General features: G+C 34.0%; 1 protein-coding gene and 6 long non-coding RNA genes across 17 annotated transcripts in view; 6 read left to right on the forward strand and 1 right to left on the reverse strand.

Moving 5' to 3' along the window:
- Nucleotides 1-2,160: 2,160 nt before the first annotated feature.
- On the forward strand, nucleotides 2,161-18,047 carry LOC125075906. Of its 2 annotated transcripts, none has more exons than XR_007120254.1 (4): nucleotides 2,161-2,176; nucleotides 3,647-3,774; nucleotides 4,174-5,124; nucleotides 16,749-18,047. It is a non-coding gene; the product is annotated as an uncharacterized LOC125075906 (long non-coding RNA). The 2 variants fall into 2 exon arrangements; XR_007120253.1 differs by lacking the exon at nucleotides 2,161-2,176 and adding an exon at nucleotides 3,096-3,114.
- LOC125075903 lies at nucleotides 14,507-16,275 on the forward strand. 2 transcript variants are annotated; one of them, XR_007120244.1, is made up of 3 exons: nucleotides 14,507-14,782; nucleotides 15,304-15,427; nucleotides 15,798-16,275. It is a non-coding gene; the product is annotated as an uncharacterized LOC125075903 (long non-coding RNA). The 2 variants fall into 2 exon arrangements; XR_007120245.1 differs by lacking the exon at nucleotides 14,507-14,782 and adding an exon at nucleotides 14,917-15,182.
- A 7,077-nt stretch (nucleotides 18,048-25,124) lies between the features above and the next one.
- LOC125075909 lies at nucleotides 25,125-27,105 on the forward strand. 2 transcript variants are annotated; one of them, XR_007120258.1, is made up of 3 exons: nucleotides 25,125-25,397; nucleotides 25,886-26,009; nucleotides 26,430-27,105. It is a non-coding gene; the product is annotated as an uncharacterized LOC125075909 (long non-coding RNA). The 2 variants fall into 2 exon arrangements; XR_007120259.1 differs by having other exon boundaries at nucleotides 25,125-25,306.
- A 7,620-nt stretch (nucleotides 27,106-34,725) lies between these two features.
- LOC125075908 lies at nucleotides 34,726-39,979 on the forward strand. 2 transcript variants are annotated; one of them, XR_007120257.1, is made up of 3 exons: nucleotides 34,726-34,873; nucleotides 35,246-35,462; nucleotides 39,752-39,979. It is a non-coding gene; the product is annotated as an uncharacterized LOC125075908 (long non-coding RNA). The 2 variants fall into 2 exon arrangements; XR_007120256.1 differs by having other exon boundaries at nucleotides 35,246-35,421.
- A 3,640-nt stretch (nucleotides 39,980-43,619) lies between these two features.
- LOC125075904 lies at nucleotides 43,620-58,910 on the forward strand. 4 transcript variants are annotated; one of them, XR_007120247.1, is made up of 4 exons: nucleotides 43,620-43,649; nucleotides 44,200-44,327; nucleotides 53,887-54,010; nucleotides 54,365-58,910. It is a non-coding gene; the product is annotated as an uncharacterized LOC125075904 (long non-coding RNA). The 4 variants fall into 4 exon arrangements; XR_007120248.1 differs by lacking the exons at nucleotides 43,620-43,649; nucleotides 44,200-44,327 and adding an exon at nucleotides 52,435-52,450; XR_007120249.1 differs by lacking the exons at nucleotides 43,620-43,649; nucleotides 44,200-44,327 and adding an exon at nucleotides 52,510-52,530.
- A 2,114-nt stretch (nucleotides 58,911-61,024) lies between these two features.
- On the forward strand, nucleotides 61,025-68,234 carry LOC125075905. Of its 3 annotated transcripts, none has more exons than XR_007120251.1 (3): nucleotides 61,025-61,056; nucleotides 62,695-62,804; nucleotides 63,188-68,234. It is a non-coding gene; the product is annotated as an uncharacterized LOC125075905 (long non-coding RNA). The 3 variants fall into 3 exon arrangements; XR_007120252.1 differs by lacking the exon at nucleotides 61,025-61,056 and adding an exon at nucleotides 62,046-62,121; XR_007120250.1 differs by lacking the exon at nucleotides 61,025-61,056 and adding an exon at nucleotides 62,135-62,233.
- Nucleotides 68,235-69,996: 1,762 nt separating this feature from the next.
- The window catches only part of LOC125076035 (proton-coupled folate transporter), a 14,407-nt gene continuing 12,314 nt past the window's right edge, over nucleotides 69,997-72,089 (reverse strand). For both annotated transcript variants that reach the window (XM_047687970.1, XM_047687969.1), the window contains exons 7-9: nucleotides 71,649-71,817; nucleotides 70,908-71,067; nucleotides 69,997-70,308 (exon numbers count right to left, since the gene is read on the reverse strand). In XM_047687970.1, the coding sequence (XP_047543926.1) occupies nucleotides 70,230-70,308; nucleotides 70,908-71,067; nucleotides 71,649-71,817 (408 nt within the window). In that variant the 3' untranslated portion in view covers nucleotides 69,997-70,229. The remainder of the gene's footprint in view (nucleotides 70,309-70,907; nucleotides 71,068-71,648; nucleotides 71,818-72,089) is intronic.

Consider the following 72,089-nt stretch of genomic DNA (forward strand, 5'->3'; position numbering starts at 1 on the left):
ACAAACTCAATTTCTAACTGAACTAATGTATACTATTAGATATTAAAACATTTATTTGAAACAGGATTTCACATTTTGGCGCCAAATGTAGATGAGTGACTTGCAGTTTATTATAAAATGAATTCAAAATAAAACCTGTTATAAGTTTCGAAATTCGTAAGAAATATTTTCTGTAATCTCGACCGCACCGATCAATCTCTACCGTGTTTTCTCGATCGCACGTGACATTAGCGAAATAATCTGTGACTTTTTGGCACAAATAAAAGCAAGAAAAAAGAAAAAAAAAAGAAATATTTTGAATAAACGCGAAAAATCGAGGGAGACCCACTAGTGTGTATATAACTTAGATAAGAAAATTTGAAGCTGTGTATTTGAAGCTTATTATTATCGTTTGGCCGTACCTCCAACTATTATAGTGAATATAATATAAAAATGTTTTTTTCTCAAATTATAGTGATTTTGAAGAATATCATTTGTACGATACCCATAATATGTGTAGAATTTAATAATTTATATAAAATATTATATAAATTGTTATTATCTGTATACTACAGCTCATCTGTAGTATACAGATAATAACTGGGAATATCACTTTGTCTATTAAACATTATAATATTATATTTTTAATCTGGTAAAAGAAACATTGACAGATACTCGTCATGGCGGGAAATTTGATTCTCGGATACATATTTTTAACTGCGTATTGAGAAAACATTATTTATAATTCTTATAAAATGATATAAGAAAACCTAATTAACATCGTTTTATATCTGTTTTAAGACTAAGTTATACTAAGAAGTCAGCTTCAATACTATAGGACCAAAATATCTTCCAACAATTTTAGATATTTCGTGAGAGAGGGTGAGGGTGTTATATACCTTTGCCATATTCCTTCTGGGTATATAGGCATATACTTATTAATGCAACTAATTTAATGTATTTGAACTTTTTATTCCAAAAAAATTTTATCATTAGTAAATTATAGACAGACGTTGTCAAGATTTCAACAGGCAAGTTAAATTGTAATGTGAAGATAAAAAGTCCAAAAGAAAGCGAGGTTCAATTGGAAAAGAGGAACAAATTGAGCAACATATTATACAACTAATATACTGTTAGGAATACTTATTTTATGCACTTACATTTTTATTCGGTATAATTATATATTTAATAAACTTTTATTTTGTTATTCTATCCGATTCCATAAAAATAAGTGTAATCAATCAAAAATAAAATAAAGGACGGTCACTCATGTAATGTGAATAGGGGATTTTTGTTAATTGACTTTTATTTTAACTTCAGGATTATAAGATCTATTAAATTAAAAAAAATATTCTGTGTACTAGTATATTTATTAATATTTTATAAAATACTACAAAAAGGAATTAGCAATCAGAGTCAAAACACAAATGACTGAATAACATGCTCATGGCATGACATGTTTAGAAGACAAAAAAATCTCAATCAGTGTACCTTTATGTTAACCATTAAATGCATATTAATATTATACTTACTGTCCGGTCAAGCTCGCCTGTAAAATAAGGGTACTTAAAATTATGCCTATTATAAGGAATAAGTAAATTATAAAATCACTTTTTCTCAGAAATTTTGAATTTTAATGAAAAAGAGGAACGACATTTTTTGTATATTGTTGCATGATTTCAATTTTTGACTGAGCGACTTTATCATAAAACTAACCGTTTAGTCCATTCTTATGAATTCTGGCCTTGCACAAAAGTTTTTACAAATACGGTTTCGATTTGTATAAACTTTTGTGGACGGACTTTTCACAATTTCATTATATTGGCGTCCGTACGTTAATGTAAATTTTTATCTTCTTGGGAATTTATGCAAGGGTGAACGTCTATTATGACCGGACTATTACCGGTACCTATTTTTTATTAGCTCCAGTTACGTCAATATAATGTTCCGCGCGTTCCTTTTGCCTAGTTTTATAATTATTAACCTATTTGTCCATTGCAGGCATTGCTTAAATCAAACTTCTCTTTTGCCAGATTTATTTAGATCAAGGAAAATACTTTCAGTATGTACATCTATAAAAATGAGAACTACTTGAACATCCAGGTAATGCGTTGAGGTATTGATCCCTTCAACTCGCGAATGCGCTCTCTACAGGAATTTTAAGTTTTAACTTAGTCGAGTCAGTGCTTGCTTAGAGGTAAGACGTGTTTTATTTAAAATATTTTATTTTAGGTGTGGTTCAATTTTTTTATACTGTTAAAAAAGATGTGTGTGATTGTGATTGCTTCGAGGTTTGTGAAATTTAATCAGAAGTAACGGTCTTTTAATAATTACTCCCGAATTATATTTTTCAATATTATAGTCTTTGTTGCACTTAGTTTGAAATGTAATTTTTTTGGGGAATCTAGGAAAACCATGAATATTAGTCAATTTATATATCCTTCTCTTGTTACTTGTAAAGCGTTACTTTATAGCTCGGATAATTTAATTCTGCCGATTGTGTAGTCTAGTTGCACCGAGACATGCTTTGATGTCTTGATTTCTCTTAGCTCGCGAATGTTCTTTTACTGAATAGGCACGGCGATAGTTTTGATGTATGACATATTTTTAAACTTGTGCCAGTGTTTAAAACAAAAATCCAAGGATTGTGCAAATTAATTAGAAATGAAATTTTTAATTTAAATTTGTTGGCTATGATGTTTAATGGGATCAGTGTTTTGACAAAGAAGTGAATTTCTGACCAATGAGCTTGCTTCAATCGTTTGTTGCACATCATGCGCGCGCAACTTGCAGCCCGGATAACTTAGCTCCATAGATTATGAAGCGGAGTTGCATCTGGGCATGCGTCGATGTATTGATATCTTTAATCTGGTGAATGCGCTCTGAATTTGCAATTTTAACTTAGTCGAGCCAGTAACAGCTTGTTTTATTTAAAATATTGTGTTATTGGTGCGGTTCATAAAATTTTCAGAATGTTAAGAAAAGAGATGTTTTAGTTGAGTGCCTAATTTCCGATGATTGGTTCAAGGATTGTGAAAAAATAACGTATTCGTTTATTAAAATTATTTCCGAATTATAAAGTTCGAGCTAATTCTTATTTTATAAGAAAGAATTTGACTTAAAAAATACACAAAGGTTTGACCACAAACTATTTTCATCTGATTTCATATAAAGACAACATTCTTAATCTTTTCTCATTTGTTGCATTTCGGTCCCGATATTTCACCTCTAACGATTAGGTAGTATGGTTTGCTTCTAGGCATGCGCCGATGTATCGATTACTCAAAACTCACGGATACACTTTGTAAATGCAATTCATATTGAGTTGACTAAACTTAATTTACAAAACAACTTTTCTGGTGTTAGACGCCCTTGTTAAAGGTGTTTAGAACGGTTTGTCTATGCATCAGAGTCAAATTCAAAAATCTACCATAGGTTCGGAAAAATTTACATTAATAAAATGCAAAGGGCACATTTATTGCGATAACTTATCCTACAAAAATGTTTCGTTTCTTAAAAAAATTTCTTAAAAAAATGTTTCGTTGTGTAGGTAAATAGTTTAAATAAGTAGGAAAAATCGTGCTTCTTGGAAAATATTAAAGACTTAATTATTTCGTTAAGTAATTTATATATTCCATATAGGTACTCAATATAAATATTGTTTTAGATTCGAGGCCGCCTTCGTAAAAGAGTTCTACGAACAACCGCCACGGTGATCTAACCGTTTAAGAAGCTTGAAGCTAGTCGCGATGCCGGCTACAGTAGAAGATGAAGCGCCCAACATCATCATCAAAGGTGATAATAGAATTCAGATTATCTAATTCCAAGTTATATATAAATATATTGAGTTAGATGACACAATAAAAACTATTATTTTAATTATAATGTATGTATTTTAAAATAACTGAACTAGGAGTTCGGATAGTAGCCCTCTTAGTAAAAGAAAATTGAATTAGGTATATATTTTTACGCATTATTGTGTGCGGTTAAATAGTTCCAAATCTCTATAAGCGTAGAGGAGGGCGTTACCCAGCTGTAGGACAATTACGGAATGTTAATAATAATAATGACAAGATGATTTTGGCATTGAATCTTAAATCATCACACCATTAATTTTTTTGCTCGAATCTTTTTGCTCAATCCTTCTATATATAAAATTATTGACAAGTTATAACAAGCTAAAAAACATTTTAGGCACGGTGCCATGTGCGAAGTTGCTCTCGCATATTCGAAACATCACCGACTCGACTCAACTCGTAGAGGGACCGACTGAAATCCGTCAGTACCTCGGACTTTGGCTGAACCTCCCCTGACAAACTGACGTCATGAGGCTCTGAAGAGGCAATCTCCGCATCATGTGGGGTCCACGACAACGGCGTACATAACGGCATCATCTGACCAGGGCGACTTTACCGACGACAGCTTCTAATACATTAATGTGTGTTTATTTAATATTCGACATTATTATATAATCTTCATAGATAATATCCCAGATATAAGTGCGCACTTATGCATAACGAATATAATAATTTTCGCCACGTGATTTTGGTACAAGAGACGGAGACTATCGTACACCTAAGTGCTTCACGGTAGTATTTGTTTACGAGGAATATACATCTTCTGTTTGGGCTTGCTGTAAAGTTCACGATCACGAAAAGTTTTGCCTTATTGGGAAAAAGTTGGATGCTCTAACATCTGTACGCAAATACCTGAGACGCAGAGTGGATCGTCTGGATGTGGAAAAATTCGGGTGTTATCACTAGTTCTCCGACTAGTGATAAATGGAGGCATAGGAGTATATAGTATAGTTCGAGATAAGGGTGTAATAGGCAGGGTTCATGCGAACGGTAACAGATTGATTATTTTTAAAATGAAAAGTAGACATAGACGGGAGACAGAAGGTAATATATCACTAATTGACTCCAAGATTTCTGAACTTTTTATACTTTTTTTAATAACTTTTCATACAATAATAATGTAATGATAAAATTTTCTATCATTTTGTCTCAATAGACAAAAAGTAATATGATGATATTAGCAAAATTTCAATGGAGCATTAAAATTGCAACTTTGATCGACATAGATGCGCATTTATGAAACGAGTAATAATACAGTATAAATACTTTCCCCTGTGTGAATTTGAAGGTATTATAAAGGTTTATCTTGATGTTATGGGAACGGTCACACAGGTGAAGGTTTTAATTAATCAATTATATTATTAGTATAGAATATAGATGCTTACGTTCTCACAGTCGAAAGAAACGGCTGAGAGTCACTTTACACCACATTCAGATCGGACCTAAAGAATTGCAACAATTGGACATTTACGGGAAAATTCAACACAATAAAGAGATTAGCATACTTTCTCCGATTCTTTCGATCCGTGTTAATGCTATTCGCCACATTTCAGAGGAAATGTCTTAGGGAAGGATTTTGGAAGTACATTTTCAGAGAATGGCATGTATACTCTTGAATGGACTAGATGTTGTGATGGTGTTTTGGATCGCGATGTTCAGACGGCGCAAGTTTGCTGTAGTTGAGAATGTCTGTCGGATCAACTTTATTATTCATACACGATCGCGGTCAAGCCCTTTTATTAACAGCTTGGATGTTCGGAAACTGTTTTATTGACGCCAAATGTGACGTTAAATTTACCGATTGAGACGACTGACGAGACTGTCTTATTTACTTTGGCCAATCGAGTTGGAGTAAATAGCATGGCGCTTGTCTTCCCGGACTTGACGATTAAAAACAAGTGCTTGCTCCCGTTAATTAAGAAAACATATAAATGCGAAGATACTCACCAAAGGAATTTTGCCATATTTACAATTTAATATTTCTGACTTCAAGGAAAACTCGCTTAGCAATAATTATTAATTACGACAAATTTATTGTCGAGAAGTAGCTGATTCCCGAAACTCGGGATAGTTAAACAGTTAACATAATTGGACGGACTATCATAATTTTCGCCAGATATACATTTATACACGATTATTTACTGATATATATGTGTCGTATTTTTGAGATGTTTGTTCATGATTCATGGCAGTCGCAATGGTCAAACGGTCATGGGCAAATCGTGTTTTTTATACAAAATAATACAAAAATATGCGGTAGGACGGGTACAGAGAGGGATTCATACAATGACTCGACGCTGCCAATAATGTTTGTTGATCGAAGCGCGGACGGCTGCGTCGGACCGTTGTATGCCCTCAGTTCGGATCGTATGAACAAAGCGAAACTCATAGACCTCTATAAAAGCAATAACTGTTGTGTGTATTTTGTTCGGATTACTTTTGTCATTCGCAATATATTATAACAGCAACCTAGAAACTACCTCATGGTGCTCACGGTTAGGTTTCAGGATCTCCTCGGCCACCCGGCCAATACACCTTTTCACGGCTATTTGGAGGCGATCGCAGAAACTGGACGCGCTTTATAAATATAGATTATTTTTTTAATATCGATTAACACTCCACTCGTGACATCTGGAGTGATACACAACGAGAGTATTTTTAAAAATCCGCGAAGTATTCTGTAGACAAGCAATATTATACAAGTTCAAGACGTTTTTCGTAGTTTTAGATCTAAGCACGACGCAGGCGCGGCGTATTTCCTTTGACAGCATTATACCTAGTTGTTTTCAACTTTTTCTTACCTCATCGCTCAATAAATTAACGACAGTCTTTATATCTGATCTTACTTCATTTTTAAGCAGCGGCGGCGTCGTGTTTACGCAGTTATTTAGCAACGTCAAAAAGTATGTGCCTTAAAGAGGAAATATTATGTTAGAGCGCTTTGTATGTGTACAGACAGTTTAATAGCGTTTAGCAAAGTTATATGACGATATTATTTTTAAGAGAGAAGCGATAGATTAGATTTATTATTTAACGATGTATGAGTAGATAGCATCCGTATTGATGTTTGTACACAGACAATGCACACCGTTACAAGTAAGCGATATGGCGAATATTGTGATATGCTATGCGAGTTCCATGCACTAGTCGATAGCCGACCGACACCGGCCGTGACACATACCCCGGACTTGACTTTATGGTATTTTTCATTTCCACCGGCATAATCGCTCTTTACTCAATGTGTGGATGAAGTCTAGGTTTAACATCTCGCAGCTGATCCGTTGACGGTTTCGTAGTTCTCCGGAGTACTTATAGTTCATTACGTTGCGTGGTTTAGGGTACGTGCCTTAGTTTATTATAGTGTAGTTTATGAAAATATCATCAGCCGGTCGCGATTCACCATCCAGAGGACCCGGAGACTTACCCAACTGTCAGTTATAATGAGTGCCTCAAGGTTTAACTGCGGCGATCCATTGAGTAACAGAGCACATGTTGGTCAATTTTAATTTTAATATTAAAATTGGTTCTCATTGGGTTATCTTACGATTAGCGACCATTTGTTCAAGTGTTAGTTGTAGTTTTTTCTATGATAATTTAATGATGAGTTCGTGTACGTGTGATCATCAGTTAATTATTTATGATGCGGTTTGAAGTTATATAATGGTCTGACTTAATACTATCAGTGCGCAGGCGTCATCTAACTGGAAGAACAGACGATTTTAAATAACTTCAGATCATTTTTCATTAGTATACATACTTTAGTAAAATATGAATGCTGTCAATAACAGTTTCAATACATATTAAGAATGAAACGAAAGGGCTAACGAAGTGGAATGATTTTATTTCAACAGTAAGATGTCTAGTTTCATGTAGCTGTTTCGGAGGATGGATGTTTATAAGTAGCAGTTTTGAGCAAAGATTTGACGAGGAAGACGTATTGGTATTTACTATTGAGCAGTCCGAGCAATTGAAACTTGACATAAAGTTCCTAAGTTGTATTTGAAGTTCGATCCGACAGAATATTTTCAACTTTGATGATTGATCCTTTTTAAAACTCACTTGCACTAAGTTTAATCGTTTGTTTCGGTTTAATAAATAATAAATGCAATTCTTTGATTACGTATGTTATGTTGCGAATTATGTTATTTAATTGAAATGTTTATGATGTATTATTTAATTAAGTTACTTCAATTTGTAAGAATATCAATAATACGTTCCGCTGTTACTGATGTTATACTCCTACGTACCGACAGTAATCTAGGAACGTAATATTCTTATTCACATACACAATAAGGATCGGGAAATGTGAGCAAAGTAACAGAACGATTAGTCTTTAGATATCTACTTTGGAACATTATAATAAATATGAATATATAATCTCATAGCATAATGGTGAGACAGCCCACGCTAGTGTTGTGTCCGCGAAAGGAGATGGTGTCGCTGGATGCTAGAAGAAGGATTTTTAGGGTCAATGCTGTTTGTCGTTCGCGTTAGTTGCAATTTGTTATCTCTTGTCCCGACGGACTCGCCAGCATTAATGTGTCGACATACTGTATAGCGGGTGGCGCGTAGACCTATACAAGATTGCATTGTTGTGAGCGCTCGCAGTTCACATTCAATGTCGACCTGAACGTCTACATGTCGTCTGAGTACCTATTCGAGCCGATGCGAGCTCTTTCTGATTGTCATGTCACGAGCTTTTAATACGTTGGATTTTTCGAACGATGAGGGGAAATACGTAGGCTAAATTATTTACGTCCCGAGACGAGTGTAGGATTTAATATCCGGAAAAAGGAATTTAAATGAAAGTATCAAATTACAAAATTGGTTTCACTGGTTCACAGGTCGGACATATTCCCCCGACACAACACAGCGTGGAGACTTAGGATAATTTAATTATACGCATATGTATCTCAATATATCGATGATCGATATTCTGTCTTTCTTCTTCTATTAAGAAACTACAGCTCTCTAGCACCTTACTTTGGACCTCACCATGGAATGTTTTCACCATTTTATTAATTTACTAACTTTTGGACATGGCCAACTTACTTTGTATTCTTGTATTAATTATAAATCTTATCAATTGTAGGTAAATTTTTTTTAAATTATATTTCAAATAAAAATGTTTTTCGTGAATTATTATATTTTTTTACTTTAGATTTAATTTGCTTTTATATTTCCGTATCATAAGATCTAATATGTATTACTATTTTTCCTATTTAACATCTGAGTGTCTATAACCGACTTAGTGAATAAGCACGAAGGTTTCACTCATGACTTTGAAAATAACTTAACCAACTAACAAACCCGAATTTCATACAGTAATTCGGAAAGATTTCTCATTAAATTCAAAGTCTTGAGTGAAAGCATCTTTAAAAGTAATATAACTTATCGAATAAAGAGAGGAATTAACTGTTGTTTTATTTCTTATCTTATCTTATATATCAATAGACTGGGACGATAGCTGCACATAAGAAATCGGTTACGGTCTCATTTTGAAGAGCTCCAGCCGTAGTGTGCAGAAAAATAAAGAAGATTCTTGATTGCAATTTATTAAATCAATAATCATATCTTAATTCGATTTTTGTCCCAGTGATTATGGGAAGACAGCTGCACATAAAAAATCTGTTATGGTTTCATTTCGAAGAGCCTTAGATGTGTAAATAATTAAAGAGGATTCATGATTGCAATTTAATAAATTGCTACGATTTAATAAAGAATTAATTTTAGAGAGCGAAAAATAGTTACAGGCCGGTTAGAGAGCGGTTCTAAGATTGTATAAAAAATATGAAAGTAAATTGTTTTCCACAAATTCAGATTCTAACTGAACTAATGTATACTATTTGATATTAAAACATTTAATTAAAAGAGGATTTCTCACTTTGGCGCCAAATGTAGATGAGTGACTTGTAGTTTATTATAAAATGAAAACAAAATAAAACCTGTCATAAGTTTCGAAATTCCTAAGAAATCTTTTGAATAAACTTGATGTTTCGCGGGGCCCCACTAGTGTGTGTATAACTTAGTTAAGAAAATAAGTGTATTTGAAGCTTATTATTATCGTTTGGCCCTATCTCCAACTATTATACTGAATATAATATAAAAATGTTATTTTCTGAAATTATAGTGATTTTGACGAATATCATTTGTACGATACCCATACTATTTCTAGAATGTAACACTTTATATTAAATATTATATAAATTATTATTATCTGTGTACTACAAGTGAGTATATATCACTTGGTCTATTATCTATTATACTGTCTATTAAACCTTATAATATTATATTTTTAATCTGGTAACATAAACATTGACAGATACTCGTCATGGCGGGAAAATTGAGTCTTGGATACATATTCTTATCTACGTATTGAGTAAAACATTATTTATAATTCTTATAAAATTATATAAGAAAACCTACCAAAACCAAGGATAATTTTTGGTCCCTTTTTATATCTAGTATATCTTTTTATATCTAGTATATCTAGGTTATAGGGGGTAACTATTTGAAATAATTTTAACCCCCATATGCATAATGCACAAGCGAACCAGTTTTGAATTATCACGTCTTTTAGATTTTTAAAAAATAAGTCCAAAATGCAACTTCAAAAATTTATTTAAAAAAAGTATCAACAAATATCTATTTTTCTCTTCTGATTTATAAAAACGAATAAACACTGGTTATTTGTCTATATTAAAACAATAGTTATTGGTCCAAATTTATAAATGCGAGACGGAAAAAGAAATTATTTCATTTCTTTTTTGTTTTTTCCACAAAAATGCCATGCCAACGCCAAATACGAATTTCCACCAGCGTGAAGATATATAGTCCAAAAGAAAGCGAGGTTCAATTGGAAAAGAGATATTGTTATAGTGTATACGTATATTATGCAGTTACATTTATATTATAATTATATATTTAATAAACTTATATTTTGTTATAGTATCCGATTTCATAAAAATAAGTGTAATCAATCAAAAATGATGTTTTCTTGCGCAAAATTAGCAATAAAATAGAGGACGGTCACTCATGTAATGTGAATATTTTTGTTAATTGAGTTGTATTTAAACTTTAGGATTATAAGATCTATCAAATTAAATGAAGTTTGTGTACTAATGTATTTATTAATATGTTATAAAATACCAAAAAAAAAGAAATTAGCAATCAGAGTCAAAACACAAATGAGTGAATGACATGCTCACGGCATGACATCTTTAGAAGTCCCGCCATTGTTTTGATAAACCGATTATTAATTTACACGAATGAATATCAAAATCTCAATCAGTGTACCTTTGTGTTAACTATTACATGCATATCGCGTTTATTTCAATTCTAAATACCTATTATACTTACAGTCCGGTCAAGTTCGTCTGTAAAATAGGGGTACTTAAAATGATTCCTATTATAAGGAACTAGCTATTACCGGCGGCTTTGCCCGCGTAGAATATGAATATATTTATAAATTAACTTAAAATGTTACGTTAATGTAATAACTCTTTGTATACCACATTGGTGTATATTTCAGCCCTTAGGGTAGAATATCCAGAAACGCTTAAATGCGAATCAACTCATTTTTAATCGGTAGCCCAAAAATAAAATTTCGACCTTCTAACTTCAAAATGACAGACGAAATGAATACGAATCATGAATAAGAAATGTTAACACCTATTTTATAAGTTTCATGCTTCTAACTTCAAAAATGACGGATTTCCAGACTAATCTATATAAAAAATGTCCTACCCATATTACCCCTTAGAGGTAGAATATCTAGAAACACTTAAATACGTATCCACTCATTTTTTATCAGTATCCCAAAAAAAAAGTTTCATGTTTCTATCTTAAAAATGACGACTTCCATAAAAACTTTCAACCCTTATATCACCCCCGTAGGGGTAAAATATGCAGAAACACTTAAATAAGTATCTACTCCTATTTAATCAGTATCCCAAAAATAAAGTTTCATGTTTCTAACTAAAAAATTCCATACGAACGTTCAACCCCTATTTCACCCATTTAGTGGTAAAATATCCAAAATTCCCTCCTGAGTGGGTGTCATGATATGTTACTTTGTAAGTGTACAGCCCAAAAAATTTAAGTTTTATGCTTCTAGTTCTAAAAATTCTAAACATGACAATACTTTCAACAACTTACAACCTTTTATCCCCCTTTTCAACCCTTTACAGAGCTATGTCCTTTCTCAGGCTCTAGACTATTTGTGTACCAAATTCCATTTGAATTGATCCAGTAGTTTTGGCGTGAAAGCAAAACAGACAGACAGAGTTACTTTCGCATTTATAATATTAGTATAGTATGGAAGTATGGATTAATATTTCCCTCGCTAGAGAGTTCCGATAACCGCGACCGATCGCTGCTAAATTCAAAGTGCTACAGGGAGAACCGCGGCTTCCGACGCGCCTATACCACACTCCCGCCGCCACGGCCGGCAGGTACCCACCGCAAACGCTCGGTTCCGCAATTTTTAAATCTGTAATATCTTCGAAAATATTCATTTAAATCATATGCTGTTAAGGGCCATATAGATCAACATTAAATCAATAATGTATTTAAGGCATTTCATTGGATAAGGATTAATGCTGTATAGGTTAAAATCGCTTCGAAAATTAGCCAATATTAGTGGTAAAAAATAAATGACAAAAAATGTTATTGTGGATTATCACTTACATACACACATAGATAGACACATACCATCGCGGACTTTTTTTAAGTCATTTTTGAGGTTTACAATTCTCTAGTACATTATTTTGATCTATCTCATAGCGTTTAGCCAGCGTTTGCAGTATATGCGCAAAAAATGTGTCTTTTTACGACATCACATTAGAAACATCTAAAATTATCAATGTTTATCTATCTATATTGTCCATGTATTATACATACAAAATCATTCTCTTTAAATCAATCTATAAAAAAAACCTAACCAAAATCCGTTGCATAGTTTTAAAGATTTAAGCATAGACAGGAAAAGACAGTCAGCGGGAAGCAATTTTGTTTTATACTATGTAGTGATAACAAATAGGTACGGTATAACAAATTGAATAAGGATTAATGCTATATTACTTAAAATCGCTTCGAAAATAAGCCATTATTTCTCGTAAAAAGTAAACGATAAGAAATGTCTATTGTGGGTTATCTTTAAGAGTTAGACATATACCATCGCGGACTTTTTTGTAGACATTTTGGAGGTGTATAATTCTGTAGAACGTTATTTTGGTCTAGCTAGTAGGGTTCCGCCAGCATTTACAATGTAAGCGCAAAAAATGTATAAATTTACGACATCACAAAAACCTTCCTCTCAAATCACTCTATCAATTAAAAAAAATCGCATCAAAATCCGTTGGGAAGTTTTAAAGATTTAAGCATACAAAAGGACATAGGGACAGAGAAAGCGACTTTGTTTTATACTATGTAAAGAAGATGAGTAAATTATAAAATCACTTTTTCTCAGAAATTTTGAATTTTAATGAAAAAGATGAACGTCATTTTTTGTAGACTATTGCATGATTTCTATTTTTGACTGAGCGCTTTTGTTTTAAAACTAACCGTAAAGTTTTTAAAAATACGGTGTCGATGGGAACTTTTCACAATTTCGTTATACTGGCGTCCGTACGTTAATGTAAATTTTTAGCTTCTTGGGAATTTATGCAAGGGTGAACGTCTATTATGACCGGACTATTACCAGTACCTATTTTCTATTAGATTTTCTATTAGCTCCAGTTACGTCATTATAATGTTCCGCGCGTTCCTTTTGCCTAGTTTTATAATTATTTACCTATTTGTCCAATTCAGGCATTGTACCAGATTTATTTAGATCAAGGAAAATACTTTCAGTATTTACATCTATAAAAATGAGAACTACTTGAACATCCAGGTAATGCGTTGATGTATTGATCCCTTCAACTCGCGAATGCGCTCTGTACACAAAATTTAAGTTTTAACTTAGTCGAGTCAGTGCTTGCTTTGAGGTAAGACGTGTTTTATTTAAAATATTTTATTTTAGGCGTGGTTCAAATTTTTTTAACCTGTTAAAAAGAGATGTGTGTGATTGTGATTGCTCTGAGAATTGTGAAATTTAATCAGAAGTAACGGTCTTTTAATAATTACTCCCGAATTATATTTTTCAATATTATAGTCTGTGTTGCACTTAGTGTGAAATGTAATTTTTTTGGGGAATCTAGGAAAACCATGAATATTAGTCAATTTATATATCCTTCTCTTCTTGTTACTTGTAAAGCGTTACTTTATAGCTCGGATAATTGAATTCTGCCGATTGTGTAGTCTAGTTGCACCGAGACATGCTTTAATGTCTTGATTTCTCTTAGCTCGCGAATGTGCTTTTACTGAATAGGCACGGCGATAGTTTTGATGTATGGCAATTTTTTTTTAATATTGTCTTTTATAGTAGTTTTTAAACTTGTGCCAGTGCTCAAAACAAAAATCCAAGGATTGTGGAAATTACATTTTTAATTTAAATTTGCTGGCTATGATGTTTAATGGGATCAGTGTTTTGACAAAGAAGTGAATTTCTGACCAATGAGCTTGCTTCAATCGTTTGTTGCACATCATGCGCGCGCAATTTGCGGCCCGGATAACTTAGCTCCATAGATTATGCAGCGGAATTGCATCTGGGCATGCGTCGATGTATTGATATCTTTAATCTGGTGAATGCGCTCTGAATTTGCAATTTTAACTTAGTCGAGCCAGTAACAGCTTGTTTTATTTAAAATATTGTGTTATTGGTGCGGTTCATAAAATTTCGAGACTGTTAAGAAAAGAGATGTTTTAGTTGAGTGCCTAATTTCCGATGATTGGTTCAAGGATTGTGAAAGAATAACGTATTCGTTTATTAAAATTATTTCCGAATTATAAAGTTCGAGCTAATTCTGATTTTATAAAAAAGAATTTGACTTAAAAAATACACAAAGGTTTGACCACAAACTATTTTCATCTGATTTCATAAAAAGACAACATTGACCTTCTTAATCTTTTCTCATTTGTTGCATTTCGGCTCGGATATTTTACCTCTATCGATTGGGTAGTATGGTTTGCTTCTAGGCATGCGCCGATGTATCGATTACTCAAAACTCACGGATGCACTTTGTAAATGCAATTCATATTGAGTTGACTAAACTTAATTTACAAAACAACTTTTCTGGTGTTAGACGCCCTTGTTAAAGGTGTTTAGAACGGTTTGTCTATGAATCAGAGTCAAATTCAAAAATCTGCCATAGGTTCGGAAATATTTACATTAATAAAATGCAAAGGGCACATTTATTGAGATATCTTATCCTACAACCATTCTTGAAAAATTGTTTCGTTGTTTAGGTAAATAGTTTAAATAAGTAGGAAAAATCGCGCTTCATGGAAAATAATAAAGACTTCATTATTTCGTTAAGTAATTTATATATTCCATATAGGCAGGTACTCAATATAACTATTGTTTTAGATTCGAGGTCGCCTTCGTAAAAGAGTTCTACGAACAACCGCTACGGTGATCTAACCGTTTACGAAGCTTGAAGTCGCGATGCCGGCTACAGTAGAAGATGAAGCGCCCAACATCATCATCAAAGGTGATTATAGAATTCAGATTATCTTATTCCAAGTTTTATATACACGATAAAAACTATTATTTTAATTTTAGTGTATGTATTTTAAAATAACCGAACTAGGAGTTCGGTTAGTAGCCCTCTTAGTAAACGAAAATTGAATTAGGTATATATTTTTACACGTGTGCGGTTAAATAGCTCCAAATCTCTATAAGCGAAGAGGAGGGCGTTACCCAGCTGCAGGACATTTACGGAATGTTAATAATAATGACTAGATGATTGTGGCATCGAATCTTGAAGTATCATCACACTCATTAATTTATTCCTCGAATCTATTTGCTCAATCGTTCTATATATTAAATTATTGACAAGTTATAACTAAAACAATTTTTAGGCACGGCGCAATGCGCGATGTTGCTCTCGCATATTCAAAACATCACCGACTCGACTCAACTCGTAGAGGGACCGACTGAAATCCGTCAGTACCTCGGACTTTGGCTGAACCTCCCCTGACAAACTGACGTCATGAGGCTCTGAAGAGGCAATCTCCGCATCATGTGGGGTCCACGACATCGGCGTACATAACGGCATCATCTGACCAGGGCGACTTTACCGACGACAGCTTCTAATACATTAATGTGTGTTTATTTAATATTCGACATTATTATATAATCTTCATAGATAATATCCCCGATATAAGTGCGCACTTATGCATAACGAATATAATAATTTTCGCCACGTGATTTTGGTACAAGAGACGGAGACTATCGTACACCTAAGTGCTTCACGGTAGTATTTGTTTACGAGGAATATACATCTTCTGTTTGGGCTTGCTGTAAAGTTCACGATCACGAAAAGTTTTGCCTTATTGGGAAAAAGTTGGATGCTCTAACATCTGTACGCAAATACCTTAGACGCAGAGTGGATCGTCTGGATGTGGAAAAATTCGGGTGTTATCACTAGTTCTCCGACTAGTGATAAATGGAGGCATAGGAGTATATAGTATAGTTCGAGATAAGGGTGTAATAGGCAGGGTTCATGCGAACGGTAACAGATTGATTATTTTTAAAATGAAAAGTAGACATAGACGGGAGACAGAAGGTAATATATCACTAATTGACTCCAAGATTTCTGAACTTTTTATATTTTTTTTAATAACTTTTCATACAATAATAATGTAATGATAAAATTTTCTATCATTTGGTCTCAATAGACAAAAAGTAATATGATGATATTAGCAAAATTTCAATGGAGCATTAAAATTGCAACTTTGATCGACATAGATGCGCATTTATGAAACGAGTAATAATACAGTATAAATACTTTCCCCTGTGTGAATTTGAAGGTATTTATCTTGATGTTATGGGAACGGTCACACAGGTGAAGGTTTTAATTAATCAATTATATTATTAGTATAGAATATAGATCCTTACGTTCTCACAGTCGAAAGAAACGGCTGAGAGTCACTTTACACCACATTCAGATCGGACCTAAAGAATTGCAACAATTGGACATTTACGGGAAAATTCAACACAATAAAGAGATTAGCATACTTTCTCCGATTCTTTCGATCCGTGTTAATGCTATTCGCCACATTTCAGAGGAAATGTCTTAGGGAAGGATTTTGGAAGTACATTTTCAGAGAATGGCATTTATACTCTTGATTGGACTAGATGTTGTGATGGTGTTTTGGATCGCGATGTTCAGACGGCGCAAGTTTGCTGTAGTTGAGAATGTCTGTCGGATCAACTTTATTATTCATACACGATTGCGGTCAAGCCCTTATATTAACAGCTTGGATGTTCGGAAACTGTTTTATTGACGCCAAATGTGACGTTAAATTTACCGATTGAGACGACTGACGAGACTGTCTTATTTACTATGGCCAATCGAGTTGGAGTAAATAGCATGGCGCTTGTCTTCCCGGACTTGACGATTAAAAACAAGTGCTTGCTCCCGTTAATTAAGAAAACATATAAATGCGAAGATACTCACCAAAGGAATTTTGCCATATTTACAATTTAATATTTCTGACTTCAAGGAAAACTCGCTTAGCAATAATTACGACAAATTTATTGTCGAGAAGTAGCTGATTCCCGAAACTCGGGATAGTTAAACAGATAACATAATTGGACGGACTATCATAATTTTCGCCAGATATACATTTATACACGATTATTTACTGATATATATGTGTCGTATTTTTGAGATGTTTGTTCATGATTCGTGGCAGTCGCAATGGTTAAACGGTCATGGGCAAATAGTGTTTTTTATACAAAATAATACAAAAATATGCGGTAGGACGGGTACAGAGAGGGATTCATACGATGACTCGACGCTGCCAATAATGTTTGTTGATCGAAGCGCGGACGGCTGCGTCGGACCGTTGTATGCCCTCAGTTCGGATCGTATGAACAAAGCGAAACTCATAGACCTCTATAAAAGCAATAACTGTTGTGTGTATTTTGTTCGGATTACTTTTGTCATTCGCAATATATTATAACAGCAACCTAGAAACTACCTCATGGTGCTCACGGTTAGGTTTCAGGATCTCCTCGGCCACCCGGCCAATACACCTTTTCACGGCTATTTGGAGGCGATCGCAGAAACTGGACGCGCTTTATAAATATAGATTATTTTTTTAATATCGATTAACATCGTTAATCGATATTAAAAAAATACTCAATAAACACTCAAATCTAAATACTCTCGTTGTGTATCAGAAGTGATACACAACGAGAGTATTTTTAAAAATCCGCGAAGTATTCTATAAACAAGCAATATTATACAAATTCATGACGTTTTTCGTAGTTTTAGATCTAAGCACGACGCAGGCGCGGCGCTTTTCCTTTGACGACGTTAGAGTTGTTTTCAACTTATTCTTACCTCACCGCTCAATAAATTAACGACAGTCTCTATATCTGATCTAATTTCATTTTTAAGCAGCGGCGGCGTCGTGTTTACGCAGTAATTTAGCAACCTCAAAAAGTATGTGCCTTAAAGAGGATATTATTTTAGAGCGCTTTGTATGTGTACAGACAGCTTAGTAGTGCTTAGCAAAGATATATTACGATGACGTTATTTTTAAGAAAGAAGCGATAGATTAGATTTATTATTTAACGATGTATGAGTAGATAGCATCCGTATTGATGTTTGTACACAGACAATGCACACCGTTACAAGTAAGCGATATGGCGAATATTGTGATATGCTACGCGAGTTCCATACACTAGTCGATAGCCGACCGACACCGGCCGTGACACATACCCCGGACTTGACTTTATGGTATTTTTCATTTCCACCGGCATAATCGCTCTTTACTCAATGTGTGAATAAAGTCTAGGTTTAACATCTCGCAGCTGATCCGTTGACAGTTTCGTAGTTCTCCGGAGTACTTAGAGTTCATTACGTTGCGTGGTTTAGGGTATGTGCCTTAGTTTATTATAGTGTAGTTTATGAAAATATCATCAGCCGGTCGCGATTCACCATACAGAAGGCCCGGAGACTTACCCAACTGTCAGTTATAATGAGTGCCTCAAGGTTTAACTGCGGCGATCCATTGAGTAACAGAGCACAAGTTGGTCAATTTTAATTTGAATATTGATTTCGTTGAGTTATCTTACGATTAGCGACCATTTGTTCAAGTGTTAGTTACATTTTCTATGATAATTTAATGATGAGTTCGTGTACGTGTGATCATCAGTTAATTACTTTATGATGCGGTTTGAAGTTATATAGTGGTCTGACTTAATACTATCAGTGCGCAGGCGTCATCTAACTTGAAGAACAGACGATTTTAAATAACTTCAGATCATTTTTTATTAGTATACATACTTTAGTAAAATATGAATGCTGTCAATAACAGTTTAAATACATATTAAGAATGAAACGAAAGGGCTAACGAAGTGGAATGATTTTATTTCAACAGTAAGATATCTAGTTTCATGTAGCTGTTTCGGACGATGGATGTTTATAAGGAGCAGTTTTGAGCAAAGATTTGACGAGGAAGACGTATTGGTATTTACTATTGAGCAGTCCGAGCAATTGAAACTTGACATAAAATTCCTAAGTTGTATTTGAAGTTCGATCCGATAGAATATTTTCAACTTTGATGATTGATCCTTTTAACAACTCACCCGCACTAAGTTTAATCGCTTGTTTCGGCTTAAAAAATCAAAAATGCAATTCATTGGTTACGTATGTTATGTTCCGGATTATTTTATTTGATTGAAATGTTTATGATGTATTATTTACTTAAGTTACGCCACTTTGTAAGAATATCAATAACACGTTCCGATGGTACTGATGTTATACTCTTACGTACCGACAGTAATCTAGGAACGTAATATTCTTATTCACATACGCAATAAGGATCGGGAAAAGTGAGCAAAGTAACGGAACGATTAGTCTTTAGATATCTACTTTGAAACATTATAATAAATATGAATATACAATCTCATAGAATAATGGTGGGGCAGCCCACGCTAGTGTTGTGTCCGCGAAAGGAGATGGTGTCGCTGGATGTTAGAAGAAGGATTTTTAGGGTCAATGCTGTTTGTCGTTCGCGTTAGTTGCAATTTGTTATCTCTTGTCCCGACGGACTCGCCAGCATTAATGTGTCGACAGACTGTATAGCGGGTGGCGGGTGGACCTATACAGGATTCCATTGTTGTGAGCGCGCGCAGTTCATATTCAATGTCGACCTGAATCGTATACGTCTACATGTCGTCTGAGTACCTATTCGAGCCGATGCGAGCTCTTTCTGATTGTCATGTCACGAGCTTTTAATACGTTGGATTTTTCGAACGATGAGGGGAAATACGAAGGCTAAATTATATACGTCCCGAGACGATTTAATATATGTATGTAGGATTTAGGATGTAGGATTTAATATCCGGAAAAAGGAATTTAAATGAAAGTATCAAATTACAAAATTGGTTTCACTGGTTCACAGGTCGGACATATTCCCCCGACACAACACAGCGTGGAGACTTAGGATAATTTAATTATACGAATATGTATCTCAATATATCGATGATCGATATTCTGTCTTTCTTCTTCTATCAAGAAACTACAGCTCTCTAACACCTTACTCTGGACCTCACCATGGAATGTTTCTACATTTTATTACTTTAAACAACTTTTGGACATGGCCAACTTGCTTTGTATACTTGTACTATAAATCTTAACAATTTTAAGTCAAGTTGTCAAATTTTTTATAAATATTCTTTGAAATAAAAATGGTTTTCCTGAATCATTTAATGTGTACTTTAGATTTAATTTTCTTTTATATTTCTGTATCATAAGATCTAGTATAACGATTTTTCCTATTTAACATCTGAGTGTCTATAACCGACTTAGTGAATAAGCACGAAGGTTTCACTCATGACTTTGAAAATAACTTAACCAACTAACAAAACAGAATTTCATACAGAAATTCGAAGATTTCTCATTAAATTCAAAGACTTGAGTGAAAGCATTTTATCTTTAAAAGTAATATAACCTATCGATTAAAGAGAGGAATTAACTGTTGTTTTATTTCTTATCTTATCTTATATATCAATAGACTGGGACGATAGCTGCACATAAGAAATCGGTTACGGTCTCATTTTGAAGAGCTCCAGCCGTAGTGTGCAGAAAAATAAAGAAGATTCTTGATTGCAATTTATTAAATCAATAATCATATCTTAATTCGATTTTTGTCCCAGTGATTATGGGAAGACAGCTGCACATAAAAAATCTGTTATGGTTTCATTTCGAAGAGCCTTAGATGTGTAAATAATTAAAGAGGATTCATGATTGCAATTTAATAAATTGCTACGATTTAATAAAGAATTAATTTTAGAGAGCGAAAAATAGTTACAGGCCGGTTAGAGAGCGGTTCTAAGATTGTATAAAAAATATGAAAGTAAATTGTTTTCCACAAATTCAGATTCTAACTGAACTAATGTATACTATTTGATATTAAAACATTTAATTAAAAGAGGATTTCTCACTTTGGCGCCAAATGTAGATGAGTGACTTGTAGTTTATTATAAAATGAAAACAAAATAAAACCTGTCATAAGTTTCGAAATTCCTAAGAAATCTTTTGAATAAACTTGATGTTTCGCGGGGCCCCACTAGTGTGTGTATAACTTAGTTAAGAAAATAAGTGTATTTGAAGCTTATTATTATCGTTTGGCCCTATCTCCAACTATTATACTGAATATAATATAAAAATGTTAATTTCTGAAATTATAGTGATTTTGACGAATTTCATTTGAACGATATCCGTCCTATGTGTAGAATGTAATACTTTATATTAAATATTATATACATTATTATTATCTCTGTACTACAAGTGAGTATATATCACTTTGTCTATTATCTATTATACTGTCTATTAAACCTTATAATATTATATTTTTAAGATGGTAACATAAACATTGACAGATACTCGTCATGGCGGGAAAATTGATTCTCGGATACATATTTTTAACGGCGTATTGAGTAAAACATTATTTATATTTCTTATAAAATTATATAAAAAAACCTACCAAAACCAAGGATAATATACAAGGATATAGGTTATAGGGGGTAACTATTTGAAATAATTTTAATCCCCATATGCATAATGCACAAGCGAACCATTTTTGAATTATCACGATATTTAGATTTTTTCAAAATAAGTCAAAAATGCAACTTCAAAAATTTATTTAAAAAAAAGTATCAACAAATATCTATTTTTCTCTTCTCATTTATAAAAACGAATAAACACTGGTTATTTGTCAACATTTAAACAATAGTTTTTGATCCAAATTTATAAATCCGAGACAGAAAAATATATTATTTCAATTTCTTTTTCTTTTTCCCACAAAAACCCCATGCCAATGCCAAATACGAATTTCCACCAGCGTGAAGATACAAAGTCCAAAAGAAAGCGAGGTTCAATTGGAAAAGAGGCAAATTGAGCAACATATTATACAACTAATATAAGCTCAAACTCAAATTCCTTTATTCAATATAGAAGCATTACACTTTCTTATTGAAGGTCAAATTAAACACTACCACCGGTTCGGAAAAAGGAACACCCTGACCTGAGAAGAATCGGCGAAAGAAACTCAGCGGGTCTTTTTTGTTTTATTCGTCAAATTAATTATATACATAAAAATAAGTGTAATCAATCAAAAATGATCTTTTCCCGCGCAAAATTAGCAATAAAACAAAGGACGGTCACTCATGTAATGTGAATAGGGGATTTTTGTTAATAGAGTTTTATTTTAACTTCAGGGCTATAAGATCAGAAACACTTAAATACGTATCCACTCATTTTTTATCAGTATCCCAAAAATAAAGTTTCATGTTTCTATCTTAAAAATGACGACTTCCATAAAAACTTTCAACCCTTATATCACCCCCGTAGGGGTAAAATATGCAGAAACACTTAAATAAGTATCTACTCCTATTTAATCAGTATCCCAAAAATAAAGTTTCATGTTTCTAACTTAAAAAATTCCATACGAACGTTCAACTCTTATTTCACCCATTTAGTGGTAGAATATCCAAAATTCCCTCCTGAGTGGGTGTCATGATATGTTACTTTGTAAGTATACAGCCTAAAATATAAGTTTTATGCTTCTAGTTCTAAAAATTCTACACATGACAATACTTTCAACAACTTACAACCTTTAATGGTAAAAAATAAATGACAAAAAATGTTGTTGTGGATTATCACTTACATACACACATAGATAGACACATACCATCGCGGACTTTTTTGAAGTCATTTTTGAGGTTTACAATTCTGTAGTACATTATTTTGATCTGTCTCATAGCGTTTAGCCAGCGTTTGCAGTATATGCGCAAAATATGTGTCTTTTTACGACATCACATTAGAAACATCTAAAATTATCAATGTTTATCTATCTATATTGTCCATGTATTATACATACAAAATCATTCTCTTTAAATCAATTTATCTATAAAAAAAACCTAACCAAAATCCGTTGCATAGTTTTAAAGATTTAAGCATAGACAGGAAAAGACAGTCAGCGGGAAGCAATTTTGTTTTATACTATGTAGTGATAACAAATAGGTACGGTATAACAAATTGAATAAGGATTAATGCTATATTACTTAAAATCGCTTCGAAAATAAGCCATTATTTCTCGTAAAAAGTAAACGATAAGAAATGTCTATTGTGGGTTATCTTTAAGAGTTAGACATATACCATCGCGGAGTTTTTTGTAGACATTTTGGAGGTGTATAATTCTGTAGAACGTTATTTTGGTCTAGCTAGTAGGGTTCCGCCAGCATTTACAATGTAAGCGCAAAAAATGTATAAATTTACGACATCACAAAAAACTTCCTCTCAAATCACTCTATCAATTAAAAAAAACCGCATCAAAATCCGTTGGGAAGTTTTAAAGATTTAAGCATACATACATAAGCATAAGGGACATAGGGACAGAGAAAGCGACTTTGTTTTATACAATGTAAAGATGAGTAAATTATAAAATCACTTTTTCTCAGAAATTTTAAATTTTAATGAAAAAGATGAACGTCATTTTTTGTAGACTATTGCATGATTTCTATTTTTGACTGAGCGCTTTTGTTTTAAAACTAACCGTAAAGTTTTTAAAAATACGGTGTCGATGGGAACTTTTCACAATTTCGTTATACTGGCGTCCGTACGTTAATGTAAATTTTTAGCTTCTTGGGAATTTATGCAAGGGTGAACGTCTATTATGACCGGACTATTACCAGTACCTATTTTCTATTAGATTTTCTATTAGCTCCAGTTACGTCATTATAATGTTCCGCGCGTTCCTTTTGCCTAGTTTTATAATTATTTACCTATTTGTCCAATTCAGGCATTGTACCAGATTTATTTAGATCAAGGAAAATACTTTCAGTATTTACATCTATAAAAATGAGAACTACTTGAACATCCAGGTAATGCGTTGATGTATTGATCCCTTCAACTCGCGAATGCGCTCTGTACACAAAATTTAAGTTTTAACTTAGTCGAGTCAGTGCTTGCTTTGAGGTAAGACGTGTTTTATTTAAAATATTTTATTTTAGGCGTGGTTCAAATTTTTTTAACCTGTTAAAAAGAGATGTGTGTGATTGTGATTGCTCTGAGAATTGTGAAATTTAATCAGAAGTAACGGTCTTTTAATAATTACTCCCGAATTATATTTTTCAATATTATAGTCTGTGTTGCACTTAGTGTGAAATGTAATTTTTTTGGGGAATCTAGGAAAACCATGAATATTAGTCAATTTATATATCCTTCTCTTCTTGTTACTTGTAAAGCGTTACTTTATAGCTCGGATAATTAAATTCTGCCGATTGTGTAGTCTAGTTGCACCGAGATATGCTTTGATGTCTTGCTTTTTCTTAGCTCGCGAATGTGCTTTTACTGAATAGGCACGGCGATAGTTTTGATGTATGACAATTTTTTTTTTAATATTGTCTTTTAGAATAGTTTTTAAAATTGTGCCAGTGTTTTGAAAACAAAAATCCAAGGATTGTGGAAATTACATTTTTAATTTAAATTTGCTGGCTATGATGTTTAATGGGATCAGTATTTTGACAAAGAAGTGAATTTCTGACCAATGAGCTTGCTTCAATCGTTTGTTGCACATCATGCGCGCGCAACTTGCGGCCCGGATAACTTAGCTCCATAGATTATGCAGCGGAATTGCATCTGGGCATGCGTCGATGTATTGATATCTTTAATCTGGTGAATGCGCTCTGAATTTGCAATTTTAACTTAGTCGAGCCAGTAACAGCTTGTTTTATTTAAAATATCGTGTTATTGGTGCGGTTCATAAAATATTCAGAATGTTAAGAAAAGAGATGTTTTAGTTGAGTGCCTAAGTTCCTATGATTGGTTCAAGGATTGTGAAAAAATAAAGTACATATTTTATTTAAATTATTTCCGAATTATAAAGTTCGAGAAAATTCAGATTTTATAAAAAAATATTTGACTTAAAAAATACACAAAGGTTTGACCACAAATTATTTTCATCTGTTTTAATATAAAGACAACATTGACCTTTTTAATCTTTTCTCATTTGTTGCATTTCGGTCCGGATATTTTACGTCTATCGATTGGGTAGTATGGTTTGCTTCTAGAAGCATATCATATCGATACATCGGCGCATGCCTAGGCATGCGCCGATCTATCGATTTCTCATTACTCGCGGATGCACTTCGTAATTGCAATTCATACTGAGTTGACTAAACTTAATTTACAATAAGGTTTCAATTATTATTATTTATTTACAATTAGGTTCGGAAATAAATACATTATAAAAATGCAAATGGCACATTTATTGAGATAACTTATCCTACAACCATTCTTAAAAATTGTTTCGTTGTGTCCTAATAGTTTAAATAAATAGGAAAAATCGCGCTTCTTGGAAAATATTAAAGACGTCATTATTTCGTTAAGTATTTTTTATATAGGTACTCAATATAAATATTGTTTTAGATTCGAGGCCGCCTTCGTAAAAGAGTTCTACGAACAACCGCAACGGTGATCTAACCGCTTACGAAGCTTGAAGTCGCGATGCCGGCCACAGTAGAAGATGAAGCGCCCAACATCATCATCAAAGGTGATTATAGAATTTAGATTATCTAATTCCAAGTTATATATAAATATATTGAGTTAGATGGCACAATAAAAACTATTATTTTAATTATAATGTATGTATTTCAAAATAACCGAACTAGGAGTTCGGTTAGTAGCCCTCTTAGTAAAAGAAAATTGAATTAGGTATCTAGACACGCGGTAGCGTGTCAGCCAAGTTTATATTTTTACACGTGTGCGGTTAAATAGCTCCAAATCTCTATAAGCGAAGAGGAGGGCGTTACCCAGCTGCAGGACATTTACGGAATGTTAATAATAATGACTAGATGATTGTGGCATCGAATCTTGAAGTATCATCACACTCATTAATTTATTCCTCGAATCTATTTGCTCAATCGTTCTATATATTAAATTATTGACAAGTTATAACTAAAACAATTTTTAGGCACGGCGCAATGCGCGATGTTGCTCTCGCATATTCAAAACATCACCGACTCGACTCAACTCGTAGAGGGACCGACTGAAATCCGTCAGTACCTCGGACTTTGGCTGAACCTCCCCTGACAAACTGACGTCATGAGGCTCTGAAGAGGCAAGCTCCGCATCATGTGGGGTTCACGACAACGGCGTACATAACGGCATCATCTGACCAGGGCGACTTTACCGACGACAGCTTCTAATACATTAATGTGTGTTTATTTAATATTCGACATTATTATATAATCTTCATAGATAATATCACTGATATAAGTGCGCACTTATGCATGTATTTGGTAAAGGGACGGAGACTATCGTACACCAAAGTGCTTCACGGTAGTATTTGTTTACGAGGAATATACATCTTCTGTTTGGGCTTGCTGTAAAGTTCACGATCACGAAAAGTTTTGCCTTATTGGAAAAAAGTTGGATGCTCTAACATCTGTACGCAAATACCTTAGACGCAGAGTGGATAGTCTGGATGTCAAATTTGAAAAATTCGGGTGTTATAACTAGTTCCCCGACTAGTGGTAAATGGAGGCATAGGAGTATATAGTTTAGTTCGAGGTAAGGATGTATGTGGATGATAGGCAGGGTTCATGCGAACGGTAACAGATTGATTATTTTTAAAATGAAAAGTAGACATAGACGGATATCACTAATTGACTCCAAGATTTCTGAACTTTTTATACTTTTTTTAATAACTTCTCATATAATAATAATGTAATGATAAAATTTTCTATCATTTTGTCTCAATAGACAAAAAGTAATATGATGATATTAGCAAAATTTCAATGGAGCATTAGAATTGCAACTTTGATCGACATAGATGCGCATTTATGAAACGAGTAATAATACAGTATAAATACTTCCCCCTGTGTGAATTTGAAGGTATTTATCTTGATGTTATGGGAACGGTCACACAGGTGAAGGTTTTAATTAATCAATTATATTATTAGTCTAGAATATAGATGCTTACGTTCTCACAGTCGAAAGAAACGGTTGAGAGTCACTTTACACCATATTCAGATCGGACCCAAAGAATTGCAACAATTGGACATTTACGGGAAAATTCAACACAATAAAGAGGTTGGCATACTTTCTCCGATTCTTTCGATTCGTGTTAATGCTATTCGCCACATTTCAGAGGAAATGTCTTAGGGAAGGATTTTGGAAATACATTTTCAGAGAATGGCATATATACTCTTGAATGGACTAGATGTTGTGATGGCGTTTTGGATCGCGATGTTGAGACGGCGCAAGTTTGCTGCAGTTGAGAATGTCTGTCGGATCAACTTTATTATTCATACACGATTGCGGTCAAGCCCTTATATTAACAGCTTGGATGTTCGGAAACTGTTTTATTGACGCCAAATGTGACGTTAAATTTACCGATTGAGACGACTGACGAGACTGTGTTATTTACTTTGGCCAATCGAGTTGGAGTAAATAGCATGGCGCTTGTCTTCCCGGACTTGACAATTAAAAACAAGTGCATGCTCCCGTTAATTAAGAAAACATATAAATGCGAAGATACTCACCAAAGGAATTTTGCGTTTTTTACAATTTAATATTTCTGACTTCAAGGAAAACTCGCTTAGCAATAATTATTAATTACGACAAATTTATTGTCGAGAAGTAGCTGATTCCCGAAACTCGGGATAGTTAAACATTTAACGTAATTGGACGGACTATCATAATTTTCGCCAGATATACATTTATACACGATTATTTACTGATATATATGTGTCGTATTTTTGAGATGTTTGTTCATGATTCATGGCAGTCGCAATGGTCAAACGGTCATGGGCAAATCGTGTTTTTTATACATAATAATACAAAAATATGCGGTAGGACGGGTACAGAGAGGGATTCATACAATGACTCGACGCTGCCAATAATGTTTGTTGATCGAAGCGCGGACGGCTGCGTCGGACCGTTGTATGCCCTCAGTTCGGATCGTATGAACAAAGCGAAACTCATAGACCTCTATAAAAGCAATAACTGTTGTGTGTATTTTGTTCGGATTACTTTTGTCATTCGCAATATATTATAACAGCAACCTAGAAACTACCTCATGGTGCTCACGGTTAGGTTTCAGGATCTCCTCGGCCACCCGGCCAATACACCTTTTCACGGCTATTTGGAGGCGATCTCGGAAACTGGACGCGCTTTATATTTAAATATAGATTATTTTTTTAATATCGATTAACACTCCACTCGTGACATCAGGAGTGATACACAAAGAGAGTATTTTTAAAAATCCGCGAAGTATTCTGTAAACAAGCAATATTATACAAATTCATGACGTTTTTCGTAGTTTTAGATCTAAGCACGACGCAGGCGCGGCGCTTTTCCTTTGACGACATTATAGTTGTTTTCAATTTATTCTTACCTCACCGCTCAATAAATTAACGACAGTCTTTATATCTGATCTAATTTCATTTTTAAGCAGCGGCGGCGTCGTGTTTACGCAGTAATTTAGCAACCTCAAAAAGTATGTGCCTTAAAGAGGATATTATTTTAGAGCGCTTTGTATGTGTACAGACAGCTTAGTAGTGCTTAGCAAAGATATATTACGATGACGTTATTTTTAAGAAAGAAGCGATAGATTAGATTTATTATTTAACGATGTATGAGTAGATAGCATCCGTATTGATGTTTGTACACAGACAATGCACACCGTTACAAGTAAGCGATATGGCGAATATTGTGATATGCTATGCGAGTTCCGTGCACTAGTCGATAGCCGACCGACACCGGCCGTGACACATACCCCGGACTTGACTTTATGGTATTTTTCATTTCCACCGGCATAATCGCTCTTTACTCAATGTGCGGATAAAGTCTAGGTTTAACATCTCGCAGCTGATCCGTTGACAGTTTCGTAGTTCTCCGGAGTACTTAGAGTTCATTACGTTGCGTGGTTTAGGGTATGTGCCTTAGTTTATTATAGTGTAGTTTATGAAAATATCATCAGCCGGTCGCGATTCACCATACAGAGGGCCCGGAGACTTACCCAACTGTCAGTTATAATGAGTGCCTCAAGGTTTAACTGCGGCGATCCATTGAGTAACAGAGCACAAATTGGTCAATTTTAATTTTAATATTGATTTCGTTGAGTTATCTTACGATTAGCGACCATTTGTTCAAGTGTTAGTTACATTTTCTATGATAATTTAATGATGAGTTCGTGTACGTGTGATCATCAGTTAATTACTTTATGATGCGGTTTGAAGTTATATAATGGTCTGACTTAATACTATCAGTGCGCAGGCGTCATCTAACTGGAAGAACAGACGTTTATAGATAACTTCAGATCATTTTTCATTAGTATACATACTTTAGTAAAATATGAATGCTGTACGATATGGTCAATAACAGTTTCAATACTTATTAAGAACGAATCGAATGGGCTAACGAAGTGGAATGATTTAATTTCAACGGTGAGATGTCTAGTTTCATGTAGCTGTTTTGGAGGATGGATGTTTATTAGTAGCAGTTTTGAGCAAAGATTTGACGAGGAAGACGTATTGGTATTTACTATTGAGCAGTCCGAGCAATTGAAACTTGACATTAAGTTCCTAAGTTGTATTTGAAGTTCGATCCGACAGAATATTTTCAACATTGATGATTGATCCTTTTTAAAACTCACCCGCACTAAGTTTAATCGTTTGTTTCGGTTTAATAAATAATAAATGCAATTCTTTGATTACGTATGTTATGTTACGAATTATGTTATTTAATTGAAATGTTTATGATGTATTATTTAATTAAGTTACTTCAATTTGTAAGAATATCAATAATACGTTCCGCTGTTACTGATGTTATACTCCTACGTACCGACAGTAATCTAGGAACGTAATATTCTTATTCACATAAACAATAAGGATCGGGAAATGTGAGCAAAGTAACAGAACGATTAGTCTTTAGATATCTACTTTGGAACATTATAATAAATATGAATATATAATCTCATAGCATAATGGCGAGACAGCCCACGCTAGTGTTGTGTCCGCGAAAGGAGATGGTGTCGCTGGATGTTAGAAGAAGGATTTTTAGGGTCAATGCTGTTTGTCGTTCGCGTTAGTTGCAATTTGTTATCTCTTGTCCCGACGGACTCGCCAGCATTAATGTGTCGACAGACTGTATAGCGGGTGGCGCGTAGACCTATACAAGATTGCATTGTTGTGAGCGCTCGCAGTTCACATTCAATGTCGACCTGAACGTCTACATGTCGTCTGAGTACCTATTCGAGCCGATGCGAGCTCTTTCGGATTGTGATGTCATGAGCTTTTAATACGTTGGATTTTTTCGAACGATGAGGGGAAATACGAAGGCTAAATTATATACATCCCGATACGAATGTAGGATTTAATATCCGGAAAAAGGAATTTAAATGAAAGTATCAAATTACAAATTTGGTTTCACTGGTTCACAGGTCGGACATATTCCCCCGACACAACACAGCGTGGAGACTTAGGATAATTTAATTATACGCATATGTATCTCAATATATCGATGATCGATATTCTGTCTTTCTTCTTCTATCAAGAAACTACAGCTCTCTAGCACCTTACTTTGGACCTCACCATGGAATGTTTCCACCATTTTATTAATTTTAACAACTTTTGGACATGGTCAAGTTACTTTGTATACTTGTATTAATTATAAATCTTAACAATTTTAAGTCAAGTTGTCAAGTTTTTTATAAATATTCTTTGAAATAAAAATGTTTTTCCTGAATCATTAAATGTGTACTTCAGATTTAATTTTCTTTTATATTTCTGTATCATAAGATCTAGTACAACGATTTTTCCTATTTAACATCTGAGTGTCTATAACCGACTTAGTGAATAAGTACGAAGGTTTCACTCATGACTTTGAAAATAACTTAACCATACTAACAAAACAGAATTTCATACAGAAATTCGAAGATTTCTCATTAAATTCAAAGTCTTGAGTGAAAGCATTTTAATTTTAAAACTAATTTATCTTATGGAATAAAGTAATAGAGGAATTAACTGTTGTTTTACTTATTATCAATGGATAAAAATGTTTAATTTGGGATTATTCAAACCTAAACTATAATATCTAATGTCGCTAAAAATACATATCATATCCGAGAAACATTTTCGAAAGGAAATCTCTGTATTTTTCCATAGAAAGTAACGAAGACTTTATTTTGTCCTGTCAGGTGACGTCGTTTAGCTACCCATTTCCCATTCTGGCAAGGTGATAAAGAGAAATCTTTTCTTTTTACCACGAATAAATCTCTGAACATTCGTTCAATCTATGTACCCAAGTTCATATCCCATATCCTATCACTAGGATCTAATTCCAAAATAACATTAAGATAAATATAACTATGTGCAACTTGGTAGTTGGTGTAAATTATTCGTATAACTGTGAAGTACTAATATCACTAAGATCTTGGCACGACTGTGTTCTCAAAGAATCAACGCGTTAAAATTTTTAATTTCTTATTTCTTTATTATGACGAAGACGTTAAAACTAAATGAAAATCCGCTATTAAATAACAAGACGTGTTACTTTAGTGTAAAAATTCATATAATTGGCAAGTTAATCAGAAATAACATTTTTTTATTAAAATTACTCTGTGTTAATATTGATTTGTCAATTAAGTGCATTTGTTTGTATAATAAAGTATAAACATACAAAGGCTGAGTGCAAGTTATATTCGTCTTTTTTATATATACAAATATATAATAAGATTGACCTCTTCAACCTTCTCCCACGTGTTGCATTCACGCGGGTGTAACATCACGGCCCGGATATTTTAGCTCTATCGATTGTGTAGCAGCGATATCAGCCACGCATGTGTCGATTATTCATAACTCGCGAATGCGCTCTATGATTGCATTTGATATTGAGTTGGCTAAACTAAAATTTTCTACTGAAAAATATCCTCATATACACGTAAGACGTACACACGTTGATAATTAGCGACAATACTGAAGTGTAGAATAGTACGGAAACCTTTATGATTATATCGTCCTGACTGATTTATGTCACGGCAGCCATTCTCAGGGCAACTATATCCAACTACCAGGATATATTATAGTGCGAGTTTGTAAGTCCAAACACAGGAGCAACCTCTATTTCTTTGCTCTCATAATCCGATGGGACGGTAAATCAGATACGATCAAAAACAGCTTTTTTTTGATTTTATGAGCTTTTTTTTGAAGAGCTTGGGGCCCAAATTACCATTATATTAGTTGCATCCAACATTTCGCTTGATAACATATATATGAGCCACTAAGCAGTTATGTGATTAAATTATATCACCGGTTAGTAGAAAGGTAATAGCGTTGAATGGTATTTTAAAAAAATATTTTTGATAATTTGAAATTTTCTGCTAGACTTTCTGCTAGCAAAGTAACCATGAAAGGGTGTGCAGAGCCCATCAACATATAACTTCCCTGGGGTATCTTCTGGGCCTGATTTGATATATTTACAATTTTTCTGAGAGTAATTCTTCGGGATCGTGATTTGGAGTTTGATCTGCAGGTAAGGTTACTGGAATAGATTTGGAAGACTTGGGAGAGTGTCAAAAAACCCATTGAATCGAAGACATTTAAAGTAAAACTAAAAGCTAAATTATCGGTCCAAATTTAAAGATGCGAGACGGAAAACGATATTATTTTAATGTTTTTTTAAGTTTTTTTACACAAATGGCCTTAAAAACTAAAAAAATCTTTATGATACTTGTCCTGCAGATTATTTTAAAAACATAACCGTTTTCTTATCTCTTCAAAAATGTATAACAACTAGGAACTTATTTCATAACAACCAAAATAAAATGACCACAAAGGACGCTGGTGGAGATTCGCATTCGAACAAAACTTAAATTCTCTCTTTAAATTTGTCAAAAAACTTCAAAGATTGCGTTACGTAATACTTAAACACTCCCTAGGTACTTTTTTATAAATAAAGTTTTGAAGTTGCATTTTTGACTTATTTTGAAAAAATCTAAAAAACGTAATAACTCAAAAATTCACTTTCACTTCCGTTTTCAAAGGTTCACTTTTGCATTATGCATATGGGGGTTAAAATTATTTCAAATAGTTACCCCTATCACCTCCTAACGGGAACACGTCGAAATACCAATAACCCTGTATTCTTCCATGCTTCAAAAATTATAATTGGTTTCATTCGATTTGTGGTCGACAATGTTTAATAAACAAAGTAGGTATTGACTTCCGTTTAACTGTCCTGCAATACATCAATTATTGATAAGAATAAAACAATCTACTGAAATTATTTTGAAAAATTACCTCAAATTGTTAAAAACCAAATTAAAATAAAAGGAGGTATTTGTTATATTAGTAAGACGTGCAGTTTTTGCTATATTTATAATAATGAAGACTCATAAAGACTTTGTTTCTGACAACATGACATGTAACCAATACCAATATAGAGCTTGCCATGCTCTAGGCATGCGTCGATCAATTGATTTCTCTTAACTCGCGGATGAGCACTTTGATAACAATTTCAACTTAGTCGAGTCAGTGATAGCTTTGAGGTAAGACGTGTTTTATTTAATATATTTTGTTCTTTTTTTTTTTTAATTGTTTCCTACATTTATCCCAGTGTTCAAAAATATAAGCTTGTATAAATATACCTAAGTGCAAAAATTCTGAGTCCAAGGATAGCGCAATCATTTAGATATTTATAATCTTCTTTGATTTTATGCGCGCGCAACTTTATAGCCCAGATAATTTAGCTCTATAGATTGTGTATTTGAGTTGCATCTAGGCGAGCTTTTACAAATTTCTCCTATGAAAGTCGCGAATGCGCTCTGCAATTTGGTCGATGTATTGATTTTTCTCAACTCGGGTCTGCGCACTGCGATTGTAATTTTTACTTAAGCGTGAATAGCCTGGGTTTGTCTGTGTTTTGGTTTACGTGAATTTATTCCGGTTTCCAAAATTGAAATAATTTTCTGAGTACCCAAATTCCGCGTGTCCGTTAGATTATAATATTTATTAACAAAAAAAAAACAATTTAAACATCATCGATTTATAACAACATACAACCTTTATTATAATGCAAGGTTTATTAATTTAATTATTATATCATTATTTATGCTAAGTTATAGTACCAATACTTTATCAGTGGATAGACACGAATAACAACAAAGATTACTCGTTTTTATTTTACTTTAACTTTTAGTGTTTACTTATTAGTCTGTAGTTAGTTATGCATTCAGTTGAACTTACTCGATTAAATTATTATTTAAGATTCAAAGCTGCCTTCGTAAAAGAACTATCGCCAGGGTGGTCTCACCTGGACAGGCTTGAAGCGAGTTGCGCATACCCAAGAATCAGTTACAAGGCCTCGCAATGACGTATGCGATAGAAGAGGATGAGCCTGGCATCTCCATTAAAGGTGATTACACGATTCATATAATCTAATTGTTAATACATTAATAACTGAAAAAATAAGTTGTTCATAAAGCATATTCTAAAGATAGTCCAAACCACGATGACGCGTCCCACTATTTTCCGCAAAGGAAAAGCGTGAGGTGCGGGAAGCTCAACCCAAGCACTAAGTGAGAGTGAGAAGTGTGGTATATAACATCCAAGTCTTCTCTTTAAGCTAACCTTCAGTAGATTACCTTTACTCAGCTACAGGACATTTACAAACTTTTACTTTCTATAGCACTACAATAATAATGACCAAATAATTGAGGCATTACATTTTATTTAAAAATATTCCATTGCTACACATATATATTTAATCTCAATTAAAAAATTGTAGGCTCGGCGCACTGCGCGAACATTTGTCCTCCGAGCGTCACTGACTCGGCTCAACTGGTAAAGGCATGGCTTGAAACCCGTCAGCACCTCGGGCTTTTGCTGAATATCCCTTGACCCAATGACGTTACGAGCTATGAAGAGCGAAGCTCCGCATCGTGTGGGGTCCACGACAACGGCGTACGTAATGGCTAAATTTGACCAGGGCTACTTTTTTGACGGTTACTACATGCTTGTATGATATTTAATATTCGATAAGATCTTCATAGATAATGTAACTCATATAAGTGCGCATTTATGCATTACGAATATTATCAATTTCGCCACTCGTATTTCGTAAGTAAAATCGACGGAGACTACCCCATACAAAAGTGTTTCACGGAGCACTCGGGCGCGGTAGTATTTGTTTACGAGGAATATACAACTTCTGTTTGGGCTGCCTGTATAGTTCACGATCACGAAGAGTTTAGCCTTATTGGGAAAAAGTAGAATGCAATAACATCTCTACGTAGTTTGAAGAAGTAGGGTTAAAATCCCATTTCCTGGGGGACTGTTAATAAGTCACCAGTCTGCTGACTGGTGGTAAATGGAGGCATAGGATATAATATAGTATAGTTTCGAGATAAGGAGGTAATAGGCAGGGTTCAAGCGAACGGTAACAGATTGATTATTTTTAAAATGAAAAGAAGATATAGACGGGAGACAGAAGGTAATATCACTAATTGACTCCAAGATTTCTGAACGTTTTATACTTTTGTTATTAACAAATACAATAATAATGTAATGATAAAATTTTATATCATTTTGTCTCAATAGAAAAAAAGTAACATGATGCTATTAGCAAAATTTAAAATTGCAAAGATAGATAGAGATAGATAGAGCATTAAAATTGCAAATTCTATCGATATAGATGCGCATTTATAAAACGACTAATAATAAAGTAAATACTTTTCCTTGTGTGAATTTGAAGGTATTTATCTTGATGTTATAGGAACGGTCACACAGGTGAAGGTTTTAATTAATCAATTATGTTAGTAGTATAGAATAAAGATGCTTACGTTCTCACAGTCGAAAGAAACGGTTGAGAGTCACTTTACACCATATTCAGATCGGACCCAAAGAATTGCAACAATTGGACATTTACGGCAAAATTCAACACAACAAAGAAATTAGCATACTTTCTCCGATTCTTTCGATCCGTGTTAATGCTATTCGCCACATTTCAGAGGAAATGTCTTAGGGAAGGATTTTGGAAATACATTTTCAGAGAATGGCATGTATACTCTTGATTGGACTAGATGTTGTGATGGCGTTTTGGATCGCGATGTTGAGACGGCGCAAGTTTGCTGCAGTTGAGAATGTCTGTCGGATCAACTTTATTATTCTTACACGATCGCGGTCAAGCCCTCATATTAACAGCTTGGATGTTCGGAAACTGTTTTATTGACGCCAAATGTGACGTTAAATTTACCGATTGAGACGAATGACGAGACTGTCTTATTTACTTTGGCCAATCGAGTTGGAGTAAATAGCATGGCGCTTGTCTTCCCGGACTTGACGATTGAAAACAAGTGCTTGCTCCCGTTAATTAAGAAAACATACAAATGCGAAGATACTCACCAAAAGAATTTTGCCTTATTTACAATTTAATATTTCTGACTTCAAGGAAAACTCGCTTAGCAATAATTATTAATTACGACAAATTTATTGTCGAGAAGAAGCTGATTCCCGAAACTCGGGACAGTTAAACAGTTAACATAATTGGACGGACTATCATAATTTTCGCCAGATCATACACGATTATTTACTGATATATATGTGTCGTATTTTTGAGATGTTTGTTCATGATTCATGGCAGTCGCAATGGTCAAACGGTCATGGGCAAATCGGGTTTTTTATACATAATAATACAAAAATATGCGGTAGGACGGGTACAGAGAGGGATTCATACGATGACTCGACGCTGCCAATAATGTTTGTTGATCGAAGCGCGGACGGCTGCGTCGGACCGTTGTATGCCCTCAGTTCGGATCGTGTGAACAAAGCGAAACTCATAGACCTCTATAAAAGCAATAACTGTTGTGTGTATTTTGTTCGGATTACTTTTGTCATTCGCAATATATTATAACAGCAACCTAGAAACTACCTCATGGTGCTCACGGTTAGGTTTCAGGATCTCCTCGGCCACGCGGCCAATACACCTTTTCACGGCTATTTGGAGGCGATCTCGGAAACTGGACGCGCTTTATAAATATAGATTATTTTTTTAATATCGATTAACACTCCACTCGTGACATCAGGAGTGATACACAACGAGAGTATTTTTAAAAATCCGCGAAGTATTCTATAAACAAGCAATATTATACAAGTTCAAGACGTTTTTCGTAGTTTTAGATCTAAGCACGACGCAGGCGCGGCGTATTTCCTTTGACAGCATTATACCTAATTGTTTTCAACTTTTTCTTACCTCACCGCTCAATAAATTAACGACAGTCTTTATATCTGATCTAATTTCATTTTTAAGCAGCGCCGGCGTCGTGTTTACGCAGTAATTTAGCAACCTCAAAAAGTATGTGCCTTAAAGAGGATATTATTTTAGAGCGCTTTGTATGTGTACAAACAGCTTAGTAGTGTTTAGCAAAGATATATTACGATGACGTTATTTTTAAGAAAGAAGCGATAGATTAGATTTATTATTTAACGATGTATGAGTAGATAGCATCCGTATTGATGTTTGTACACAGACAATGCACACCGTTACAAGTAAGCGATATGGCGAATATTGTGATATGCTATGCGAGTTCCATGCACTAGTCGATAGCCGACCGACACCGGCCGTGACACATACGCCGGACTTGACTTTATGGTATTTTTCATTTCCACCGGCATAATCGCTCTTTACTCAATGTGTGAATAAAGTCTAGGTTTAACATCTCGCAGCTGATCCGTTGACAGTTTCGTAGTTCTCCGGAGTACTTAGAGTTCATTACGTTGCGTGGTTTAGGGTACGTGCCTTAGTTTATTATAGTGTAGTTTATGAAAATATCATCAGCCGGTCGCGATTCACCATACAGAAGGCCCGGAGACTTACCCAACTGTCAGTTATAATGAGTGCCTCAAGGTTTAACTGCGGCGATCCATTGAGTAACAGAGCACATGTTGGTCAATTTTAATTTTAATATATATATTGGTTCTCGTTGGGCTATCTTACGATTACCGACCATTTGTTCAAGTGTTAGTTGTAGTTTTTTCTATGATAATTTAATGATGAGTTCGTGTACGTGTGATCATCAGTTAATTACTTCATGATGCGGTTTGAAGTTATATAATGGTCTGACTTAATACTATCAGTTCGCAGGCGTCATCTAACTGGAAGAACAGACGATTTTAAATAACTTCAGATCATTTTTTATTAGTATACATACTGTAGTAAAATATGAATGCTGTCAATAACAGTTTCAATACATATTAAGAATGAAACGAAAGGGCTAACGAAGTGGAATGATTTTATTTCAACGGTAAGATGTCTAGTTTCATGTAGCTGTTTCGGAGGATGGATGTTTATAAGTAGCAGATTTGAGCAAAGATTTGACGAGGAAGACGTATTGGTATTTACTATTGAGCATTCCGAGCAATTGAAACTTGACATAAAGTTCCTAAGTTGTATTTGAAGTTCGATCCGACAGAATATTTTTAACATTGATGATTGATCCTTTTTAAAACTCACCCGCACTAAGTTTAATCGTTTGTTTCGGTTTAATAAATAATAAATGCAATTCTTTGATTACGTATGTTATGTTACGAATTATGTTATTTAATTGAAATGTTTATGATGTATTATTTAATTAAGTTACTTCAATTTGTAAGAATATCAATAATACGTTCCGCTGTTACTGATGTTATACTCCTACGTACCGACAGTAATCTAGGAACGTAATATTCTTATTCACATACACAATAAGGATCGGGAAATGTGAGCAAAGTAACAGAACGATTAGTCTTTAGATATCTACTTTGGAACATTATAATAAATATGAATATATAATCTCATAGCATAATGGTGAGACAGCCCACGCTAGTGTTGTGTCCGCGAAAGGAGATGGTGTCGCTGGATGTTAGAAGAAGGATTTTTAGGGTCAATGCTGTTTGTCGTTCGCGTTAGTTGAAATTTGTTATCTCTTGTCCCGACGGACTCGCCAGCATTAATGTGTCGACAGACTGTATAGCGGGTGGCGCGTAGACCTATACAAGATTGCATTGTTGTGAGCGCTCGCAGTTCACATTCAATGTCGACCTGAACGTCTACATGTCGTCTGAGTTCCTATTCGAGCCGATGCGAGCTCTTTCGGATTGATGTCATGAGCTTTTAATACGTTGGATTTTTTCGAACGATGAGGGGAAATACGAAGGCTAAATTATATGCGTCCCAAGCCGAAAATAGGATTTAATATCCGGAAAAAGGAATTAAATGAAAGTATCAAATTACAAAATTGGTTTCACTGGTTCACAGGTCGGACATATTCCCCCGACACAACACAGCGTGGAGACTTAGGATAATTTAATTATACGAATATGTATCTCAATATATCGATGATCGATATTCTGTCTTTCTTCTTCTATCTAGAAACTACAGCTCTCTAACACCTTACTCTGAACCTCACCATGGAATGTTTCCACCATTTTATTAATTTAAACAACTTTTGGACATGGTCAACTTACTTTGTATTCTTGTATTATTTATATTAATTATGTATTAAGAATACAAAGTGTATTTTAGTAATTATTAATTACATAAATCTTATCAATTGTAAGTCAATTTTTTTTAAATCATATTTCAAATAAAAATGTTTTTCGTGAATTTTTTTACTTTAGATTTAATTTGCTTTTATATTTCCGTATCATAAGATCTAATATGTATAACTATTTATCCTATTTAACATCTGAGTGTCTATAACCGACTTAGTGAATAAGCACGAAGGTTTCACTCATGACTTTGAAAATAACTAAACCAACTAATAAAACCGAATTTCATACAGAAATTCGAAGATTTCTCGTTAAATTCAAAGACTTGAGTGAAAGCATTTTATCTTTAAAAGTAATATAACTTATCGATTAAAGAGAGGAATTAACTGTTGTTTTATTTCTTATCTTATCTTATATATCAATAGACTGGGACGATAGCTGCACATAAGAAATCGGTTACGGTCTCATTTTGAAGAGCTCCAGCCGTAGTGTGCAGAAAAATAAAGAAGATTCTTGATTGCAATTTATTAAATCAATAATCATATCTTAATTCGATTTTTGTCCCAGTGATTATGGGAAGACAGCTGCACATAAAAAATCTGTTATGGTTTCATTTCGAAGAGCCTTAGATGTGTAAATGATTAAAGAGGATTCATGATTGCAATTTAATAAATTGCTACGATTTTATAAAGAATTAATTTTAGAGAGCGAAAAATAGTTACAGGCCGGTTAGAGAGCGGTTCTAAGATTGTATAAAAAATATGAAAGTAAATTGTTTTCCACAAATTCAGATTCTAACTGATCTAATGTATACTATTTGATATTAAAACATTTAATTAAAAGAGGTTTTCTCACTTTGGCGCCAAATGTAGATGAGTGACTTGTAGTTTATTATAAAATGAAACCAAAATAAAACCAGTCATAAGTTTCGAAATTCCTAAGAAATCTTTTGAATAAACTTGATGTTTCGCGGGGCCCCGCTAGTGTGTGTATAACTTAGTTAAGAAAATAAGTGTATTTGAAGCTTATTATTATCGTTTGGCCCTATCTCCAACTATTATACTGAATATAATATAAAAAATTTTATATAAATTATTATTATCTGTGTACTACAAGTGAGTATATATCACTTGGTCTATTATCTATTATACTGTCTATTAAACCTTATAATATTATATTTTTAATCTGGTAACATAAACATTGACAGATACTCGTCATAGCGGGAAATTTGATTTTCGGATACATATTTTTAAATGCGTATTGAGAAAACATAATTTATAATTCTTATGAAATGATATAAGAAAACCTAATAAACATCGTTTTATATCTGTGTTAAGACTAAGTTATACTAAGAAGTCAGCTTCAATACCATAGGACCAAAATATCTTCCAACAATTTTAGATATTTCGTGACTCGCAAAATATCTGGAGAGGGTGTTATATACCTTTGCCATATTCCTTCTGGGTATATAGGCATATACTTATTAATGCAACTAATTTAATGTATTTGAACTTTTTATTCCAAAAAAATTTTATCATTAGTAAATTATAGACAGACGTTGTCAAGATTCCAACAGGCAAGTTAAATTGTAATGTGAAGATAAAAAGTCCAAAAGAAAGCGAGGTTCAATTGGAAAAGAGGAACAAATTGAGCAACATATTATACAACTAATATACTGTTAGGAATACTTATTTTATGCACTTACAGTTTTATTCGGTATAATTATATATTTAATAAACTTTTATTTTGTTATTCTATCCGATTCCATAAAAATAAGTGTAATCAATCAAAAATAAAATAAAGGACGGTCACTCATGTAATGTGAATAGGGGATTTTTGTTAATTGACTTTTATTTTAACTTCAGGATTATAAGATCTATTATTCTGTGTACTAGTTTATTTATTAATATTTTATAAAATACTACAAAAAGGAATTAGCAATCAGAGTCAAAACACAAATGACTGAATAACATGCTCATGGCATGACATGTTTAGAAGACAAAAAAATCTCAATCAGTGTACCTTTATGTTAACCATTAAATGCATATTAATATTATACTTACTGTCCGGTCAAGCTCGCCTGTAAAATAGGGGTACTTAAAATTATGCCTATTATAAGGAATAAGTAAATTATAAAATCACTTTTTCTCAGAAATTTTGAATTTTAATGAAAAAGAGGAACGACATTTTTTGTAGATTGTTGCATGATTTCAATTTTTGACTGAGCGACTTTATCATAAAACTAACCGTTTAGTCCATTCTTATGAATTCTGGCCTTGCACAAAAGTTTTTACAAATACGGTTTCGATTTGTATAAACTTTTGTGGACGGACTTTTCACAATTTCATTATATTGGCGTCCGTACGTTAATGTAAATTTTTATCTTCTTGGGAATTTATGCAAGGGTGAACGTCTATTATGACCGGACTATTACCGGTACCTATTTTTTATTAGCTCCAGTTACGTCATTATAATGTTCCGCGCGTTCCTTTTGCCTAGTTTTATAATTATTAACCTATTTGTCCATTGCAGGCATTGCTTAAATCAAACTTCTCTTTTGCCAGATTTATTTAGATCAAGGAAAATACTTTCAGTATGTACATCTATAAAAATGAGAACTACTTGAACATCCAGGTAATGCGTTGAGGTATTGATCCCTTCAACTCGCGAATGCGCTCTCTACAGGAATTTTAAGTTTTAACTTAGTCGAGTCAGTGCTTCCTTTGAGGTAAGACGTGTTTTATTTAAAATATTTTATTTTAGGTGTGGTTCAATTTTTTTATACTGTTAAAAAAGATGTGTGTGATTGTGATTGCTCCGAGGTTTGTGAAATTTAATCAGAAGTAACGGTCTTTTAATAATTACTCCCGAATTATATTTTTCAATATTATAGTCTTTGTTGCACTTAGTGTGAAATGTAATTTTTTTGGGGAATCTAGGAAAACCATGAATATTAGTCAATTTATATATCCTTCTCTTGTTACTTGTAAAGCGTTACTTTATAGCTCGGATAATTTAATTCTGCCGATTGTGTAGTCTAGTTGCACCGAGACATGCTTTGATGTCTTGATTTCTCTTAGCTCGCGAGTGTTCTTTTACTGAATAGGCACGGCGATAGTTTTGATGTATGACATGTTTTTAAACTTGTGCCAGTGTTTAAAACAAAAATCCAAGGATTGTGCAACTTAATTAGAAATTAAATTTTTAATTTAAATTTGTTGGCTATGATGTTTAATGGGATCAGTGTTTTGACAAAGAAGTGAATTTCTGACCAATGAGCTTGCTTCAATCGTTTGTTGCACATCATGCGCGCGCAACTTGCAGCCCGGATAACTTAGCTCCATAGATTATGAAGCGGAGTTGCATCTGGGTCGCGTCGATGTATTGATATCTTTAATCTGGTGAATGCGCTCTGAATTTGCAATTTTAACTTAGTCGAGCCAGTAACAGCTTGTTTTATTTAAAATATTGTGTTATTGGTGCGGTTCATAAGATTTTCAGACTGTTAAGAAAAGAGATGTTTTAGTTGAGTGCCTAATTTCCGATGATTGGTTCAAGGATTGTGAAAAAATAACGTATTCGTTTATTAAAATTATTTCCGTATTATAAAGTTCGAGCTAATTCTTATTTTATAAGAAAGAATTTGACTTAAAAAATACACAAAGGTTTGACCACAAACTATTTTCATCTGTTTTCATATAAAGACAACATAGACCTTCTTAATCTTTTCTCATTTGTTGCATTTCGGTCCCGATATTTCACCTCTAACGATTAGGTAGTATGGTTTGCTTCTAGGCATGCGCCGATGTATCGATTACTCAAAACTCACGGATGCACTTTGTAATTGCAATTCATATTGAGTTGACTAAACTTAATTTACAAAACAACTTTTCTGGTGTTAGACGCCCTTGTTAAAGGTGTTTAGAACGGTTTGTCTATGAATCAGAGTCAAATTCAAAAATCTACCATAGGTTCGGAAAAATTTAAATTAATAAAATGCATAGGCACATTTATTGCGATAACTTATCCTACAAAAATGTTTCGTTTCTTAAAAAAAAATCTTAAAAAAAATTCTTAAAAAAATGTTTCGTTGTGTAGGTAAATAGTTTAAATAAGTAGGAAAAATCGTGCTTCTTGGAAAATATTAAAGACTTAATTATTTCGTTAAGTAATTTATATATTCCATATAGGTACTCAATATAAATATTGTTTTAGATTCGAGGCCGCCTTCGTAAAAGAGTTCTACGAACAACCGCCACGGTGATCTAACCGTTTAAGAAGCTTGAAGCTAGTCGCGATGCCGGCTACAGTAGAAGATGAAGCGCCCAACATCATCATCAAAGGTGATTATAGAATTCAGATTATCTAATTCCAAGTTATATATAAATATATTGAGTTAGATGGCACAATAAAAACTATTATTTTAATTATAATGTATGTATTTTAAAATAACCGAACTAGGAGTTCGGTTAGTAGCCCTCTTAGTAAAAGAAAATTGAATTAGGTATATATTTTTACGCATTATTGTGTGCGGTTAAATAGTTCCAAATCTCTATAAGCGTAGAGGAGGGCGTTACCGAGCTGTAGGACATTTACGGAATGTTAATAATAATAATGACAAGATGATTTTGGCATTGAATCTTAAATCATCACACCATTAATTTTTTTGCTCGAATCTTTTTGCTCAATCCTTCTATATATAAAATTATTGACAAGTTATAACAAGCTAAAAAACATTTTAGGCACGGTGCCATGTGCGAAGTTGCTCTCGCATATTCGAAACATCACCGACTCGACTCAACTCGTAGAGGGACCGACTGAAATCCGTCAGTACCTCGGACTTTGGCTAAACCTCCCCTGACAAACTGACGTCATGAGGCTCTGAAGAGGCAATCTCCGCATCATGTGGGGTCCACGACAACGGCGTACATAACGGCATCATCTGACCAGGGCGACTTTACCGACGACAGCTTCTAATACATTAATGTGTGTTTATTTAATATTCGACATTATTATATAATCTTCATAGATAATATCCCTGATATAAGTGCGCACTTATGCATAACGAATATAATAATTTTCGCCACGTGATTTTGGTACAAGAGACGGAGACTATCGTACACCTAAGTGCTTCACGGTAGTATTTGTTTACGAGGAATATACATCTTCTGTTTGGGCTTGCTGTAATGTTCACGATCACGAAAAGTTTTGCCTTATTGGGAAAAAGTTGGATGCTCTAACATCTGTACGCAAATACCTTAGACGCAGAGTGGATCGTCTGGATGTGGAAAAATTCGGGTGTTATCACTAGTTCTCCGACTAGTGATAAATGGAGGCATAGGACTATATAGTATAGTTCGAGATAAGGGTGTAATGCAGGGTTCATGCGAACGGTAGCAGATTGATTATTTTTAAAATGAAAAGTAGACATAGACGGGAGACAGAAGGTAATATATCACTAATTGACTCCGAGATTTCTGAACTTTTTATACTTTTTTTAATAACTTTTCATACAATAATAATGTAATGATAAAATTTTCTATCATTTTGTCTCAATAGACAAAAAGTAATATGATGATATTAGCAAAATTTCAATGGAGCATTAAAATTGCAACTTTGATCGACATAGATGCGCATTTATGAAACGAGTAATAATACAGTATAAATACTTTCCCCTGTGTGAATTTGAAGGTATTTATCTTGATGTTATGGGAACGGTCACACAGGTGAAGGTTTTAATTAATCAATTATATTATTAGTATAGAATATAGATGCTTACGTTCTCACAGTCGAAAGAAACGGCTGAGAGTCACTTTACACCACATTCAGATCGGACCTAAACAGACATTTACGGGAAAATTCAACACAATAAAGAGATTAGCATACTTTCTCCGATTCTTTCGATCCGTGTTAATGCTATTCGCCACATTTCAGAGGAAATGTCTTAGGGAAGGATTTTGGAAGTACATTTTCAGAGAATGGCATGTATACTCTTGATTGGACTAGATGTTGTGATGGTGTTTTGGATCGCGATGTTCAGACGGCGCAAGTTTGCTGTAGTTGAGAATGTCTGTCGGATCAACTTTATTATTCATACATTCATTCATTCATTTTCATTCATTCGCGGTCAAGCCCTTATATTAACAGCTTGGATGTTCGCAAACTGTTTTATTGACGCCAAATGTGACGTTAAATTTACCGATTGAGACGACTGACGAGACTGTCTTATTTACTTTGGCCAATCGAGTTGGAGTAAATAGCATGGCGCTTGTCTTCCCGGACTTGACGATTAAAAACAAGTGCTTGCTCCCGTTAATTATGAAAACATATAAATGCGAAGATACTCACCAAAGGAATTTTGCCATATTTACAATTTAATATTTCTGACTTCAAGGAAAACTCGCTTAGCAATAATTACGACAAATTTATTGTCGAGAAGTAGCTGATTCCCGAAACTCGGGATAGTTAAACAGTTAACATAATTGGACGGACTATCATAATTTTCGCCAGATATACATTTATACACGATTATTTACTGATATATGTGTCGTATTTTTGAGATGTTTGTTCATGATTCATGGCAGTCGCAATGGTTAAACGGTCATGGGCAAATAGTGTTTTTTATACAAAATAATACAAAAATATGCGGTAGGACGGGTACAGAGAGGGATTCATACAATGACTCGACGCTGCCAATAATGTTTGTTGATCGAAGCGCGGACGGCTGCGTCGGACCGTTGTATGCCCTCAGTTCGGATCGTATGAACAAAGCGAAACTCATAGACCTCTATAAAAGCAATAACTGTTGTGTGTATTTTGTTGGGATTACTTTTGTCATTCGCAATATATTATAACAGCAACCTAGAAACTACCTCATGGTGCTCACGGTTAGGTTTCAGGATCTCCTCGGCCACCCGGCCAATACACCTTTTCACGGCTATTTGGAGGCGATCGCAGAAACTGGACGCGCTTTATAAATATAGATTATTTTTTTAATATCGATTAACACTCCACTCGTGACATCTGGAGTGATACACAACGAGAGTATTTTTAAAAATCCGCGAAGTATTCTGTAAACAAGCAATATTATACAAGTTCAAGACGTTTTTCGTAGTTTTAGATCTAAGCACGACGCAGGCGCGGCGTATTTCTTTTGACAGCATTATACCTAGTTGTTTTCAACTTTTTCTTACCTCATCGCTCAATAAATTAACGACAGTCTTTATATCTGATCTTACTTCATTTTTAAGCAGCGGCGGCGTCGTGTTTACGCAGTTATTTAGCAACGTCAAAAAGTATGTGCCTTAAAGAGGAAATATTATGTTAGAGCGCTTTGTATGTGTACAGACAGCTTAATAGCGTTTAGCAAAGTTATATGACGATATTATTTTTAAGAGAGAAGCGATAGATTAGATTTATTATTTAACGATGTATGAGTAGATAGCATCCGTATTGATGTTTGTACACAGACAATGCACACCGTTACAAGTAAGCGATATGGCGAATATTGTGATATGCTATGCGAGTTCCATGCACTAGTCGATAGCCGACCGACACCGGCCGTGACACATACCCCGGACTTGACTTTATGGTATTTTTCATTTCCACCGACATAATCGCTCTTTACTCAATGTGTGGATGAAGTCTAGGTTTAACATCTCGCAGCTGATCCGTTGACGGTTTCGTAGTTCTCCGGAGTACTTATAGTTCATTACGTTGCGTGGTTTAGGGTACGTGCCTTAGTTTATTATAGTGTAGTTTATGAAAATATCATCAGCCGGTCGCGATTCACCATCCAGAGGACCCGGAGACTTACCCAACTGTCAGTTATAATGAGTGCCTCAAGGTTTAACTGCGGCGATCCATTGAGTAACAGAGCACATGTTGGTCAATTATAATTTTAATATTAAAATTGGTTCTCGTTGGGTTATCTTACGATTAGCGACCATTTGTTCAAGTGTTAGTTGTAGTTTTTTCTATGATAATTTCATGATGAGTTCGTGTACGTGTGATCATCAGTTAATTACTTCATGATGCGGTTTGAAGTTATATAATGGTCTGACTTAATACTATCAGTGCGCAGGCGTCATCTAACTGGAAGAACAGACGATTTTAAATAACTTCAGATCATTTTTTATTAGTATACATACTTTAGTAAAATATGAATGCTGTCAATAACAGTTTCAATACATATTAAGAATGAAACGAAAGGGCTAACGAAGTGGAATGATTTTATATCAACAGTAAGATATCTAGTTTCATGTAGCTGTTTCGGACGATGGATGTTTATAAGGAGCAGTTTTGAGCAAAGATTTGACGAGGAAGACGTATTGGTATTAGCAGTCCGAGCAATTGAAACTTGACATAAAATTCCTAAGTTGTATTTGAAGTTCGATCCGATAGAATATTTTCAACTTTGATGATTGATCCTTTTAACAACTCACCCGCACTAAGTTTAATCGCATGTTTCGGCTTAAAAAATCAAAAATGCAATTCATTGGTTACGTATGTTATGTTCCGGATTATTTTATTTGATTGAAATGTTTATGATGTATTATTTACTTAAGTTACGCCACTTTGTAAGAATATCAATAACACGTTCCGATGGTACTGATGTTATACTCTTACGTACCGACAGTAATCTAGGAACGTAATATTCTTATTCACATACGCAATAAGGATCGGGAAATGTGAGCAAAGTAACGGAACGATTAGTCTTTAGATATCTACTTTGAAACATTATAATAAATATGAATATACAATCTCATAGAATAATGGTGGGGCAGCCCACGCTAGTGTTGTGTCCGCGAAAGGAGATGGTGTCGCTGGATGTTAGAAGAAGGATTTTTAGGGTCAATGCTGTTTGTCGTTCGCGTTAGTTGCAATTTGTTATCTCTTGTCCTGACGGACTCGCCAGCATTAATGTGTCGACAGACTGTATAGCGGGTGGCGCGTAGACCTATACAAGATTGCATTGTTGTGAGCGCTCGCAGTTCACATTCAATGTCGACCTGAACCGTATACGTCTACATGTCGTCTGAGTACCTATTCGAGCCGATGCGAGCTCTTTCTGATTGTCATGTCACGAGCTTTTAATACGTTGGATTTTTCGAACGATGAGGGGAAATACGAAGGCTAAATTATATACGTCCCGAGACGATTTAATATATGTATGTAGGGTTTAGGATGTAGGATTTAATATCCGGAAATATTAAATGAAAGTATCAAATTACAAAATTGGTTTCACTGGTTCACAGGTCGGACATATTCCCCCGACACAACACAGCGTGGAGACTTAGGATAATTTAATTATACGAATTTGTATCTCAATATATCGATGATCGATATTCTGTCTTTCTTCTTCTATCAAGAAACTACAGCTCTCTAACACCTTACTCTGGACCTCACCATGGAATGTTTCTACATTTTATTACTTTAAACAACTTTTGGACATGGCCAACTTGCTTTGTATACTTGTACTATAAATCTTAACAATTTTAAGTCAAGTTGTCAAGTTTTTTATAAATATTCTTTGAAATAAAAATGGTTTTCCTAAATTATTTTACTTTAGATTTAATTTTCTTTTATATTTCTGTATCATAAGATCTAGTATAACGATTTTTATCATTTAACATCTGAGTGTCTATAACCGACTTAGTGAATAAGCACGAAGGTTTCACTCATGACTTTGAAAATAACTAAACCAACTAATAAAACTGAATTTCATACAGAAATTCGAAGATTTCTCGTTAAATTCAAAGACTTGAGTGAAAGCATTTTATCTTTAAAAGTAATATAACTTATCGAATAAAGAGAGGAATTAACTGTTGTTTTATTTCTTATCTTATCTTATATATCAATAGACTGGGACGATAGCTGCACATAAGAAATCGGTTACGGTCTCATTTTGAAGAGCTCCAGCCGTAGTGTGCAGAAAAATAAAGAAGATTCTTGATTGCAATTTACTAAATCAATAATCATATCTTAATTCGATTTTTGTCCCAGTGATTATGGGAAGACAGCTGCACATAAAAAATCTGTTATGGTTTCATTTCGAAGAGCTCTTGCCTTAGATGTGTAAATAATTAAAGAGGATTCATGATTGCAATTTAATAAATTGCTACGATTTAATAAAGAATTAATTTTAGAGAGCGAAAAATAGTTACAGGCCGGTTAGAGATCGCTTCTAAAGCTGTATAAGAAAAAAAATATGAAAAAATAATTAAAGTTAATTGTTTTCAACAAACTCAATTTCTAACTGAACTAATGTATACTATTAGATATTAAAACATTTATTTGAAACAGGATTTCACATTTTGGCGCCAAATGTAGATGAGTTACTTGCAGTTTATTATAAAATGAATTCAAAATAAAACCTGTCATAAGTTTCGAAATTCGTAAGAAATATTTTCTGTAATCTCGACCGCACCGATCAATCTCTACCGTGTTTTCTCGATCGCACGTGACATTGGCGAAATAATCTGTGACTTTTTGGCACAAATAAAAGCAAGAAAAAAGAAAAAAAAAAAAACGAAATATTTTGAATAAACGCGAAAAATCGTGGTAGACCCACTAGTGTGTATATAACTTAGATAAGAAAATTTGTAGCTGTGTATTTGAAGCTTATTATTATCGTTTGGCCGTACCTCCAACTATTATAGTGAATATAATATAAAAATGTTTTTTTCTAAAATTATAGTGATTTTGAAGAATATCATTTGTACGATACCCATACTATGTGTAGAATTTAATAATTTATATAAAATATTATATAAATTGTTATTATCTGTATACTACAGCTCATCTGTAGTATACAGATAATAACTGGGAATATCACTTTGTCTATTAAACATTATAATATTATATTTTTAATCTGGTAAAAGAAACATTGACAGATACTCGTCATGGCGGGAAATTTGATTCTCGGATACATATTTTTAACTGCGTATTGAGAAAACATTATTTATAATTCTTATAAAATGATATAAGAAAACCTAATTAACATCGTTTTATATCTGTGTTAAGACTAAGTTATACTAAGAAGTCAGCTTCAATACTATAGGACCAAAATATCTTCCAACAATTTTAGATATTTCGTGACTCGCAAAATATCTGGATCATCATGGAAATATCTGGTGTTATATACCTTTGCCATATTCCTTCTGGGTATATAGGCATATACTTATTAATGCAACTAATTTAATATATTTGAACTTTTTATTCCAAAAAAATTTTATCATTAGTAAATTATAGACAGACGTTGTCAAGATTTCAACAGGCAAGTTAAATTGTAATGTGAAGATAAAAAGTCCAAAAGAAAGCGAGGTTCAATTGGAAAAGAGGAACAAATTGAGCAACATATTATACAACTAATATACTGTTAGGAATACTTATTTTATGCACTTACATTTTTATTCGGTATAATTATATATTTAATAAACTTTTATTTTGTTATTCTATCCGATTCCATAAAAATAAGTGTAATCAATCAAAAATAAAATAAAGGACGGTCACTCATGTAATGTGAATAGGGGATTTTTGTTAATTGACTTTTATTTTAACTTCAGGATTATAAGATCTATTAAATTAAAAAAAATATTCTGTGTACTAGTATATTTATTAATATTTTATAAAATACCACAAAAAGAAATTAGCAATCAGAGTCAAAACACAAATGAGTGAATAACATGCTCACGGCATGACATATTTAGAAGATTTATTTTGATGAAACGAATATTTTATTAATTTATACGAATGAATATCAAAATCTCAATCAGTGTATCTTTATGTTAACCATTAAATGCAATATTAATATTATACTTACAGTCCGGTCAAGTTCGCCTGTAAAATAGGGGTACTTAAACTTATGCCTATTATAAGGAATAAGTAAATTATAAAATCACTTTTTCAGAAATTTTGCATAAATTTTGAATGTTAACGGAAAAAGATGAATGATATTTTTTGTAGACTATTGCATGATTTCAATTTTTGACTGAGCGATTTTGTTATAAAACTAACCCTTTTCCCACTTTTACGAATTTAGGCCTTGCACAAAAGTTTTTACAAATATGGTGTCGATGGGGACTTTTCACAATTTCATTATATTGGCGTCCGTACGTTAATGTAATTTTTTAGCTTCTTGGGAATTTATGCAAGGGTGAACGTCTATTATGACCGGACTGTTACCAGTACCTATTTTCTATTAGCTCCAGTTACTTAGTCATATATATAATGTTCCGCGCTTTCCTTTTGCCTAGTTTTATAATTATTAACCTATTTGTCCAATGCAGGCATTGTACTAGATTTATTTAGATCAAGGAAAATACTTTCAGTATGTACATCTATAAAAATGAGAACTACTTGAACATCCAGGTAATGCGTTGAGGTATTGATCCCTTCAACTCGCGAATGCGCTCTGTACAGAAAATTTAAGTTTTAACTTAGTCGAGTCAGTGCTTGCTTTGAGGTAAGACGTGTTTTATTTAAAATGTTCAATTTTTTTTAACCTGTTAAAAAAGAGATGTGTGTGATTGTGATTGCTCCGAGGTTTGTGAAATTTAATCAGAAGTAACGGTCTTTTAATAATTACTCCCGAATTATATTTTTCAATATATTTCGTCTGTGTTGCACTTATTGTGAAATGTACTTTTTTTGGGGAATCTAGGAAAACCATGAATATTAGTCAATTTATATATCCTTCTCTTCTTGTTACTTGTAAAGCGTTACTTTATAGCTCGAATAATTTAATCCTACCGATTGTGTAGTCTAGTTGCACCGAGACATGCTTTGATGTCTTGATTTTTCTTAGCTCGCGAATGTTCTTTTACTGAATAGGCACGGCGATAGTTTTGATGTATGACACTTTTTTTTTATATTGTCTTTTATAGTAGTTTTTAAACTTGTGCTCAAAACAAAAATCCAAGGATTGTGGAAATTACATTTTCAATTTAAATTTGCTGGCTATGATGTTTAATGGGATCAGTGTTTTGACAAAGAAGTGAATTTCTGACCAATGAGCTTGCTTCAATCGTTTGTTGCACATCATGCGCGCGCAACTTGCGGCCCGGATAACTTAGCTCCATAGATTATGCAGCGGAGTTGCATCTGGGCATGCGTCGATGTATTGATATCTTTAATCTGGTGAATGCGCTCTGAATTGGCAATTTTAACTTAGTCGAGCCAGTAACAGCTTGTTTTATTTAAAATATTGTGTTATTGGTGCGGTTCTAAAAATTTTGAGACTGTTAAGAAAAGAGATGTTTTAGTTGAGTGCCTAATTTCCGATGATTGGTTCAAGGATTGTGAAAGAATAACGTATTCGTTTATTAAAATTATTTCCGAATTATAAAGTTCGAGCTAATTCTGATTTTATAAAAAAGAATTTGACTTAAAAAATACACAAAGGTTTGACCACAAACTATTTTCATCTGATTTCATAAAAAGACAACATTCTTAATCTTTTCTCATTTGTTGCATTTCGGTCCCGATATTTCACCTCTAACGATTGGGTAGTATGGTTTGCTTCTAGGCATGCGCCGATGTATCGATTTCTCATTACTCGCGGATGCAGTTTGTAATTGCAATTCATATTGAGTTGACTAAACTTAATTTACAAAAACAACTTTTCTGATGTTAACGCCCTTGTCAGAGGTGTTTAGAATGGACTATGAATCAGAGTCAAAATCAAAAATCTACCGTAGGTTCGGAAATATATACATTATTGAAATACAAAGGGAACATTTATTGAGATATCTTATCCTCTATCCATTCTTAAAAAAATCTTTCGTTGTGTAGATGAATATTTTAATTTAATAGTTTAATTTAAAGACTTCATTATTTCGTTAAGTTTACGTTAATAATTTTTATATTCCATATAGGTACTCAATATAAATATTGTTTTAGATTCGAGGCCGCCTTCGTAAAAGAGTTCTACGAACAACCGCTACGGTGATCTAACCGTTTACGAAGCTTGAAGTCGCGATGCCGGCTACAGTAGAAGATGAAGCGCCCAACATCATCATCAAAGGTGATTATAGAATTCAGATTATCTTATTTTGAGTTATTTATAAATATATTGAGTTACATTATTTTAATTATAATATATGTATTTTAAAATAACCGAACCAGCTGTTCGGTTAGTAGCTCTTAGTAAAAGAAAATTGAATCAGGTATATATGTTTACGCATTATAGTGTGCGGTTAAATAGCTCCAAATCTCTATCAGCTGCAGGACATTTACGGAATGTTAATAATAATGACTAGATGATTGTGGCATCGAATCTTGAAGTATCATCACACTCATTAATTTATTCCTCGAATCTATTTGCTCAATCGTTCTATATATTAAATTATTGACAAGTTATAACTAAAACAATTTTTAGGCACGGCGCAATGCGCGATGTTGCTCTCGCATATTCAAAACATCACCGACTCGACTCAACTCGTAGAGGGACCGACTGAAATCCGTCAGTACCTCGGACTTTGGCTGAACCTCCCCTGACAAACTGACGTCATGAGGCTCTGAAGAGGCAAGCTCCGCATCATGTGGGGTTCACGACAACGGCGTACATAACGGCATCATCTAACCAGGGCGACTTTACCGACGACAGCTTCTAATACATTAATGTGTGTTTATTTAATATTCTACATTATTATATAATCTTCATAGATAATATCACTGATATAAGTGCGCACTTATGCATGTATTTGGTAAAGGGACGGTGACTATCGTACACCAAAGTGCTTCACGGTAGTATTTGTTTACGAGGAATATACATCTTCTGTTTGGGCTTGCTGTAAAGTTCACGATCACGAAAAGTTTTGCCTTATTGGGAAAAAGTTGGATGCTCTAACATCTGTACGCAAATACCTTAGACGCAGAGTAGATAGTCTGGATGTCAAATTTGAAAAATTCGGGTGTTATCACTAGTTCCCCGACTAGTGGTAAATGGAAGCATAGGAGTATATAGTATAGTTCGAGGTAAGGATGTAATAGGCAGGGTTCATGCGAACGGTAACAGATTGATTATTTTTAAAATGAAAAGTAGACATAGACGGGAGACAGAAGGTAATATATCACTAATTGACTCCAAGATTTCTGAACTTTTTATACGTTTTTTTAATAACTTCTCATATAATAATAATGTAATGATAAAATTTTCTATCATTTTGTCTCAATAGACAAAAAGTAATATGATGATATTAGCAAAATTTCAATGGAGCATTAAAATTGCAACTTTGATCGACATAGATGCGCATTTATGAAACGAGTAATAATACAGTATAAATACTTTCCCCTGTGTGAATTTGAAGGTATTTATCTTGATGTTATGGGAACGGTCACACAGGTGAAGGTTTTAATTAATCAATTATATTATTAGTATAGAATATAGATGCTTACGTTCTCACAGTCGAAAGAAACGGCTGAGAGTCACTTTACACCACATTCAGATCGGACCTAAAGAATTGCAAAAATTGGACATTTACGGGAAAATTCAACACAATAAAGAGATTAGCATACTTTCTCCGATTCTTTCGATCCGTGTTAATGCTATTCGCCACATTTCAGAGGAAGTGTCTTGGGGAAGGATTTTGGAAATACATTTTCAGAGAATGGCATGTATACTCTTGATTGGACTAGATGTTGTGATGGCGTTTTGGATCGCGATGTTGAGACGGCGCAAGTTTGCTGCAGTTGAGGATGTCTGTCGGATCAACTTTATTATTCATACACGATTGCGGTCAAGCCCTTATATTAACAGCTTGGATGTTCGGAAACTGTTTTATTGACGCCAAATGTGACGTTAAATTTACCGATTGAGACGACTGACGAGACTGTGTTATTTACTTTGGCCAATCGAGTTGGAGTAAATAGCATGGCGCTTGTCTTCCCGGACTTGACAATTAAAAACAAGTGCATGCTCCCGTTAATTAAGAAAACATATAAATGCGAAGATACTCACCAAAGGAATTTTGCGTTTTTTACAATTTAATATTTCTGACTTCAAGGAAAACTCGCTTAGCAATAATTCTTAATTACGACAAATTTATTGTCGAGAAGTAGCTGATTCCCGAAACTCGGGATAGTTAAACATTTAACGTAATTGGACGGACTATCATAATTTTCGCCAGATATACATTTATACACGATTATTTACTGATATATATGTGTCGTATTTTTGAGATGTTTGTTCATGATTCATGGCAGTCGCAATGGTCAAACGGTCATGGGCAAATCGTGTTTTTTATACATAATAATACAAAAATATGCGGTAGGATGGGTACAGAGAGGGATTCATACAATGACTCGACGCTGCCAATAATGTTTGTTGATCGAAGCGCGGACGGCTGCGTCGGACCGTTGTATGCCCTCAGTTCGGATCGTATGAACAAAGCGAAACTCATAGACCTCTATAAAAGCAATAACTGTTGTGTGTATTTTGTTCGGATTACTTTTGTCATTCGCAATATATTATAACAGCAACCTAGAAACTACCTCATGGTGCTCACGGTTAGGTTTCAGGATCTCCTCGGCCACCCGGCCAATACACCTTTTCACGGCTATTTGGAGGCGATCTCGGAAACTGGACGCGCTTTATAAATATAGATTATTTTTTTAATATCGATTAACACTCCACTCGTGACATCAGGAGTGATACACAACGAGAGTATTTTTAAAAATCCGCGAAGTATTCTGTAAACAAGCAATATTATACAAATTCATGACGTTTTTCGTAGTTTTAGATCTAAGCACGACGCAGGCGCGGCGCTTTTCCTTTGACGACATTATAGTTGTTTTCAATTTATTCTTACCTCACCGCTCAATAAATTAACGACAGTCTTTTTATCTGATCTAACTTCATTTTTAAGCAGCGGCGGCGTCGTGTTTACGCAGTAATTTAGCAACCTCAAAAAGTATGTGCCTTAAAGAGGATATTATTTTAGAGCGCTTTGTATGTGTACAGACAGCTTAGTAGTGCTTAGCAAAGATATATTACGATGACGTTATTTTTAAGAAAGAAGCGATAGATTAGATTTATTATTTAACGATGTATGAGTAGATAGCATCCGTATTGATGTTTGTACACAGACAATGCACACCGTTACAAGTAAGCGATATGGCGAATATTGTGATATGCTATGCGAGTTCCATGCACTAGTCGATAGCCGACCGACACCGGCCGTGACACATACCCCGGACTTGACTTTATGGTATTTTTCATTTCCACCGGCATAATCGCTCTTTACTCAATGTGTGGATAAAGTCTAGGTTTAACATCTCGCAGCTGATCCGTTGGCAGTTTCGTAGTTCTCCGGAGTACTTAGAGTTCATTACGTTGCGTGGTTTAGGGTACGTGCCTTAGTTTATTATAGTGTAGTTTATGAAAATATCATCAGCCGGTCGCGATTCACCATCCAGAGGGCCCGGAGACTTACCCAACTGTCAGTTATAATGAGTGCCTCAAGGTTTAACTGCGGCGATCCATTGAGTAACAGAGCACATGTTGGTCAATTTTAATTTAGACATTAATATTGGTTCTCGTTGGGTTATCTTACGATTAGCGACCATTTGTTCAAGTGTTAGTTGTAGTTTTTTCTATGATAATTTCATGATGAGTTCGTGTACGTGTGAACATCAGTTAATTACTTCATGATGCGGTTTGAAGTTAGATAATGGTCTGACTTAATACTATCAGTGCGCAGGCGTCATCTAACTGGAAGAACAGACGTTTATAGATAACTTCAGATCATTTTTCATTAGTATACATACTTTAGTAAAATATGAATGCTGTACGATATCGTCAATAACAGTTTAAATACATATTAAGAATGATACGAAAGGGCTGACAAAGTGGAATGATTTAATTTCAACGGTAAGATGTCTAGTTTCATGTAGCTGTTTCGGAGGATGGATGTTTATAAGTAGCAGTTTTGAGCAAAGATTTGACGAGGAAGACGTATTGGTATTTACTATTGAGCAGTCCGAGCAATTGAAACTTGACATAAAGTTCCTAAGTTGTATTTGAAGTTCGATCCGATAGAATATTTTCAACTTTGATGATTGATCCTTTTAACAACTCACCCGCACTAAGTTTAATCGCTTGTTTCGGCTTAAAAAATCAAAAATGCAATTCATTGGTTACGTATGTTATGTTCCGGATTATTTTATGTGATTGAAATGTTTATGATGTATTATTTACTTAAGTTACGTCAATTTGTAAGAATATCAATAATACGTTCCGCTGTTACTGATGTTATACTCTTACGTACCGACAGTAATCTAGGAACGTAATATTCTTATTCACATACACAATAAGGATCGGGAAATGTGAGCAAAGTAACAGAACGATTAGTCTTTAGATATCTACTTTGAAACATTATAATAAATATGAATATATAATCTCATAGAATAATGGTGGGGCAGCCCACGCTAGTGTTGTGTCCGCGAAAGGAGATGGTGTCGCTGGATGTTAGAAGAAGGATTTTTTAGGGTCAATGCTGTTTGTCGTTCGCGTTAGTTGCAATTTGTTATCTCTTGTCCCGACGGACTCGCCAGCATTAATGTGTCGACAGACTGTATAGCGGGTGGCGCGTAGACCTATATAAGATTGCATTGTTGTGAGCGCTCGCAGTTCACATTCAATGTCGACCTGAACGTCTACATGTCGTCTGAGTACCTATTCGAGCCGATGCGAGCTCTTTCTGATTGTCATGTCACGAGCTTTTAATACGTTGGATTTTTCGAACGATGAGGGGAAATACGTAGGCTAAATTATATAGGATTTAATATCCGGAAAAAGGAATTAAATGAAAATATCAAATTACAAAATTGGTTTCACTGGTTCACAGGTCGGACTTATTCCCCCGACACAACACAGCGTGGAGACTTAGGATAATTTAATTATACGAATATGTACCTTATGGAAATGTTGTTTTATTTATTATCCACATAATTTAAAAATAAAAATTATTGTTATTTTGCATTCCTATACCATCGTTATATAATTTGAAATTAATGAATGAAATATCACTTCATCTTCAAAATATTTTTCGACGAAAACACATTTAAGTCTATTGTACTCTTATTTCACCGCTATGCAATCAAAACTAATTGACAAGTTTTTAAAATCAATTTTATATTATTTAGTAGAGATTAAAGGACGTTGAAAGTTGTTTTTTTTTTTTAATTCTAGTGCATATCAGCTGAAAAATATCAAATTAAGAATTCAATATTAAAATGGCGCGCCAAAATGCTACTTTGACAATATTGCGCTGCAATGGGGTCGGTGACGTCACTTGCCTGTATAATATATAATCTGTGGCACATATCATCCAAATACATTGGTTACAAAAAACGAAAATGCGATTGGATTTACATTTTAATAGTGATTTATGTAACAAAATGAATTACAAATGGTGTGCCGTTCCAAAATGTACAAATACGTCGTTAAAAACTTCGGAAAAACTATTTGTAAGTGTTCCAAAGAATGTCGAAGTGCGGCGAAAGTGGTTGCAACTTTCTCGGAGGGATCTTAATAACATAGCGAATAGTACAAATATTTTCTTTTGTGAAGATCATTTCATTGTAAGTAAACGTAATATTTACATTTTTTAATAAACATCTTGCAATAATATTTAATAGTTGTGTCCAACGTGGTATATTTCCTGGCTTGATAAAAAACACAAACAAACAATTAATGAGTTTGTGGTTGATAGCACACCTTGGGAATGAATGGATCGCCTCCTGGCTATTTCTTTGCAAATTGATTATTTGTAAATAATAAAATTCATAAATTAAAAAATAGACCCGCTGAGTTTCTTTTGCCGGTTTATCTCGGGTTAATTTGACAATCAATAGGTAAGTTTAATGTTTTTTTTATTGAATAAAGAAAATTGATTTGATTTGAAAAATAGTTTATGCCACCATCAACGTTTGTGTACTTATTGAGTTCCTTGGAATTAGTCGTGATGATGGCAAGGGACGTGATGGACTGACACTGGTTCCCTGGGAACGAGGATAGACCCTTGTGAGAGGCTAAAAAGTTGAAATAATGTTCAAAATATTTAAAAAAAAAAATGGATTTTTCAATTAATATTTAGCGCGGTCCATCTGTCTTTTGATCGAAGAAGAACTCTATCGACGAAAACATTTTCTTATGTCATAATTATCTTGAAATTAGAATTAAATGTAATAAGATGGTGCGAATTCACATCGTATTCAGCTTTGCTCTGTCACTTCGGGGAATATAGACTGGATGTTTTGTTATACAGAAAAAGTTAATGGGTTACTTCAATTCTATTTGAACACTTCTTACAAAACTTTTTATATCAAAACACTGTATCTTAACTGTGTATAATGAATATATCTTCGACTTGATGTGTAATTTGATTAGTTTCTATATACAGTTTAATAAAAACAGATATATCCATTGAAAAAAAGCTAAATCGGTGGTCTGTCAAGCGTAAAGCTGAGGTAAATCGTAATGTGCAGATCCTAAGGAAAGCGGGGTTCAGTCGGGGAAGTAGCTACATGAAGTAGCGAATGACAACTGCAATAGTCTTGCCATTTGTTTCACGAAACAATGATTCTGTTAATTGTAATATGAATAAAAACCAATATATCAGTTATTATTACAATGTATTTATGTTTATTAGTGTATGCAAATCAAAATTGTATAATATAAAATAAAATTATTTTAAGTACCAGTACAATTTTATGACTTTAAGAACAATTAACCAGTAGCTATAAATACTATAATATATTCAATAAATACCATCTTATTGAATGGATCATAAACTTAATAAATATTTTAGGTTTGTAATTTGATTACTAGTTTTAGCAGTTTTATTTAGATTAAGGAAATAGTTTTGCCATAAAATATAGCTACAAAATAAAATTCTATAAACTTTATTCACACGTATATCGTAACAAACAATAATTTATTTATTGCGTATAACGAAAAATTCAGTAGGTTTAACATCCAGGTAATGCATTGTTGTATTGATCTCTCTCAACTCGCGAATGCGCTCTGTGGCAGAAATGTAACTTAGTCGAGTCAGTGATAGTTTTGAGGTAAGACGTGTTTTATTAAAATATTGTGCTTTGGGTGTGGTTCAAAAATTTTTCAGACTGTTAAAAAAGGGAAATGTTACTTGAGTGCCGAATTAGATGATTGGTCAAAAGTTTGTAAAATTCAAAAATAGATTGTAAAATCAAAAAAACGGATTTTTAAAAAAATACTCCCGATTCCTAAGGTTTAATATGGCGTTGCCGATGTAGTGCACTGTTTGCAGGACTTGTTGTGATGAATGTAAATATTTTCGGAGATCTAGGAAAATCCATGATTATAAGAGATTTTGTATAGCCTTTCTTATCTTTGCTTCTCATGCGCGCGCAACTTTACGGCCCGGATATAATAGCTCTATCGATTGTATCGGTGAGCTGTATCTAGACATGCGTCGATGTAATGATTTATCTTAACTCGCGCATGCTATTTAACTGAATCGAGTGGGTGATAGTGCTTTGAGGTATAACATTGTTATCTTTTTTTGGGAGTAATTATTATATTTCTTCCAGTATTTAAAACAGGAATATCTAACTTAAGTACTAAAACCCCAATGATCCGATCCAGGATTGTGCAAGTTATTTAGAAATTATGTTTTAAGTTAAATTTGCTGATGTTTAATGGGATCAGTGTTTTGACAACGACGCGTGTGAAAAAGTAATGTGTTAATTTAAGTTGTATATTTATTTACAAACAATATCATAGGCCATGTTCATAAATAATGTTATATTAAGTCATATAAACGACATCGACTACGTTAATCTATTCCCATTTGTTGAATGTCATTCGCGCACAACTCTACATCAACGTTTAATATCACTGTTTTGACAAAGAAGTGAATTTCTGACCAATAAGCCTGCTTCAATCGTTTGTTGCACATCATGCGCGCGCAACTTGCGGCCCGGATAACTTAGCTCCATAGATTATGCAGCGGAGTTGCATCTGGGCATGCGTCGATGTATTGATTTCACCTAACTCACGGATGTGCATACTCTGTAATTGGATTCATATGGAGTTGTCTAAACTACAATTTCATTAAAAAAAAATTCTAATGTTAGAGGCTCTTGTTAGAGGTGATTAAAATAGTCTAAGAATGAATTAGCAAAAGCTAGTGCATTATCTGAAAATTGTGGCATAATTCTCATAATTGTTAAGCTCATTATGACGTTGTCGTATTTTTAACAGGTATGACTTACCCTATAGTGGTCCGAGTTTTCTAAAGCATATTTATATATATCACACATCTTTAGTACCACCTTCGTGCACTTCCGTTCCATGATCGCTGTAGATTTGGACACATACAACGCAATACAGATCTGTCTCATATTAGATTATTCTGGTTGTTTTTTGCTGACTCACTGCGTAAATGCTCCTAATTTTTGATTTCGGCTATCGCCTTATTGGATTACGGCGAATTTCTTTATATATATCTACCATACATATAGAAATCGAACGTTGAAAATGTTAACTTTATAATGATAAACATATCTTACTTTTGTTAAAATTTTGCATTTATATTTTGTTAAATTTACACTTAAGAAGAAAAATTGGTATATGGTATTGCTTAAAGAAATGTAACATACGATTTATTTATTTGGAATTAGTCACTTCGTTTAAGCATTAAGCAGTCTTTATGTTAAATATAGGTATTCGATTCGAGTTCTACGACCAAGAGCTACGGTAGCCTAACCGTAGGCGATGCGAGTCGCGATGACGACTACAGTAGAAGATGAGGCGCCCAACATCATCATCAAAGGTAAAGATTATCTAATTTTAAGTTATATATAAATATATTGAGTTACATGGCACAATAAAAAATATTATTTTGATTATAGTGTATGTATTTTAAAATAACCGAACTAGGTGTTCGGTTAGTAGCCTCTTAGTAAAAGAAAATTAAATCAGGTATATATTTTTACGCATTATAGTGTGCGGTTAAATAGCTCCAAATCTCTATAAGCGTAGAGGAGGGCGTTACCCAGCTGCAGGACATTTACGGAATATTAAAAATAATGACTAGATGATTGTGGCATCGAATCTTGAAGTATCATCACACTCATTAATTTATTCCTCGAATCTATTATCTCAATCGTTATATATATTAAATTATTGACAAGTTATAACTAAAAAAAATTTTAGGCACGGCGCAATGCGCGAAGTTGCTCTCGCATATTCGAAACATCACCGACTCGACTCAACTCGTAGAGGGACCGACTGAAATCCGTCAGTACCTCGAACTTTGGCTGAACCTCCCCTGACAAACTGACGTCATGAGGCTCTGAAGAGGCAAGCTCCGCATCATGTGGGGTTCACGACAACGGCGTACATAACGGCATCATCTGACCAGGGCGACTTTACCGACGACAGCTTCTAATACCTTAATGTGTGTTTATTTAATATTCGACATCATTATATAATCTTCATAGATAATATCACTGATATAAGTGCGCACTTATGCATAACGAATATAATAATTTTCGCCACGTGTAATTGGTACAAGGGACGGAGACTATCGTACACCAAAGTGCTTCACGGTAGTATTTGTTTACGAGGAATATACATCTTCTGTTTGGGCTTGCTGTAAAGTTCACGATCACGAAAAGTTTTGCCTTATTGGAAAAAAGTTGGATGCTCTAACATCTGTACGCAAATACCTTAGACGCAGAGTGGATAGTCTGAATGTCAAATTTGAAAAATTCGGGTATTATCACTAGTTCTACGACCAGTGGTAAATGGAGGCATAGGAGTATATAGTTTAGTTCGAGGTAAGGATGTAATAGGCAGGGTTCATGCGAACGGTAACAGATTGATTATTTTTAAAATGAAAAGTAGACATTGACGGGAGACAGAAGGTAATATATCACTAATTGACTCCAAGATTTCTGAACGTTTTATACTTTTGTTAATAACTTCTCATACAATAATAATGTAATGATAAAATTTTCTAAAAATACCATGACGACATTAGCAAAATTTCAAAAGGGCATTAAAATTGCAACTTCGATCGACATAGATGCGCATTTATGAAACGAGTAAAAATAAAGTATATATACTTTCCCCTGTGTGAATTTGAAGGTATTTATCTTGATGTTATGGGAACGGTCACACAGGTGAAGGTTTTAATTAATCAATTATGTTAGTAGTATAGAATATAGATGCTTACGTTCTCACAGTCGAAAGAAACGGTTGAGAGTCACTTTACATCATATTCAGATCGGACCTAAAGAATTGCAACAATTGGACATTTACGGGAAAATTCAACACAATAAAGAGATTAACATACTTTCTCCGATTCTTTCGATTCGTGTTAATGCTATTCGCCACATTTCAGAGGAAATGTCTTAGGGAAGGATTTTGGAAATACATTTTCAGAGAATGGCATGTATACTCTTGATTGGACTAGATGTTGTGATGGCGTTTTGGATCGCGATGTTGAGACGGCGCAAGTTTGCTGCAGTTGAGAATGTCTGTCGGATCAACTTTATTATTCTTACACGATTGCGGTCAAGCCCTTATATTAACAGCTTGGATGTTCGGAAACTGTTTTATTGACGCCAAATGTGACGTTAAATTTACCGATTGAGACGACTGACGAGACTGTGTTATTTACTTTGGCCAATCGAGTTGGAGTAAATAGCATGGCACTTGTCTTCCCGGACTTGACAATTAAAAACAAGTGCATGCTCCCGTTAATTAAGAAAACATATAAATGCGAAAATACTCACCAAAGGAATTTCGCCTTATTTACAATTTAATATTTCTGACTTCAAGGAAAACTCGCTTAGCAATAATTACGACAAATTTATTGTCGAGAAGTAGCTGATTCCCGAAACTCGGGATAGTTAAACAGTTAACATAATTGGACAGACTATCATAATTTTCGCCAGATATACATTTATACACGATTATTTACTGATATATATGTGTCGTATTTTTGAGATGTTTGTTCATGATTCATGGCAGTCGCAATGGTCAAACGGTCATGGGCAAACCGTGTTTTTTATACATAATAATACAAAAATATGCGGTAGGACGGGTACAGAGAGGGATTCATACAATGACTCGACGCTGCCAATAATGTTTGTTGATCGAAGCGCGGACGGCTGCGTCGGACCGTTGTATGCCCTCAGTTCGGATCGTATGAACAAAGCGAAACTCATAGACCTCTATAAAAGCAATAACTGTTGTGTGTATTTTGTTCGGATTACTTTTGTCATTCGCAATATATTATAACAGCAACCTAGAAACTACCTCATGGTGCTCACGGTTAGGTTTCAGGATCTCCTCGGCCACCCGGCCAATACACCTTTTCACGGCTATTTGGAGGCGATCGCAGAAACTGGACGCGCTTTATAAATATAGATTATTTTTTTATATCGATTAACACTCCACTCGTGACATCTGGAGTGATACACAACGAGAGTATTTTTAAAAATCCGCGAAGTATTCTGTAAACAAGCAATATTATACAAGTTCATGACGTTTTTCGTAGTTTTAGATCTAAGCACGACGCAGGCGCGGCGTTTTTCCTTTAACGACATTATAGTTGTTTTCAACTTATTCTTACCTCACCGCTCAATAAACTAACGACAGTCTTTTTATCTGATCTAACTTCATTTTTAAGCAGCGGCGGCGTCGTGTTTACGCAGTAATTTAGCAACGTTAAAAAGTATGTGCCTTAAAGAGGATATTATTTTAGAGCGCTTTGTATGTGTACAGACAGCTTAGTAGTGTTTAGCAAAGATATATTACGATGACGTTATTTTTAAGAGAGAAGCGATAGATTAGATTTATTATTTAACGATGTATGAGTAGATAGCATCCGTATTGATGTTTGTACACAGACAATGCACACCGTTACAAGTAAGCGATATGGCGAATATTGTGATATGCTATGCGAGTTCCATGCACTAGTCGATAGCCGACCGACACCGGCCGTGACACATACCCCGGACTTGACTTTATGGTATTTTTCATTTCCACCGGCATAATCGCTCTTTACTCAATGTGTGAATAAAGTCTAGGTTTAACATCTCGCAGCTGATCCGTTGACAGTTTCGTAGTTCTCCGGAGTACTTAGAGTTCATTACGTTGCGTGGTTTAGGGTACGTGCCTTAGTTTATTATAGTGTAGTTTATGAAAATATCATCAGCCGGTCGCGATTCACCATCCAGAGGGCCCGGAGACTTACCCAACTGTCAGTTATAATGAGTGCCTCAAGGTTTAACTGCGGCGATCCATTGAGTAACAGAGCACATGTTGGTCAATTTTAATTTTAATATTGATTTCGTTGAGTTATCTTACGATTAGCGACCATTTGTTCAAGTGTTAGTTACATTTTCTATGATAATTTAATGATGAGTTCCTGTACGTGTGATCATCAGTTAATTACTTCATGATGCGGTTTGAAGTTAGATAATGGTCTGACTTAATACTATCAGTGCGCAGGCGTCATCTAACTGGAAGAACAGACGTTTATAGATAACTTCAGATCATTTTTCATTAGTATACATACTTTAGTAAAATATGAATGCGGTACGATATCGTCAATAACAGTTTCAATACTTATTAAGAACGAATCGAATGGGCTAACGAAGTGGAATGATTTAATTTCAACGGTAAGATGTCTAGTTTCATGTAGCTGTTTCGGAGGATGGATGTTTATAAGTAGCAGTTTTGAGCAAAGATTTGACGAGGAAGACGTATTGGTATTTACTATTGAGCAGTCCGAGCAATTGAAACTTGACATAAAGTTCCTAAGTTGTATTTGAAGTTCGATCCGATAGAATATTTTCAACTTTGATGATTGATCCTTTTAACAACTCACCCGCACTAAGTTTAATCGCTTGTTTCGGCTTAAAAAATCAAAAATGCAATTCATTGGTTACGTATGTTATGTTCCGGATTATTTTATTTGATTGAAATGTTTATGATGTATTATTTACTTAAGTTACGTCAATTTGTAAGAATATCAATAATACGTTCCGCTGTTACTGATGTTATACTCTTACGTACCGACAGTAATCTAGGAACGTAATATTCTTATTCACATACACAATAAGGATCGGGAAATGTGAGCAAAGTAACAGAACGATTAGTCTTTAGATATCTACTTTGAAACATTATAATAAATATGAATATATAATCTCATAGAATAATGGTGGGGCAGCCCACGCTAGTGTTGTGTCCGCGAAAGGAGATGGTGTCGCTGGATGTTAGAAGAAGGATTTTTAGGGTCAATGCTGTTTGTCGTTCGCGTTAGTTGCAATTTGTTATCTCTTGTCCCGACGGACTCGCCAGCATTAATGTGTCAACAGACTGTATAGCGGGTGGCGCGTAGACCTATACAAGATTCCATTGTTGTGAGCGCTCGCAGTTCATATTCAATGTCGACCTGAACCGTATACGTCTCCATGTCGTCTGAGTACCTTTTCGAGCCGATGCGTGCTCTTTCGGATTGTCATGTCATGAGCTTTTAATACGTTGGATTTTTTCGAGCGATGAGGGGAAATACGAAGGCTAAATTATATACGTCCCGAGCCGAAAGTTGGATTTAATATCCGGAAAAAGGAATTAAACGAAAGTATCAAATTTAAAAATTGGTGTCACTGGTTCACAGGTCGGACATATTCCCCCGACACAACACAGCGTGGAGACTTAGGATAATTTAATTATACGAATATGTATCTCAATATATCGATGATCGATATTCTGTACTTTCTTCTTCTATCTAGAAACTACAGCTCTCTAGCACCTTACTCTGGACCTCACCATGGAACGTTTCCACCATTTTATTACTTTAAACAACTTTTGGACATGGCCAACTTGCTTTGTATACTTGTACTCTAAATCTTAACAATTTTTAGTCAAGTTGTCAAGTTTTTTATAAATTTCCTTTGAAATAAAAATGGTTTTCCTGAATTATTTTACTTTAGATTTAATTTTCTTTTATATTTCCGTATATATAAGATAGTATAATTATTTTTCCTATTTAACATCTGAGTGTCTATAACCGACTTAGTGAATAAGCACGAAGGTTTCACTCATGACTTTGAAAATAACTAATCCAACTAATAAAACCGAATTTCATACAGAAATTCGAAGATTTCACGTTAAATTCAAAGTCTGAGTAGAAGCATTTTAACTTTAAAACTGATATAACTTATGCAATAAATGAATAGAATTACCTGTTGTTTTATTTTTTTGTCCTTATAACTTTAGTAAGAAAATCAAGTGCAATACTAAAATTATTTTAACGATAATAGCATTAACTCAATTATAATCATATCAACACATTTTATATTAGATATTTTGTATTATAAGGCTCTGGCAAGGGTCGTTCCGATACTCAAAATATACCGAATCAGGTTAAGTTGAAATCGCATCTCGATTTTCTTTACATTACAACACCATACAGCTAAACATAGTAAGAAATATAAGAGGACTGCATTGTGGTACTTTTCGGATACTTTACCTTTATTAGTCACATATTCTATCGATCGAAGAGGTTGCAATTTATTTGACTAGGTTAGGATCGGTTTAGACTAGATTTTTGAAGACGATTTATTTATATATTTTAATTCATTAAGGTAGGTAGGTATTCAGTAGGTATTTTATTAAAAAGTTAGATAGGCAAGTTTAGCAATGGTACAGTCAAAAAGTCAATAACTTTCAAGTTAAAATAAAAACTACAAAAATTAAATTGTAGATAACTTTGTAAACAGCAATTAAAAAAATATGGTATACGCTCTATTCCTGATATAGCGGATGTGATGTTTTTGTAGACGGAGAGAGTGCCGGATTCAATCTTATCGCCGTCCATTGCATAAAGTGGATAAAGGTTACATTTGTTAAATAAATAAAATGATTTATTACTGACAGAAATATATCATAAATGTCTTTAATAATCATATTTTGGAAGACACGAAAATCATTTATGATTTCGCTAAGAAATGTTTAGTTGTCTTGACAACAAATTGTGAAATTTTACATAAAATAAGGCTAACCTATTCTAGAAAGCTAGCGAGGGTAATGGGGCCCCAAAAACTCGACGTGGTTAAACTGGCCCTGAATGCTGTTATCTGGCGTACGCTGGTAATTGTCAATTTATAATGTTAATTTAACCAACAACAGTTTAGTTTTGTATGTTATCATTGTCACTCTTTGATGACTGAATTGACCTTTTTTAATTTTGATTTGATTTCTAATTAAATAGTTATCAAAATTAAAACAGATAGCTTCCGCCAATGTAAAAGTCGTCCCAGTTCTTGTCAAAGCCGGACTTAAAATTGTGGAGCAACAGAGGATCGGAGGCCCTAATGATTATTTTACAAATTAATTAGAACATTTTCTTCTCGTGTATCAGTAATTTTTGAGGAATCAATTAATAATATTATTATAGTTTGTTTATGAGAATGACTATATCTAGATATCTAAACATACACTACATCAAAATTGTTACCTCGTCGGAATCTCTTTTGTGGAGGCACCAGAGCAGTTGCCCCGGTTTTCCTCCTTACAGTACCTCCACTTAGTACAGTAAAAGTCTGCACCGACTTTATTATGCGTTGTTGAGTGACAATTTAATAATTTATAATAATAGTAGTTCGGATTCCAAAAATAGTCGGACAATTAGGACTACGATATGACGGATTAGGATTCAACTAAATTTATAGTGTAATTTACACAGCTTATTATGTTTAAATTATTATTTTTTACAAAAATCAAGTGCGTGATTTATTCATATTTATTCATATTAAATATTCATTCATATTTTCATTTTTTGAATGGCCGACTTACACGATATATATAAATTATAGCGATTAAACTCATCTTGATTATTATTATAACTTTCCTGGTTTGTTGTATAATTTATAATGATTTCAAATAATTGCGTTTATAGTAAAGTTGCGTAACGTAAAGGGAACAGCGAATATTTAGCCTAAACAAGTAAATCAAATATTTTAATTAATTATAATATAAACATAACATACATTATATAAAGATTTAACACCCGTTTCTTTCAAATCAATACACTAAAATGGAATTTGTAAACTGACAACACTGTCTCAATACAACGTACACGAAACAAATCTATAAGTCAGGTGTTAATTATTTTATACGGAAGACTCAAATGAGTTTGTATATATTAATTCGTATATAGAGACTATTTTATTCGAATTTAAGATGCTGACATCGATCGCTTGTCCTGTTCCGTTTGTGTTTCTAATCTCTTTCCTTTCAGCATAATTTCCATGAACCTGAAATAATAAATAAGTTTAATTTATTAATTACTTATTAAAAACGATTTTATCTATTATTATTGATATAATAATTAGATCACATGTGTCTACTATTCATTAATCTATACTATGTTCTATGGCATAAACACACCATAGAGATATATTATTTACATAATCCCTGTGACTTGCTAATGGATCTGCTATATTATACACTACAGTATTTGATATACATATTTTTTTAATAAAACTATTCTACTGAACTAAGTTTAACCAATTTGTGAGTGTGTGCGTGTGTGTGTGTATTTGTGCGCGTGTGTGTGAATGTTCGTCATATTATTATAGATCTACTATCTACTTGCTACTTATGAAACCTTCGTGATTAATAATTAATTTTATTAATAATCTTAATATGCAAACTTCTTTTTATATGTTTTGTATTTATAATATGATTGTTAGTTTAAAGACTTTATGTCCTTATAAGTTAGTTAAATTTGTCTAATTTCTCAGAATAAGGACACCACATTTCGTTTTAAGGCTGTAAAGAATAAAGTGAATTAACACGTTTTCCCCTGAATTGGACAAGGAATTAACTCGATTAAAAATATTGATTTACTTACATTGCAAGCAGAAAGACAATGGCCTGCGTACTTATAGTTAGGTAAAATATTGCGCTAATAAAACTAGTGTCGAGCGTCGCCTTGTATATCTGCGAATATATCACTGACGCGAACATCGCGACTGCGTTCTCCATTACGGACAGGAATGCGAACGCTACGCCTGTAATTTGAAAAGTTGGAATGTTAATATGAGCGAATGGAATGGCAGATGTCAATAAATTGTTTTCTTAGTTACTTTTGTTTATAGGAATAAATAAAATTTTGCCGCTATAATTAGGACTTTCGAAAATTCTAAATGTACTCCCGCTTGGAAATAAAATTCAAGTTCGACCATAATTTTTTCTAGATGTCTAGAATAAAATCTAAAAATAAAGCCTCAGACTTTCACTATGCCAATGCATTAACCCATTACAAAGTGTCTCCTAAAATGAAAAAAGATGATGTCGACTGACTTCGGCCTTGCCTGTCGTTCTTAAGACAACTTCCGGCTAGATATCTGTGAAGATTAAGTCGAAAAATCCGATGTGAACGGAGAGTTCATCAGGACCAACTTTATATACTTTCCGAAGCTCGCGTATTTACAAACTTCAAACTTTCAGAGCCCGAACTCTGAAAGTTTGAATGAAGAATGTTTTGACAAAAACCTCAGTTTTTTTTTTTATTTGAACCCATGATCTCGAGATCGGCGTCCTCATATCCTTGACTAGGCTACTAGACTAGATTACATCGACGTATTATTACCTCTCTCTGCTGGTTCCAACACTTTGGAGGTCATGGATCGAATTAGTGGCGCCACACAAGGTCCGAGTGCAGCAGCTGTCGCGCCGATGTACATCATAGTCCCGGTCTGCGCATGCGCGTATATCATGTGACCAGTCATATGGGCGGACGCACCCAGCATTACGATTATCTGCAATATGAGATACGTTTTTTTTTTAATTCTCTAACAACTAAGAAGTTACGCATCTGTAGTACATTGTAGTGTAAGAAATAATAACCATTCCCTACATTACACCAATACGTCACCATCCTTGGGAGCTAAGATGTTATGTCCCTTGTGCATGTAGTTACACTGGCTCACTCACCCTTTAAACCGGAACACAACAATACTAAGTATTGCTGTTTGGCGGTAGAATATCTGGTGGTACCTACCCAGTGGGACTTGCACAAAGCCGTACGACC

Source organism: Vanessa atalanta, chromosome Z (assembly GCF_905147765.1).
Source record: "Vanessa atalanta chromosome Z, ilVanAtal1.2, whole genome shotgun sequence".
NCBI lineage: Eukaryota > Metazoa > Arthropoda > Insecta > Lepidoptera > Nymphalidae > Vanessa > Vanessa atalanta.